Consider the following 70894-nt stretch of genomic DNA (forward strand, 5'->3'; position numbering starts at 1 on the left):
GATGTGCATTGTGTCAAGAAGCAGTGCGGCTAGGTTGGGTTGTGTTTCGGAGGATGCATGGCTCTCGACCTTCGCCTCTCCCGAGTCTGTACGGGAGTTGCAGCGATGAGACAAGATTATAACTACTACCAATTGGATACCACGAAATTGGGGAGAAAAAAGGGGGTAAAATTACATTTACATTTACATTTAAGTCATTTAGCAGACGCTCTTATCCAGAGCGACTTACAAAATGGTGCATTCACCTTATGATATCCAGTGGAACAACCACTTTACAATAGTGCATCTAAATCTTTTAAGGGGGGGGGGGGGGGGGGGTTAGAAGGATTACTTTATCCTATCCTAGGTATTCCTTAAAGAGGTGGGGTTTCAGGTGTCTCCGGAAGGTGGTGATTGACTCCGCTGTCCTGGCGTCGTGAGGGAGCTTGTTCCACCATTGGGGTGCCAGAGCATTAAAATAATTAAATAAATGTAAAAAATAATTAAATAATAAAAAAATATATATGAAAACATTTAAAAATAATAATAAATTGTCCTCCAGTCAACTTTGATTAAATTTCCAATATCTCTGTCCATGTGGAAAATCTATAAGAGTTATGTGAATGCCAATTAGATGATGATCCAATCGCATTCTGTCTCCTATTAAAACTTTTTTAACCTTTGATGCAAGAGAGAAAGAGACAAAGTAGTCAAGACGACTAGCTTGATTAAGTCTCCTCCATGTATATCTCACTAGGTCGAGGTTTTTAGTCTCCAAATATCCACTATTTCTAATGTGTCCATAATATTTGTGATTTCCTTAAGTGCACGGTGATGATAGTTTGTAGAGTGATTACCTTTACGGTCCATTGATGTACTTAACACTGTGTTTATAGTCTCCTACCATAATGATATGATCATTTGTTGCCTGTAAGTTCAATAAATTGGTATAAATGTTTTCGAAGAAGTATGGATTATCCTGATTTGGACCATATAGATTATTAAACCAAATCTCTTTTTTGTCCACTTTCATATTAAAAAGGATCCACCTTCCTTGCGAATCACTTCTGACTATTTGCACATTCAAATCAACATTTTTGTTCATTAATATCATCACACCTTTTGAGTTCCTTTGTCCATGACAGAAAATTATTTCACCACCCCATTCCTTTTTTCACGCAACTTCATCTAAGGATGTAGAGTGAGTTTCCTGTAAACAGTATATGTTATATTCCTTTTCTTTTAGCCACGTAAAGACTGATCTTCTTTTTTTATAATCTGCTAAACTGTTACAATTATAACTGGCTACACTTATTTCACCCCTTACCATAACTAGATACTATTCGCAGTCTAAACTGACCATAATTAGTGCTTGTAAAGTTATTGCCATCAGAGGTATTATGACGGACAAAATTAGAGCATTCACATGTCTGATATTTAGGATTCAAGAAATAGGTTCTAGCAATATGTGTTTTATTCCCTTGCCTGTTTGCCTGTGGGCCAATGCCACAGTCGTTAGACAATTGAGACAAGATATTATGTGTGTAGTAAATCTGAGTAGGTTGATGTGTATGATATTAGGTGTGATTTAGTAAGAGTGTGTACGATGTCTGTATAAGATTAAGACTATAATGTGTGCTGTCCAAATAAATAATAACTTAACCAATTTGCATGGTTAAGTGTCTGTGTGTAACATGAAGTGAGTATAGCCTTAATATTCATGATGATAATTGTAATCCATATCGTATCACCATCATAGTTACATCATAATTACCTTTAACATCATTGAAAAACACATCCCAACATTTCCATAGCAATTGACATTTCACATGATCATGAAAGAGACCTTGCATTACTCTAGAGACGTCTTAACAATATCTTCCCCTTGCTTGTTGTAAACATATAGAAACTTGTAGACAAATACATAAAAAAGATAGACAAACAAGAATCATTAAATTAAAAAAACGTTCTCGACAATAGAGAGAGTGAGAGAAGAGAAACGAGAGAAAGAGAGAGTGAGGAGAGCGAGATTGTGTGTGTGTGTGTGTTGTGTGTGTGTGTGTAAGCGAGCATGTAATTGAGTATGTGTGTGTTCATATCCACTTCATCATGTTTAGATATTTTTACAGTTCCCATACTTTCTTTTTTCGTAACCTGAAGTCCCTGTAGAATTTAGTACAGCCATGGTGTTATGGAGCTGTCTCAGAATAGCTTTCCATCTATGAAGAGTTTGTCCACAATGAGAAAGGCACGCTTACCCTTCTCCCTCTGTTGCTTTTGTACCAGATACAGTCTCTTACGACGTTTATTTATCTCCCTTGGAAATTGGTAATTGAGACCGAATTTGATCCCTTTTAAACTCCCTTCCCCTGCTTTTGATCAGCTCATTTCGTTGGTAGTGTTCAAATTTTGCGATGATCGGTCGGGGACCCTTGGATTTGTCGCTCCGAGCTCCAAGTTTGTGTACGGTGGAAAGCCACCTTGTTTACAGTCTCTATAGGAAGTTTCAAGGTGGATGGCATGAATTCTCTGATCGCGCCCTCTGGATTATTGGATGCATCCTCAGGAATCTCAGAAAAAAATCGATTTTCACGCATGCTACGACTTTGTATGTCTAGTAGCGACTCCTTCATCACCCTGTTTTCCCTGAGTAGACAATCCATGTTGGAATCGTGGATTTTTACCTTGGCTGTGAGTGCCTTGTTCTCTGCTTGGAGCGTGAGAATTTCACTCTGACTAAACTCCAAACTCCCCCTCAGCCCTGCTACCTCCTCACACAACTTTTCCAGTGTTGCATGGATTCCAGCCAGAGCACTAGCCTCTACTTCAACAGTAAGTAAATTGTCCGTGTTTTCTTTTTTTTGTCGGGTTAAGTTATTTTGTGAGGGAGTCGGATCTTTCCATGATGGAGTATGTTGTTCCTCCATAGCGTAAAGCTGTTGGTACTCGTTGATTTCCCTCAGGATCTCCTTAGTATCCAGGTTGGTTCTTTACTGCAACCAGTTGTTTTACAAAAAGATAACAATGAGTCTTTCCCACAATGACGACAGGTGTCGGTAGTACAGCCAGCTAGCACTCGCAGAATCCACAAAAAATAAAAAATAAACTTGCAGTCCCAGCCGTAAAGGGTAACCGCGTCGTGGAATCCTTAGCAACAAAAATGTAGTTCTGAATAAAATCGATTTATTGAAAAATATTTAATATAAACAACAAACTGAGTGTAGACAGTACAATGTTCTGTTGCACGCTCTGATGACGTGTGTTGCGTGATGACATGATGACCTGACGTGAGAGCCGTAGTCTTTACACTGTACCAGTCAGAGGGGGGTATGTGGGGTAGATTGCAGTCTTTCCAGGTTCAGTTTGAAGTGATTGTGTTAGCTGTGTTATTGGCTAGTGTCCTGACGTGAGAGTCCATTTTCTATGCCAGGCGAAATCGCGCTTCATTAGCTCATTGTTATGGATGTATCCAAATAAATGTCACTAGAAAACAGATTAATTAACAAATACAAAAACAGCTACTGTTATTATTTCTGTACTCTTTGACATGAATGTAAGTTAGCCATAGTTTGCTAGCTAGCAAGCAAGGGATAAGAACGTTGCCAGCCAGTATGGCAATGGAACATTTCGAACGAAAGACTGGGTAGCGTCCATAGATACAGAACAAAAGTGTTGAACGACTGGGTCGCGTTTCTGGCAACCAAACTGATAAAACAACCCTAGCTTTGTGTCGGGACTATATCTTGTGGAAGGATGAAATTGTATGAATAAATTCATCAAAATAAAGTTTTTAATTTAATATATGTTAACCATTATTTGAATATGTTGGTAACCCGTTGTATAAAAGTGATAATGCTTTTGAAGCTGGTGTTTGGAGGACTTTCGTCTCGGGCCTAACAACACCTCCAAACACCGGCTTCTCGGGTATTATCACTTAATTAGAATCAGCTTTGGCAGCGATTACAGCTGTGAGTCTTTCTGGGTAAGTCTAAGAACTTTGCAAACCTAGATTGTGCAATATTTGCCAATTTATTCTTTTAAAAATCCTTCAAACTCTGTCAAGTTGGTTGCTGATCATTGCTATACAGTGTATTTCAAGTCTTGCTATAGATTTTCAAGCCAATTTAAGTCAAAACTGTAACTAGTAACTCCAGTGAATATTTGTTCTTGCATTTTAGGTTATTGTCCTGCTGAAAGCTGATTTGTCTCCCAGTGTCTGTTGGAAAGCAGATTGAACCAGGTTTTCCTCTAGAACTTTGCCTGTGCTTAGCTCTATTCCTTTTATTATCCTAAAAAACTACCTAGTCCATGGGAATTACAAGCATACCAGTAACATGATGCAGCCACCACCATGCCTGAAAATATGAAGAGTGGTACTCAGTGATGTGTTTTCTTGGATTTGCCTCAAACATAATTCAACTGAAATGTGTCTTTCCACATTTAACCCAACCCTCTGAATCAGAGAGGTGCGGGGGGCTGCCTTAATCAACATCCACGTCATCGGCGCCCAGTGAACAGTGGGTTAACTGCCTTGTTCAGGGGCAGAACGACAGATTTTGACCTTTTTAGGCTCGGGGATTAGATCCAACAGTTTTTCCTATCATAGCCACTTAACTCTTTAACTGGTCTAAAATCACCATTGGCCTCATGGTGAAATCCCAGAGCGGTTTCCTTCCTCTTCATCAATTGAGTTAGGAAGGACGCCTGTATCTTTGTAGTTACTGGGTGTATTGATACACCATCCAAAGTGTACTTAATAACTTTGTTACGCTCAAAGGGATATTCAATGTCTGTTTTTTCCCCCCGTCTACCAATAGTTGGCCCTGAAGCAAGGAATGTAGGATAATATAACACAATAGATCTGGTAAAAGATAATACAAAGAAAAAACCAACCGTTCTTTTGTATTTTTTGTACCATCATCTATCCTCCTGATTCCTGCTTACAAGCAAAAACTAAAGCAGGAAGTACCAGTGACTTGCTCAATACGGAAGTTGTCAGATGACGCAGATGCTACACAACAGGACTGTTTTGCAAGCACAGAATGGAATATGTTCCGGGATTCATCCAATGGCATTGAGGAATACACCACCTCAGTCATCGGCTTCATTAATAAGTGCATCGATGTCGTCATCCCCACAGTGACTGTACGTACATATCCCAACTAGAAGCCATGGATTACAGGCAACATCCGCATCGAGCTAAAGGCTAGAGCTGCCGCTTATAAGGAGCGGGAGACTAATCCGGATGCTTATAAGAAATCCCGCTATGCCCTTAGATGAACCATCAAACAAGCAAAGCGTCAATACAGGATTAGGATTGAATACTACTACACCTGCTCTGACACTCATCAGATGTGGCAGGGCTTGAAAACTATTACGGACTACAAAGGGAAACCCAGAAGTGAGCTGCCCAGTGACGCGAGCCTACCAGACAAGCTAAATGCCTTCTATGCTCGCTTCGAGGCAAGCAACACTGAAGCATGCACGAGAGCACCAGCTGTTCTGGATGACTGTGTGATAACGCTCTCGGTAGCTGATGTGAACAAAACCTTTCAACATTCACAAAGCCACTGGGCCAGACGGATTACCAGGACATGTACTCAAAGCATGCGCTGACCAACTGGCAAGTGTCTTCACTGATATTTTCAACCTCTCCCTGACCGAGTCTGTAATACCTACTCGTTTCAAGCAGACCACCACAGTCCCTATGCCCAAAGAAGTGAAGGTAACCTGCCTAAATGATTACCGTCCTGTGGCATTCATGTCGGTAGCCATGAAGTGCGTTGAAAGGCTGGTCATGGCTCACATTAACTGCATCCTCCCGGACACCCTAGACCCACTCCAATTTGCATACCGCCCCAACAGATCCACAGATGACGCAATCTCAATTGCACTCCACGCTGCCCTTTCTTGCCTGGACAAAAGGAACACCTATGTGAGAATGGTGTTCATTGACTACAGCTCAGCATTCAACACCATAGTGCCCACAAAGCTCATCACTAAGCTAAGGACTCTGGAACTTAACACCTCCCTCTGCAACTGGATCCTGGACTTCCTGATGGGCCGCCCCCAGGTGGTAAAAGTAGACAACAACACGTCTGCCACGATGATCCTTAACACTGGGACCCCTCAGGGGTGTGTACTTAGTCCCCTCCTGTATTCCCTGTCCACCCACGACTGCGTGGCCAAACATAACTCCAACTCCATCATCAACAGTGGTAGGCCTGATCACCAACAATGTTGAGACGGCCTATTGGGAGGAGGTCAGAGAACTGGCAGTGTGGTGCCAGGACAACAACCTCTCCCTCATTGTGAGCAAGACTAAGGATCTGATTGTGGAATACAGGAAAAGGCGGGCCGAACAGGCCCTCATTCACAATCGACGGGGCTGTAGTGGAGTGGGTCGAGAGTTTCAAGTTCCTTGGTGTCCACATCACCAACAAACTATCATGGTCCAAACATACCAAGACAGTCATGAAGAGGGCACGACAAAACCTTTTCACCCCTCAGGAGACTGAAAAGATTTGGCATGGGTCCCCAGATCCTCAAAAGGTTCTACAGTTGCACCTTCGAGAGCATCCTGACCAGTTTCATCATCGCCTGGTATTGCAATTTCTCGGCATGTGACCGTAAGGCGCTACAGAGGGTATTGCGAATGGCCCAGTACATCACTGGGGCTAAGCTTCTTGCCATACTTACTAGAGCGGGTCCAGACCTATATAATAGGCGGTGTCAGAGGAAAGCCCATAAAATTGTCAGAGACTCCAGTCACCCAAGTTATAGACTGTTTTCTCCGCTATCGCACGGCAAGCGGTACCGGAGCGCCAAGTCTAGGACCAAAAGGCTCCTCAACAGCTTCTACTCCCCAGCCATAAGACTGCTGAACAATTCATAAAATCACCCCGAATAATTTACATTGACCCCCCCCCCCCCCTTTTGTACACTGCTGCTACTCGCTGTTTGTTTGTTACCTATGCATAGTCACTTCGCCCCCACCTACATGTACAGATTACCTCAACTAGCCTGCACACTGACTCGGTACCGGTGCCCCTGTATATAGCCTCGTTATTGTTATTCTTATTGTGTTACTTTTTATTATTACTTTTTATTTTAGTCTAAATATTTTCAACTACACTGTTGGTTAAGGGCTTGTAAGTAAGCATTTCAAGGTAAAGTCTACACTTGTATTCTGCACATGTGACAAATAAAGTTTGATTTGATTTAGGCCTCTCTCCCCCTATCTGAGATATTTACTGCAGCCCTCATCCTCCACACACAACAACCGTTCTACCAGTCACATTCTGTTAAAGGTCCCCAGAGTACACATATACCTGGTTCGCTCGACTTTGCAGTTCGCTGCAGCTAGCGACTAGAACGAGCTGCAACACTCAAACTGGACAGTTTTATCTCAATCTCTTCTTTCAAAGACTCAATCATGGACACTTTTACTGACAGTTGTGGCTGCTTTGCGTGATGTATTGTTGTCTCTACCTTCTTGCTGTTGTCTGAGCCCAATAATGTTTGTACTATGTTTTGTTCTGCTACCATGTTGTGCTGCTGCCATGTTGTGTTGCTACCATGCTGTGTTGTCATGTGTTGTTGCCGTGCTATATTGTTGTCTTTAGGTTTCTCTTTATGTAGTGTTGTATTGCTTGTCGTGATGTGTGTTTTGTCCTCCTCGCAGGAGGCCTTTTGCCTTTTGGTAGGCCGTCATTGTAAATAAGAATTTGTTCTAAACTGACTTGCCTAATTAAATAAATACATTTAAATTAAATTAAAATGTAAAATGCACATTAATAATTTAATGTTTGGATTCAGGCTTGTGTCAGGTGAACTGTTGTGTCCTCACCTTTGGTCTGATCATTTCCCCATAATCTCAGTGTTCTCTTTCAACTGCTGCCATGAATATGCATGGTAGCATATGCTTTTTATAGTTCTTCTGTAAGAAACATTTCAGTTTGGCCCCATTCATTTCAGTTAATTAAAGACAAAATTATGCTTATTAAGCACATGACCATTGTATGTTTGGTTGTGTATCTTTTACAATGCTCTGTCTAACTAAATGTCTAACTGGAGGAGCCAGAGTGAGTTAATATATTCTCAATGTTTGAGGGCATTTGAGGGCCCATAAGATTTAAGGGCCCATACCCCCTTCCTATCTCCCCCTCCCCCCATGCTGCAACCACCAACCCCCAAACACACAAACACACAAACACACACACAAACACACACACAAACACACACACACACACACACCCCTCAGCCCTGTCTCATATGATGAAGACATCATTGCTGCTGTCACACAATCACATGGTGACTGGGAACCTTCTGGAAGAAGCTACACACACACATATACACACACACTCATGGCAGAGAGCTGATTGATGGGTGGTACGTACGATGGCTCTGTCACCAGGGTACTGAATGCCCAGAGAGAGAGAGAGAGAGAAAGAGATAGAGGCACACGAAGAGGGAGTACAGATTTATCTGTGAGTGTCATTATTTATATCTGGTTCTTTCTGTGGTGCTATACAGGATTAAATAATATTATATTGTTCTCTATTCTTTTAGAGTGAGGGGGAGGTCCCAGAAGGGAGGTACAAGGCTCCGTGGCCCTTTCCTCTCTTTGTCTGCTACCTCTTTTTCCATCCACCCCCAAATAACCTTGACCCCCCTTGCACCTAGGCGTCCCCCTCCCGCCTCCTCCCTCAATGCTAAACCACAGTCTCAATTACCTCTTTTTTATTTTGCCTCCCAAATCATTACCACGACTCACTCTCCTCTCAAATATCAACCCACCAACCTCAACTCTCAATTTACCTTGGGGTTAGTAGAGTTTTGCAACAGCCCTACACACACACACACACACACACACACACACACACACACACACACACCACACACACACACACACACACACACACACACACACACACACACACACACACACACACACACACACACACAATACTCCCCTCTGCATGCTTCTCTCTGATCTGTGTTGTAGATAACAGGGAAGTCATTCAGTGACCTAATGACAACTTTCCACATTAGGACTCTGGAAACAAACCCAAAGTCCCATCCTTTTTTTACACTTGTTGGCAGTCGACAATGCAATCCTGATAAATCTTACTTTGCTACCCCGTACTGTTAACAAAGATGCATTTACAATCAGCATCACTACATCAAGGAAAATGTAGTATTCTTTCTAAAAAAGAGATCTACATATATTTCAGGATGTTGTGTATCATTGGAAATAATCAGAATTAGTGTAAACATAACAGTTTTGAAAACATAGCTTGTCCAAAAAAAGTGGTATCATGGCACAACTTACCCTGGGTATGGGGTATGTTTAGCATAGGGACAGGGAGAGTTAAGCCTCCTTGGAGTAAGTGGGTGATTGGGGTTGGTAGGTCAGAGTTTAATTCATGGAATGGGGGTGTGGCATATTGTATAAATGAAATGTATGCCTACATTCAGATATACTGTACAGTGAGGTCCATAATTATTGACACCCTTGATAAAGAGGAACAAAAATTACTGTATAAAATAAATAATTAAAATACTGAGCTATATTGTATTCTCAAAAATAGGGACATTTTATGATTTTATACTAATACAATTGCTCAGAAAAAGAGATGTTGTTTAATAAGTAATAAGGGGTCACCCCTGTGTTCAATACCTTTCAAAACCTTACCTTGCAAAGATTATGGCAACTTTTCTAAAATGTTTTTTGAGTTGGAGAACACATTGGGAGGGATCTTAGACCATTCCTCCATACAGAAAGAATTCTTCCGATCCTTGAAATTCTTAGTCTGCTCTTATGGACTGCCCTCTGTAATTCAAATCAAAGGTTTTCAATAGGTTTCAAGTCCAGAGACTGAGATTGCCATTGCAAAAGAATGTGCCATTTTGTAGGCAAGTACTCTGCATTTGAGGCTCCTAAGCCCATGAAATTGGACTATGAGATTCTTGATATGTTTAGCAAGCTCAGACTCCATGTTATCAGACAATACCTTGTGTGCCTCTGCTACTCTATCATAGCCTCTCTTCCACACATGTACATGTTCCTTTAATTTTTTGGGGACCTCTTTTCAGTATCATTCAGTCTGTTTTTCATCCCTTGCTCTCTTCTCTCACTTTCTTGGCTGCTCTCTCAAGAACCTCAAACGGGGCTAGACCCCTGCTTGTTTTACATTTGAATACATGATAATGTCTTCAGTTCACATGCATGACACAAAACTACTATGCATGTTATACATAAAATGATGCATAAAACTGACAATGTAATCATAATTTGTATGGGGTATGGTGGCTAACTGATGTAAAAAAAAAAAAAAATTAAAATGATCTACTTTGGATTAGTACATTAATCATGAAACCTATAACACCACAAATTAATTTGAAAATCAGTTTTTCTTTTACCTAACTTGCTTACCACTTTTCCCATGTGGTTTCTTCCTTCACACAATCTTTTAAAATATTTGGTCACATGATTCATTTTGTGTATGGTTTCCTAGAAACAAGGGGTGGCTGAACTAACCCTTTGGCTCAACTTACCCCACTCTCCCCTAATGTAGTATTGTGTGTGTTGTAGGGCGATCTATCTACAAGTCAGTATGAAGGAAGGACTCTCATACATCACCAGTTTTGTTCACATCACCACCACTGAATGTGTGAGTACAGGGACATTCAACAATCTCTAAGCAACATTTAACAACATTCAGCAACATTTTACAACATTCAGCATCACGTCCTGTAGCAATGCAAAATATAATATTTTTGTTGGTATATTTCAATCCATTTTCTTCCGTGTTATGCCTAATAAACAATACCCCTTAAATCATCACTCATCTCAATTTATATCAATCTATAGCTTAAAACAAGACACCACATTACTTTGCTGTGACATATTATGATATCTCTCTCTCTGTGTAGTTTGATGGGACCATCCTGCTTATAACGTTTCTGGTTCTGACACTGTTGTTGGGTCTAAGACTGTTACGGTGATCGTATTACCGCCACACCGGCGGTCAAGAGCCATGATGGCAGTCAAATTCCACTTGACCGTTTAAAGGTTTAAAGGCTCTGATGGTGCTGATGATCATTAAAAGCCTACCAAACTTGCTAATTGCCTGGTACTCTGCACTCTATTGTTCTTCTAATCACTCTCATATCAAAGCAAATGTATTTGAAAATCTAATCAAACACTTCATGGGAGCCCATGAGCTCATGTTGTGCAACATTTCTATAGGCTAAGCAATTGCATGAGAAAACAGAGTGATGGCTTCTATTAAAAAGAGGAGGATCCTATCAGTTTTCTATAGGCTAGGCATACTATATTTATTTCTCAACTTTCCTAATATTAAGCACATTGCTTCTCTTTACAACAGGAGTATAGGCTAACTGGCTGGCATGAAAATGAATCACGTTGTCACGCCCTGACCTGAGAGACGGTTTATTTCTCTATGTTGTTAGGTCAGGGTGTGGGGTGGGAATTCTATGGTTTATATTTCTATGTTTTGGCCAGGTATGGTTTCCAATCAGAGGCAGCTGCCTATCGTTGTCTCTGATTGGGAACCATACTTAAGCAGCCCTTTTTCCCTCCTTGAGTTGTGGGATCTTATTTTTGTACTGCTTGTAAAGCCTGCAAGACGTGATGGTCGTTTTTCCATTGTTTATTATTTTGTTTAAGTGTTCAGATTTAAAATAAATATCAAGATGAACACATTCCACGCTGCACCTTGGTCTACTCCTTTGGACAATTGTTACAGAAGATCCCACCACCAAAGGACCAAGCAGCGTGGGCAGGATGACTGGACCTGGGAGGAAATCCTGGATGGGGCAGGACCCTGGACAAGGCCTGGGGAGTATCGTCGTCCGCAAGAGGAGATAGAGGCAGTGAAAGCGGAACGGCGATACTGGGAGGAACAGGCAAGGCAACAACGGAAGGCCGAGAGGCACCGGCAAATTTTGTTTTGGGGGGGGCACACGGGGAGATTGGCAAAGTCGGGGTTGAGACCTGAGCCAACTCCCCGGGGAGCAAGTGACCGAGCAAGCACCGTGTTATGCGGTGATGCGCACTGTGTCACCAGTGTGCACTCACAGCCCGGTGCGCTCGGTGCAAGCTCCTCACCGTTGCCGTGCTAGAGTTGGCCATCAGCCAGGAAGAAGTGTGCCGGCTCAGCGTTCCTGGTCGCCAGTGTGTCTCTTCGGCCCAGGTTATCCTGCGCCAGCTCTACGCACGGTACCCCCCATTCACCAGCACAGCCCAGTTCGTCCTGTGCCAGCGCTCCGCCCTTGCTGGGCTATAATAACCATCCAGCCAGAACGGGGTGGGCCAGCCCTAAGCTCCAGACCTCCAGTGCACCTCCACGGCCCAGTATACCCTGTGCCTGCTCTGCGCACCCAGTCTCCTGTGCGTCTCCCCAGTCCGGTGAGACCGGTTCCAGCTCCACGTAGGAAGCCTCCAGTGATGATCTGTACTCCGAAGCCTCCAGTGATGATCCATGGCACGAAGCCTCCAGTGATGATCCATGGCCCGGAGCCTGTAGTGATAATCCATGGCACGAAGCCTCCAGTGATGATCCATGGCCCGGAGCCTGTAGGGATGATCCATGGCACGAAGCCTCCAGTGATGATCCATGGCCCGGAGCCTGTAGGGATGATCCATGGCACGAAGCCTCCAGTGATAATCCATGGCCCGGAGCCTGTAGAGATAATCCATGGCAAGGAGCCTGTAGGGATAATCCATGGCAAGAAGCCTGTAGGGATGATCCATGGCCCGGAGCCTGTAGAGATGATCCATGGCACAAAGCCTCCAGTGATGATCCATGGCGCGGAACCTGTAGTGATGATCCATGGCACGGAGCCTGCAGCGACAGTCCCCAGTCCGGAACCTACAGCGACGCTCTCCAGTCCGGAGCCTCCAGCGACGCTCCCCAGTCCGGAGCCTCCAGCGACGCTCCCCAGTCCGGAGCCTCCAGCGACGGTCCGGGCTTCAGCGACGGATAGCAGCCCGGAGTCTTCAGCGGCGGTCCGCAGCCTGGAGTCTTCAGCGGTGGTCGGCAGTTCAGAGCCTCCGGCGATGATCCATGGTCTGGTTCCTCCGGCGACACAGAAGCGGGGGGGGATCAGCGGGCCCCGAACCAGAGCCGCCGCCAAGTATAGATGCCCACCCGGACCCTCCCCTATAGGTTCAGGTTTGCGGCCGGGAGTCCGCACCTTTCGGGGGGGGGGGGGGTACTGTCACGCCCTGACCTGAGAGAGACGGTTTATTTCTCTATGTTGTTAGGTCAGGGTGTGGGGTGGGCATTCTATGGTTTATATTTCTATGTTTTGGCCAGGTATGGTTTCCAATCAGAGGCAGCTGCCTATCGTTGTCTCTGATTGGGAACCATACTTAGGCAGCCCTTTTTCCCTCCTTGAGTTGTGGGATCTTATTTTTGTACTGCTTGTAAAGCCTGCAAGACGTGATGGTCGTTTTTCCATTGTTTATTATTTTGTTTAAGTGTTCAGATTTAAAATAAATATCAAGATGAACACATTCCACGCTGCACCTTGGTCTACTCCTTTGGACAGTTGTTACACACGTGAAAAGCGTCCTCCATGTGCTATTTAAGTGCATAGATGACATGTCATTTTTTCCACTGCCCCTGTTTTTAGGTAGGTGCATGATAATGGTCCATTCTAAATCAAAACAAATTCCACACATAAACTCAGAAAAAAAGGAACGTCCTCTCAATGTCAACTGCATATATTTTCTGCAAACTTAACATGCGTAAATATTTGTATGAACATAAGATTCAACAACTGAGACATAAACTGAACAAGTTCCATATTCATGTGACTAACAGAAATTGAATAATGTGTCCCTGAACAAAGGGAGGATCAAAATCAAAAGTAACAGTCAGTATCTGGTGTGGCCACCAGCTGCATTAAGTACTGCAGTGCATCTCCTCCTCATGGACTGCACCAGATTTGCCTGTTCTTGCTGTGAGATGTTACCCCACTTCCACCAAAGCACCTGCAAGTTCCCGGGCATTTTTGGGGAGAATCGCGAATCCGACCATCACCCCTGGTGAGACAAAACCCCGACTCATCAGTGAAGAGCACATTTTGCCAGTTCTGTCTGGTCCTGCGACGGGTTTGTGCCCATAGGCGACGTTGTTGCCAGTGATGTCTGGTGAGGACCTGCCTTACAAGCCCTCAATCCAGCCTCTCTCAGCCTATTGCATACAGTCTGAGCACTGATGGAGGGATTGTGCATTCCTGGTGTAACTCAGGCAGTTCTTGTTGCCATCCTGTACATGTCCCGCAGGTGTGATGTTCGGATGTACCGATCCTGTGCAGGTGTGGTTACACGTGGTCTGCCACTGTGAGGACGATCAGCAGTCCATCCTGTCTCCCTGTAGCGCTGTCTTAGGCATCTCACAGTACGGACATTGCAATTTATTGGCCACATCTGCAGTCCTCATGCCTCCTTGCAGCATACCTAAGGCATGTTCCCGCAGATGAGCAGGGACCCTGGGCATCTTTCTTTTTGTGTTTTTCAGAGTCAGTAGAAAGGCCTCTTTAGTGTCCTAAGTTTTCATAACTGTAACCTTAATTGCCTACCGTCTGTAAGCTGTTAGTGTCTTAATGACCGTTTCACAGGTGCATGTTCATTAATTGTTTATGGTTCATTGAACAAGTATGGGAAACAGTGTTTAAACCCTTTACAATGAAGATTTGTGAAGTTATTTGGATTTTTACGAATTATCTTTGAAAGACAGTCCTGAAAAAGGAACGTTTCTTTTTTTGCTGAGTTTATATTTTTTTGTATATGCAAAGACAAGATTAAATCAACAATAGTGTGATGGGTGACAATATGTGACCGACCGGCTTGATTCGGTCTTATGTAGCAAAATTTGAAATTGTGTTTCTAACTTTGGATAAAAGTAGAGACAGATACATTACAGTTGAGGAACAATGGGAAAGTAATTCTGCTTTTAAAGTTGATGAATTTGTAACCTTACTTTTGAGGAAACGGCCCTTGAATGTTTTGGTACCTACTGGAAAGCTCTTCTTCGTCCACACCCATTCAGCATTGTTCACACCCTCTTAAGCTTTAGTCCCCCCCCCCCCCCCCCCGTTTAAGGATTCACATGTGAGGCTATGTACTAAACAGCCAAAGATTTCAAGACTAAAGGCTGGCTTATACAACGGGTGTGTTCGTAAATTTTATCTTGAGTGCCAGTGTGCTCTGGGCGTTTGTAAACTCAGAGCATTGTCAGATTGGCCGTTCGTAAATTTGGAGTGTTTTGCTATCGGACCGCTCAGAGCGCACACTGGACGGTCAGGCCAAAAAGTATGGATGATCCAAGAGTTCTGACCTAACAACATCAGTCGAGCACCCAAGCTAACTGGCTAACATAGGCTAGCTTGCTAGCTACTTTCAGACACAAAAAAGAGAACAACTCACTCTGACCATTATATTTACCATTGCAGAGCTGGTTAGGCTTATGTTATCTAGAGCATTGGTCACTGCAACTGTGCTGCTGGAAACTATTTCATTTCTTTTTTTGCCAATGTTTACTGACACCGACCAAATTGAACGGGTGTTGAGCATTCATACATTTGTCAGTTATTCTGCGCTCTAGCACACTCAGATGAGAGTGCTCTGAAATCGGAGTAGATAGCCAGAGCAAATTTACCAGCTATGTCTATCGACTAGTTGTCGCAGTGACATCATAAACATTCTATTTAAATAGTTACTTGCATAGTGGAGTCTTTTGTTTAGATATGTAGCTAGCTAGCTAAACAATGAACCATAATCCCAACTCATAACGTTACTACCCTGCATGAATCTGCAGGTAGCTAACCAACCTGGTTCAATGTTAGCTAGCTAGTATTAGGCTGTAACTAGCAATGCAAATGGCTCTGAGATACGAATAATATTACTACACAGATCATACACATAACTTTAGCTAGCTAGCCAGCCAGCCAGCCACCTAATGTTAGCTAGCTAGCTAACAGTACACTTTAACTTGAAATGAAGAGGACTTTCTGACAAAAATTTGAAACGTGTAATGTCTGAAAATGTAGCTAGCTAGACTCTCTTAGATGGATGGACGCTTCTCCCTCTCTGTCACGGATGCCATGAATGCCCTTAATTTGAAGATGTAATCTGGAGACAGGTGTTTTATAAATTAAATTAAATTGTATTTGTCACATGCGCCGAATACAACAGGTGTAGACTTTACAGTGAAATGCTTACTTACAAGCCCTTAAACAAAAATGAAGTTTTAAGAAAGATAAGTGTTAAGAAAGTATAAGCTGTTAAGAAGCCTTTTGGACCTAGACTTGCCGCTCCGGTACCACTTTTACATTTACGTCATTTACGTCATTTAGCAGACGCTCTTATCCAGAGTGACTTACAAATTTGTGCATTCACCTTATGATATCCAGTGCAACAACCACTTTACAATAGTACATCTATATCTTTTTTTTTGGGGGGGGGGGGGGGGGGGGGGTTAGAAGGATTACTTTATCCTATCCCAGGTATTCCTTAAAGAGGTGGGGTTTCAGCTGTCTCTGGAAGGTGGTGATTGACTCCGCTGTCCTGGCGTCGTGAGGGAGCTTGTTCCACCATTGGGGTGCCAGAGCAGCGAACAGTTTCGACTGGGCTTAGCGGGAACTGTGCTTCCGCAGAGGTAGGGAGGCGAGCAGGTCAGAGGTGGATGAACGCAGTGCCCTTCTTTGGGTGTAGGGACTGCCGTGTGGTAGCAGAGAGAACAGTCTATGACTAGGGTAGCAGGAGTCTTTGGCAATTTTTAGGGCCTTCCTCTGACACCGCCTGGTATAGAGGTCCTAGATGGCAGGATGCTTAGCCCCAGTGATAGGGTAGGGCCTTACGGTCAGAGGCCCAAGCAGTTGCCATACCTGGCTGTGATGCAACCAGTCAGGATGCTCTCTGGTGCAGCTGTAGAACGTTTTGAGGATCTGAGGATTCATGCCAAATCTATCTCCTGAGGGGGAATAGGTGATGCCGCGCCCTCTTCATGACTATCTTGTTGTGTTTGGACCATGATAGTTTGTTGGTGATGTGGACACCAAGCTCTATACCTGCTCCATTACAGCCCCATTGATGAGAAGAGGGGCGTGCTCATTCCTCCTTTTCCTGTAGTCCACAATCATCTCCTTTGTCTTGATCACATTGAGGGAGAGGTTGTTATCCTGGCACCACACTGCCAGATCTCTGACCTCCTCTCTATAGGCTGTCTCATCGTTGTCTGTGATCAAGCATATCACTGTTGTATCATCGGCAAACTTAATGATGGTGTTGGATTCGTGCATGGCCATGCAATCATGGGTGAACAAAGAGTACAGGAGGGGACTGAGCACGCACCCCTGAGGGGCCCCCATGTTGAGGATAGTGTGGCAGATGCCACTTTTACCACTTTTACTTTTACCTATCCTTACCACCTGGGGGTGGCCCATCAGGAAGTCCAGGATCCAGTTGCAGAGGGAGGTGTTTAGTCCCAGGGTTCTTAGCTTAGTGGGCTGACACAACAGCCTTCTGTGTGTTCTCCGTTTGACTGTTTGCAATCAAACACCAGAATTTTCTCCATCTCCTTTGCTATCATACTTCAAACTGATTTCAAAACTCAGTCTCCAGAAAGTAGAGAGCAACACTTATGCACTTCTGCTATGTAACATCTTTAAAAAAAGATGCGTTAAAGGATTATCTACACGTACTGACCAGCTCATACTATAGACAGAAGCGTGCTACATGGCAGACCAATCCGAACTCATCTCTCGGCATGTCTAACCCACTCGTTATCTCAGCCAATCATGGCTAGTGGGAAAGTTGCTGTCTTTTTCTGTAGCTAAACCAACTAGGCTCGTAATTGAAAAATGTTATGCATATTTGGCGTATGGCATACACGTTTGTTATTAAGGCACATGAAAGTTCACATGTTCTAGAAGGCATTTCTGCATTTTTTTTTATTTTTTTAAAGTTGACGTTCAAATGGCTCTCCTGTGTAGTAGTGACGTGCGACATACGCCTAGTTTCCTGAAATGAGTCACATGTTATCACTTGTGAATGATATATTATCACTTAGCTTAAGGCAAAGAGCGCATATTTTTTTTTTTTTTACTTTTTCAAATCAGAGTCACACCTCATGTAGCCTAGCCCATAGGCCTATATGTTTTGATAATTTTGTATCACAACTAAAGTCGCCAAATAACTTCTTAAAAGGAAGCACATTAATCCACTTTACAACGGATGTAGAGCCTAACTGGCATACATACGCAGTCGTGAGTTTCGAGTTTGGGGAAGATAATTTTTACCATAAAAATGCACCTTTATAATAGAACCAATACATGCATAATCGCATTTGTGGTCACTTTTGAGAATGGTGTTTTCCTGCTAATGGAACATTCACACTTATAGCCTACTACCGTGTGCGCATTGCTGCGCATATAATGTGAAGAAATAGACTAATAGTTTATCAACATTTTCAGCTAAACATAGTTATTTTTAGCATGGAGAGGAAGGATGTTTTGTTGTGTTTAATGTATCTTCTTACTGATTTACCTATTGAGTCTTTATTCTACCTTATGAATGTATTTAAAAAGGCCGGAGAGGACAACTGCTTCCGAGAGTCTTTCTCTCAAGCTGTGATTACAGTAATTCACAAGAAAGGGAAAAACCCGCTAAAGTGCGCCTCCTATAGACCAATCTCTCTCCTTAATACAGATTGTAAACTGGTCACCAAGATGCTATCTAAGAGACTGGAGTCATGTCTCCCCCTGTTGGTCAACCCAGACCAGACTGGCTTCATAATTAATAGATTTTCCCTTAATAATCTCAAAGGTTTTTTGATATAATACACCTTGCTAACAAAAACAAAATACGTAGTGTTGCGGTCTCCCTCGATGCCAAAAAGGCCTTTGTTAGGGTCAAATGACCATATCTCTTTCACGTTTTGGAAAAGTTCGTTTTAGGCACCGTGTTTGTAAATGTAATAAAATCACTCTACACATCTCCTAAAGCTTGGATTGCTACCAATGGGATTACTTCCTCCTCTTTCCCTCTCTATAGGGGGAACAGACAAGGTTGCCCAATTATCCCCCACCTCATCGCCCTCGCCATCGAACCGTTGGCTGGGGCCATTAGAACGTGCCCTGACATACATGGCTTTGAGGTGGGCCCCCATACCCATAAATTATCACTTTTTGCAGACAACCTTATCTTATTTCTAATGAACCCAAAACATTCCCTCTCTCACTTACAGAACCTATTACAGTATTATAGGTATTTATCTGGGTATAAGGTCAATTTTGATAAAAGTGAAATCTTACCGTCTGCCTTTGACCGTCATCAAATCAAATCAAATGTTATTGGTCACATACACATGGTTAGCAGATGTTATTGCGAGTGAAGCGAAATGCTTACGGTTCTAGATCCGACAGCGCAGTAATATCTAACAATTCCACAACAAAACCTAATACACACAATCTAGTAAAGGAATGGGATGAGAACATAAGTATAAAATACTTGGATGAGCAGTAACAGAGCAGCTGAGATGCAATACATAGTAAAGAATAAATAGTGAGGGATACAGTATACAGTATACAGCAGGGGAAAAAAGTATTTGATCCCCTGCTGATTTTGTACATTTGCCCACTTACAAAGAAATTATCAGTCAATAATTTTAATGGTAGGTTTATTTGAATTTTTATTTTTTTTAAATACTGAAAAACGCATGTCAAAAATGTTATAAAATGATTTGCATTTTAATGAGGGAAATAAGTATTTGACCCCTCTGCAAAACATGACTTAGTACTTGGTGGCAAAACCATTGTTGGCAATCACAGAGGTCAGACGTTTCTTGTAGTTGGCCACCAGGTTTGCACACATCTCAGGAGGGATTTTGTCCCACTCCTCTTTGCAGATCTTCTCCAAGTCATTAAGGTTTCGATGCTGACGTTTGGCAACTCGAACCTTCAGCTCCCTCCACAGATTTTCTATGGGATTAAGGCCTGGAGACTGGCTAGGCCACTCCAGGACCTTAATGTGCTTCTTCTTGAGCCACTCCTTTGTTGTCTTGGCCGTGTGTTTTGGGTCATTGTCATGCTGGAATTCCCATCCACGACCCATTTTCAATGCTCTGGCTGAGGGAAGGAGGTTCTCACCCAAGATTTGACGGTACATGGCCCCGTCCATCGTCCCTTTGATGCGGTGAACTTGTCCTGTCCCCTTAGCAGAAAAACACCCCCAAAGCATAATGTTTCCACCTCCATGTTTGATCCTTGGAGATGGTGTTCTTGGGGTCATAGGCAGCATTCCTCCTCCTCCAAACACGGTGAGTTGAGTTGATGCCAAAGAGCTCCATTTTGGTCTCATCTGACCACAACACTTTCACCAGTTGTCCTCTGAGTCATTCAGATGTTCATTGGCAAACTTCAGACGGGCATGTATATGTGCTTTCTTGAACAGGGGGACCTTGCGGGTGCTGCAGGATTTCAGTCCTTCACGGCGTAGTGTGTTACCAATTGTTTTCTTGGTGACAATGGTCCCAGCTGCCTTGAGATCATTGACAAGATCCTCCCGTGTAGTTCTGGGCTGATTCCTCACCATTCTCATGATCATTGCAACTCGAGGTGAGATCTTGCATGGAGCCCCAGACCGAGGGAGATTGACAGTTCTTTTGTGTTTCTTCCATTTGCGAATAATCACACCAAATGTTGTCACCTTCTCACCAAGCTGCTTGGCGATGGTCTTGTAGACCATTCCAGCCTTGTGTAGGTCTACAATCTTGTCCCTGACATCCTTGGAGAGCTCTTTGGTCTTGGCCATGGTGGAGAGTTTGGAATCTGATTGATTGATTGCTTCTGTGGACAGGTGTCTTTTTTACAGGTAACAAGCTGCGGTTAGGAGCACTCCCTTTAAGAGTGTGCTCCTAATCTCAGCTCGTTACCTGTATAAAAGACACCTGGGAGCCAGAAATCTTTCTGATTGAGAGGGGGTCAAATACTTATTTCCCTCATTAAAATGCAAATCAATTTATAACATTTTTGACATGCGTTTTTCTGGATACTTTTGTTGTTATTCTGTCTATCACTGTTCAAATAAACCAACCATTAAAATTATAGACTGATCCTTTCTTTGTCAGTGGGCAGTGGTGAGTCTGACTGGGAATCCTCTAAGTCCCATTACCCAAACTCCTTTTTATGTGAGCTTGCTGTGGGCAGACCACGATGGCATTCATTTTCCGTATTTCTTCTCTCATCATTCCCAACATTCGGATTTTGAAATATATTGTCCAGTGTTCATTGTTTAATGTTGAAGTTTTGGGTGGCAAACTCTTCTGTAACAAAGAGACATTCCATTCACCCAAACTAGACTCCAAAAGGAATCGTCTGCTGCCTACAATTTAAGATCGATGTGAGGTGTCATAAAACCCCACATCTTCTATTAAACGCTAATCCACTATAACCTGATCCATGGATCCTCACAGGAGAGTCGTGACACTTGACTAACTCACAATCGCAATACTGGAAATCAATGTAATTACATCTTAATCTGAAATGAATCTTTATTTTTAAGGTAATGACTGCACTATACCACAATGAAGGTAAATCCACATGTCAAAAGAAAAATTATGACACCACGGGGTATTTTAACATACAGTACCAGTCAAAAGTTTGGACACGCCTACTCATTCCAGGGTTTTTCTTTATGTTTATTATTTTCTACATTGTAGAATAATAGTAAAGACATCAAAACTGTGAAATAACACATATGGAATAGTGCAGTAAGCAAAACAGTGTTAAACAAATCAAAATATATTTTATATTTGAGATTCTTCAAAGTAGCCACCCTTTGACTTTATGGAAGCTTTGCACACTCTTGGCATTCTCTCAACCACCTTTTTTTATTTTATTTTGTTTCACCTTTATTTAACCAGGTAGGCCAGTTGAGAACAAGTTCTCATTTACAACTGCGACCTGGACAAGATAAAGCAAAGCAGTGCAACACAAACAACACAGAGTTACACCTGGGATAAACAAATGTACAGTCAATAACACAGTACAAAAATCTATATACAGTGTGTCCAAATGTAGTAAGATTAGGGAGGTAAGGAAATAAATAGGCCCTAGTGGCGAAATAATTACAATTTAGCATTAACACTGGAGTGATAGATGTGTAGAAGATGATGTGCAAGTAGACATACTAGGGTGCAAAGTCGCAAAAAAATGAATAACAATATGGGGATGAGGCAGTTGGGTGGGCTATTTACAGATGGGCTGTGTACAGGTACAATGATCAGTAAGCTGCTCTGACAACTGATGCTTAAAGTTAGTGAGGGAGGTATGTCTCCAGCTTCAGTGATTTTTGCAATTCGTTCCAGTCATTGGCAGCAGAGAACTGGAAGGAAAGGCAGCCAAAGGAGGAGTTGGTTTTGGGGATGACCATACCTGCTGGAGCGCGTGCTACGGGTGGGTGCTGCTATGGTGACCAGTGAGCTGAGATAAGGCGGCGCTTTACCTAGCAAAGACTTATAGATGACCTGGAGCCAGTGGGTTTGGCGATGAATATGAAGCGAGGGTCAGCCAACAAGAACATACAGGTCGCAGTGGTGGGTAGTACACACGGTCCCGTGTGGCTCAGTTGGTAGAGCATGATGTTTGCAACACCAGGGTTGTGGGTTCGATTCCCACGGGGGACCAGTACGGGGGAAAAAATGTATGAAATGTATGCATTCACTACTGTAAGTCGCTCTGGATAAGAGCGTCTGCTAAATGACTAAAATGTAAAATGATATGGGGCTTTGGTGACAAAACGGATGGCACGGTGATAGACTACATCCAATTTGCTGAGTAGAGTGTTGGAGGCAATTTTGTAAATGACAACACCGAAGTCAAGGATCGGTAGGATAGTCAGTTTTACGAGGGTATGTTTAGCAGCATAAGTGAAGGAGGCTTTGTTGCGAAATAGGAAGCCGATTCAAGATTTAATTTTGGATTGGAGATGCTTAATGTGAGTCTGGAAGGAGAGTTTACAGTCTAACCAGACACCTAGGTATTTGTAGTTGTGCACGTGTTCAAAACAGTCCAGAGTAGTGATGCTTGACAGGCAGGCAGGTGTGGGCAGCGATTGGTTAAAGAGCATGCATTTAGTTTTCCTTGCATTTAAGAGCAGTTGGAGGCCACTGAAGGAGTGGTGTATGGCATTGAAGCTCGTCTGGAGGTTTGTAAACACAGTGTCCAAAGAAGGGCCAGAAATATACAGAATGGTGTTGTCTGCGTAAAGGTGGATCAGAGAATCACCAGCAGCAAGAGCGATATCATTGATATATACAGAGAAAAGAGTCGGCCCGGGAATCAAACCCTGTGGCACCCCCATAGAGACTGCCAGAGGTCCGGACAACAGGCCCTCCGATTTGACACATTGAACTCTAGTTGGTGAACCAGGCGAGGCAGTCATTTGAGAAACCAAGGCTGTTGAGTCTCCTGATAAGAATGCGGTGATTGACAGAGTCGAAAGCCTTGGCCAGGTCGATGAAGACGGCTGCACAGTACTGTCTTTTATTGATGGCGGTTATGATATTGTTTAGGACCTTGAGCATTGCTGTGGTGCACCCATGACCAGCTCGGAAACCAGATTGCATAGCAGAGAAGGTACGGTGGGATTCGAAATGGTTGGGTGATCTGTTTGTTAAAACCTGGCTTTCGAAGAATTTAGAAAGGCAGGGTTGGATAGATATAGGTCTGTAACAGTTTGGGTCTAGAGTGTCTCCCCTTTGAAGAGGGGGATGACTGCAGCAGCTTTCCAATCTGTAGGGATCTCAGACGATATGAAAAAGAGGTTGAACAGCCTAGTAATAGGGCTTGCAACAATTGCAGTGTATAATTTTAGAAAGAGAGGGTCCAGATTGTCTAGCCCAACTGATTTGTAGGGCTCCAGATTTTGCAGCTCTTTCAGAACATCAGCTATCTTGATTTGGGTGAAGGAGAAATGGGGGAGGCTTGGGCAAGTTGCTGTGGGGGCTGCAGAGCTGTTGGCCGGAGAAGGGGTAGGCAGGTGGAAAGCATGGCCAACTGTAGAAAAATTTACGAGGAAGGTTAAACTACCAACAGGACATTAAAAACTGTAACATCTTATGATTCATGGAGTCGTGGCTGAACGACGACAATATCAACATACAGCTGGCTGGTTATACGATGTACCAGCAGGATAGAACTGAGGCATCTGGTAAGACAAGGGGCGGCGGACTATGTATTTTTGTAAATAACAGCTGGTGCACTATATCTACAGTGAGGGAAAAACGTATTTGATCCCCTGCTGATTTTGTACGTTTGCCCACTGAGAAAGTAATGATCAGTCTATAATTTTAATGGTAGGTTTATTTGAACAGTGAGAGACAGAATAGCAACAAAAAAATCCAGAAAAACGCATGTCAACAATATTATAACTTGATTTGCATTTTAATGAGGGAAATAAGTATTGCCGTGTGGTGCCAGGACAACAACCTCTCCCTCAACGTTATCAAGACAAAGGAGATGATTGTGGACTACAGGAAAAAGAGGACCAAGCATGCCCCCATTCTCATCGACGGGGCTGCAGTGGAGCAGGTTGAGAGCTTCAAGTTCCTTGGTGTCCACATCACCAACAAACTAACATGGTCCAAGCACACCAAGACAGTCGAAGCAGGCACAACAAAACCTATTCCCCTCAGGAGACTGAAAAGATTTGTCATGGGTCCTCAGATCCTCAAAAGGTTCTACAGCTGCACAATCGGGAGCATCCTGACTGGTTGGATCACTGCCCGGTATGGCAACTGCTCAGCCTCCGACCGCAAGTCACTACAAAGGGTAGTGCGACCGGCCCAGTACATCACTGGGGCCAAGCTTCCTGCCATCCTGGACCTCTATACCAGGCTGTGTCAGAAGAAGGCCCTAAAAATTGGCAAAGACTCCAGCCACCCTAGTCATAGACTGTTCTCTCTGCCACCGCACGGCAAGCGGTACCGGAGCGTCAAGTCTAGGTCCAAGAGGCTTCTAAACAGCTTCTACCCTCAAGCCATAAGACTCCTGAACATCTAGTCAAATGGCTACCCAGACTATATGCATATCCCCCGCTCCCCACACCACTGCCTCTCTCTGTTGTCATCTATGCATAGTCACTTTAATAACACTACCTACATGTACATACTACCTCAACTAACCGGTGCCCCCGCACATTGACTCTGTACCGGCACCCCCCTATATACATTGTTATTTGTTACTGCTGCTCTTTAATTACTTGTTACTTTTTTCTCTCATTCTTATCTGTATTTTTTGGAAACTGCACTGTTGGTTAGGGGCTCGTAAGTAAGCATTTCACTGTAAGGGCTACAGCTGTTGTATTCAGCGCATGTAACTAATACGATTTGATTTCATTTGAAGATGAATTGGCAACAGACAAACAGAAAACACAGGTATAAGTACACAGGGGATAATGGGGTAGATGGGTGACACCTGGAGGGGGTGGAGACAAGCACAATGACAGGTGAAACAGATCAGGGCGTGACAATTATACAATGTAGAAAATAGTTTAAAAAAAAATTATAACCTTGAATGAGCAGGTGTGTCCAAACTTTTGACCGGTACTGTACGTCGCAAGTGCAGTTAGTTTGAGAATCATAATGTGCATGTGGACTTCTGGTAAAGATGCTATAGTGAAAAGATGTTGGAATATGTCCAACTACTTGGACGATTTTAATTGGCTGAGACAAAATGTGTAACGTAATTATCTGCTCAGCTGTTTGGTCAGGTAGGCCAATGAGAAAAGCTACCCGTTAGCCATTTTATACCAATGGTTTAAGCCATGGTCTTAGCAAAAGTTCAAAGTATGGCCCCATTTAGCTGAGGAACCCTCAACTTCGTTCTCTTATACTGAACAAAAATATAAACTAAACATGCAACAATTTCTACGATTTTACTGAGTTACAGTTAATTTAAGGAAATCAGTCAATTGAAATAAATTAATTTGGCCCTAATCTATGGATTTCACATGACTGGGAATACTGATATGCAGCTACTTTTCAAAGATACAGTACCTTAAAAAAAAGATGATTTCCCAAATCAGGGGCGTGGATCAGAAAACCAGTCAGTATCTGGTGTGACCACCATTTGCCTCATGCAGCGATACATATCTCCTTCGCATAGAGTTGATCACGCTGTTGATTGTGGGCTGTGGAATGTTGTCCCACTCCTCTTCAATGGCTGTGCGAAGTTGCTGGATATTGGCGGGAACTGGAACGTGCTGCATTATACGTCAACCCAGAGCATCCCAAACATGCTCAATGGGTGACATGTCTGGTGAGTATGCAGGCCATGGAAGAACTGGGACATTTTCAGCTTCCAGGAAATGTGTACAGATCCTTGCGACACGGGGCTGTGCATTATCATGCTGAAACATGAGGTGATGGCGGTGGATGAATGGCACGACAATGGGCCTCAGGATCTCATCACGGTATCTCTTTGCATTCAAATTGCCATTGATAAAATGCAATTCTGTTCATTATCTGTAGCTTATGACTGCCCATACCATAACCCCACCACCACCATGGGGCACTCTGTTCACAACATTGACATCAGCAAAACGCTCGCCCCTCCGGCACCACACACATGGTCTGCGATTGTGAGGCCTGTTGGATTTCATGCCTAATTCTCTAAAACTAAGTTGGAGGCGGCTTATGGTAGAGGAATTAACATTAAATTCTCTCGCAACAGCTCTGATGAACATTCCTGCAGTCAGCAAGCCAATTGCACGCTCCCTCAAAAGTTGAGACATCTGTGGCATTGTGTGACAAAACTGCACATTTTAGAGTGGCCTTTTATTGTCCCCAGCACAAGGTGCACCTTTGTAATGATTGCTAGCAATAACATCATTCGATTCTGAAAACGCTTACCTGTACCTATGTTTGTCCTGTACAATTGCAGTCCTTCTGCGGGGTGCTGAAATTCTTACTTTTAATAAAAACCTTTAGCGAATACAACCACCAACTTTCCCTCGTTGCTCGTACTACGTAAGCTGAGATTCAATTGGGGCCATGCTATCCGGAATCCTTAGTCATGGCCAGTCTCTTCATTGCCCCTGTGGCTGTCACCCTTCACCACCCACCCCTAACCTGCCTCAGTTGGGAAACCTGCATATGGTGGGATACGGAGCTCCATACAACCCCCAGCATACTCAGCCTCTCACTCACACACACACTCTCCTACATGGCTGTGGTTTTACGTGAAATAGCTTCCATCACAGCTGAGCAGAGAGAGACAGAGGACAGAGAGAAAGAGAGGGGAAGAAGAAAGCGAGAAACAGACAGACACACATCTGACCTGACAGCTCTGCCTGTCACTTCCCATGACATTAAAACGATCCACTTACGCACTTCACTCAAACACACTTCGCAGGCAACTGTAAAATATCCCTCCTCCACACAACCAATGATCCACTTACACACACTATCCATAGAGCAGAACAAGTTCTGCAGATTTATCTGTTTTGCTAGACCTTCCTCTGAGTTTGGTGGTGGTGAGAGGGAGGGAGGGAGAGAGAGAGAGAGAGATGGGAGGTCCTCATTTGACTCTTTAATAAACGAGGGCCTCTCCTCCCTCTCTCTTCTCCACTGTGTGACAGGGCCATCAGGGGGAAATGAAAGTGAATCTCTTTTGTCACAATATGGCTCTTGGCTTTTCAACTTCCAATGAACTTGAAGGCCGTTCATGGGCCCATTGGAGTGAGAGTTATGTGGAAAGATGGGAGTGTGAGATGTGTTTGTCAGAGATGGAAGATCTTTCGAAATTGATCTAGATGTCTTAGTGCTTTGTGTTATATTGTTTTGCTGGTAGTTATTGCTGTGTCTTTTTGTAGTTGTGCTTTTAGTAGTTGTTGCTGTGCTTTTCTACGGTGTGCTTTTGTCATTTTTGTTGCGATTTTTGTCATTGTGCCTTTTGTTATTTTGTTTTGTCATTGTTGTGCTTTTTGTCATTGTTGCTGTGCTTTGTTAAGTTGTATGACCATTTTAAAAAAACATACAAAACCCCTGCATGAATAAAACCCTGGAGGATGACTCTTTAAGGTCAAAGACACAGGAAGATTGAGATGATGCTTTGTCTTTTCACAGAACTGTGTCTTTACATCTGGAACTGGCTCCCTCATAACAATATAGCAATACAAAAGTTACAGAGGTCATTGTGGTCTTTCATGCCCTGACACAACCATCTAGACCACGCAGACAGCAATTATCTCCTCGGAACAAAAGTCGATTTCTCCCCTCATGAGAGAGTTAGAGTTGTATTCTGCCCAGTTAATGGCGCGTAAACAGAGTTGTGAGGAGCTTTGTTGCGTGGGGCTGTTGGTTTTGGGTCGAATTCAGGCATAACAGCGAGCTCTCACAGAAGTCCTCCACCTGCGAATCCGAGACCAGGATTGTGTTTCCATTGTGGGTGTGGTAGCGAAACCTTCATTTGCATGCAGTTAACATATATCATTTCTCCTGAGAGTGGAGTAACTTATCTGGAGTGCTGCATAAAACAGAGGCGTGTTTCACCAGCACCGTGCCAAAAGAGTGGCAGAGGCTGCCGAACTATTGTCAAAAGTCCAATAAGGTGCGCTTAATGGTTTCAAATGGGACTCTATCCCCGCTCTTCCAAAGAGAGAGTGATGTATTTTTTTAGTTCGGTGCGGCAATAGAGCAGTGTTTGATAGATCGGTGCTTAACTAACAGTGGAACAAGCACCTGAGTTGTGCACCCCTGACCTATAACAGTTGTTTCTGTCTGTTTGTGTTGCAGGGTCGTTGTATCAACTTCACACAAGTAAAAAAAAAGCTAGGATTCCATTCGATCACATCCTGACCAGAGGCCTCTAGTCCGACCGTCCTCTCCTTCCCCTCTCTCCATCTCTATTCCATCCTGTCTCCATACCTCCCTCCTGCTCCCTCCTGCTCCCTCCCCCCCTCCAGAGAGGAAGGAAACTGCTCCGGGATTTCACCATCAGGCCAATGGTGACTTTAAAACAGTTACAGAGTGTAATGTCCGTGATTGGAGAAAGCTGAGGATGGATCAACAACATTGTAGTTACTCCACAATACTAACCTAAAAGACAGAGTAAAAAGAAGGAAGCCTTTACCAAATTAAATTATTCCAAAACATGCATCCTGTTGGCAATAAGGCACTAAGGGACAGATATACATTTACTGGGGGGTGGGGGGGGGGCTGGTCCCACTCAAGGTGTCATAAAGAAAAATGCACTCCTCTCCCCAAGGGTTAAAAATATTTTCACATTACCTTTCCCCTTGTACTGTAAAATAAATTGCACACCCTCCCCTCTCATAGAATTAACTCAAAAGAAATAACTGTAGTGACCCTGTATTTATAAACATGGATATCGACTTTGCCACTTCAACATGATTTGTGGCACAGTCGATGCCACGGAGGGCTATGGGCCATAAGGTTGAGAATTCACCGACCACCAAAGACAAGCTCACTCTCCCTGTGTCACGCCCTGACCTGAGACAGATGTTTTATTTCTCTATTTTGTTAGGTCAGGCATTCTATGTGTTATATTTCTATGTTGTTGTTTTTCCTTTGATTGGCCTAGTATGGTTTCCAATCAGAGGCAGCTGTCTATCGTTGTCTCTGATTGGGAATCATACTTAGGCAGCCCTTTTTCCCTCCTTCAGTGTGGGATCTTGTTTTTGTACAGCTCAGTTTAGCCTGCAGAACGTGACGGTCGTTTTCTGTTGTTTATTGTTTTGATTTAGTGTTCTGAGTTAAAATAAATTCATCATGAGCACTCACCACGCTGCACCTTGGTCTCCTCATTACGACGATCGTCACACCCTGCCTGTTTCATTACACTAGTTTCAGAGCCTGCTACAGACAATGATCAGCTAGGGGAAATCTGATTTTCAACATTTTGAAGTCATATTTATAATTATATAAAATATATGCAACGAATTTTGCATCAGCAGTTTTCTGTGCCAATGCATCACAACAAATAAACAAGGCATGCTGACTTCTGGCACTTCAATATCATGGTTTGAGTTTTCAACACCATAATAAATAGACTGTCAATCTCGACAAAAACAGAAAAATCATCACTCCCTACCTTGTAGGTATACTCAGTATCGAATGCTTGGCAATCTCCGAATGTCATAAAAGTGTTTTATATCAGAAGTCTCTTTCCATTCTTCGCTGCACAATTTGGATTGATTGATTGTATTTGTCAAAAACAAAATACATATATACACACAGTACTCTGTACTTTAGCAAGCCTATCTATGCTAAGAAGCTAGCAAGTCAGCAAGCTACCATCATTACCATAGCAACACCATCATCAGCACAATCAATTGTTTGTTTTAGCTATAGCTAACAGCTCAAACAGAAAAGGCTATCAAATAGCTGAGAAAAACGTTAATTTTGCTACTTGTACTACTTTTCTTTTTAATTGAATTAGAACATGAGCTGCTGATTTTAGCAGAAGTTTTTTGAGATGCTGTTGCAGTAAAAAAAAAATAATAATCTGTGAACTGAATAAAGCAGACAAAGTTTGGGAATGAGATAAATTAAGATTATGTACAGATAGATGTCTGCTCTTCACCAATGACCTTGGTGGTAGACTTACCAATACTAGAGGGAAAGAACAACAAATCTCTTATTTCATACTGTGAGCCCCTTCTGGCACACTGCCCTGTGCACAAAATAGCCAAAACATTGAAAGAATGGTATTGGAAAAGGAACACCGATATCAATCAGTGAGGACAATGATGAAAACTGCCCCAGCCTGACCGTTAACGTCTACCATAACGGCACCATCATGGTTCAGGGGTCGGAAAGCAGCCAGGAAGACTTCCCTAAGAGAAGAAGCAAAGGAGCATGAAGCTTCTCCACAGACCAAAATCGAGACATGTGTGCAATATGGCCCCATCAGTAAGTAAAGTTATGTTAATGGAGATCTAAATGCTAGAACTGGTAAGCAGACTACATAGATGTATGGAGAAATACCCATGAACACAGTGCTACATCTGTGTATGAATCACAACTAACTAGCATTTTGAAAACCTCTTTAAATTCCAAGGAAAATAACTTTTTAAGTAAAAGTCTAATTGGATTGCTCCCTAAACAACAAACATAGCACAGTATTTACCCTCCACACCTTGGTCAAAAAACATGTCAAACATGCCAAAGTCAAAAAGGAAAAATACTTGCCTGTTTTATAGACTTTCAAAAAGTATTTGATTCCATATGGCGTGAAGGTACACTATAAAGTGCCTTCGGAAAGTATTCAGACCCCTTGTTACGTTACAGCCTTATTGTAAAATTGATTAAATAAATAAAAATCCTCAGCAATCTACACACAATACCCCATAATGACAAAGTGAAAACAGGTTTATAGAAATGTTTGCAAATGTATTAAAAATTAAAAACAGAAATACCTTATTTACATAAGTATTCAGACCCTTTGCTATGAGACTCGAAATTGAGCTCAGGTGCATCATGTTTCCATTGATCATTCTTGGGATGTTTCTACAACTTTTCCACCTGTGGTAAATTCAATTGATTGGATATGATTTGGAAAGGCACACATATGTCTATATAAGGTCCCACAGTTGACAGTGCATGTCAGAGCAAAAACCAAGCCATGAAAACCCACCCGGAAAACACCAGTCTCAACGTCAACAGTGAAGAGGCAACACCGGGATGCTAGCCTTCTAGGCAGAGTTCCTCTGTCCAGTGTCTGTGTTCTTTTGCCCATCTTAATATTTTATTTTTATTGGCCAGTCTGAGATATGGATTTTTATTTGCAACTCTGCCTAGAAGGCCAGCTTCCCAGAGTCGCCTTTTCACTGTTGACGTTGAGACTGGTGTTTTGCGGGTACTATTTAATGAAGCTGCCCGTTGAGGACTTGTGAGGCGTCTGTTTCTCAAACTAGACACTCTAATGTACTTGTCCTCTTGCTCAGTTGTGCACCGGGGCCTCCCACTCCTCTTTCTATTCTGGTTAGAACCAGTTTGCGCTGTTCTGTGAAGGAAGTAGTACACAGATCTTCAGTTTCTTGGCAATTTCTCACATGGAATAGCCTTAATTTCTCAAAACAAGAATAGACTGACGAGTTTCAGAATAAAGTTATTTGTTTCTGACCATTTTGAGCCTGTAATCGAACCCACAAATGCTGATGCTCCAGATACTCAACTAGTCTAAAGAAGGCCAGTTTTATTGCTTCTTTAATCAGCACAACAGTTTTTAGCTGTGCTAACATAATTGCAAAAGAGTTTTCTAAAGATCAATTAGCCTTTCAAAATGATAAACTTGGATTAGCTAACACAACGTGCCATTGGAACACAGGAGTGATGGTTGCTGATAATGGGCCTCTGTACACCTATGTAGATATTCCATAAAAAATGTGACGTTTCCAGCTACAATAGTTATTTACAACATTAATAATGTCTACACTGTATTTCCGATCAATTTGATGTTATTTTAATTGACCAAAATGTTTTGCTTTTCTTTCAAAAACAAGGACATTTCTAAGTGACCCCAAACTTTTGAACAGAAGTTTGTGTGTGTGTGTGTGTGTGTGTGTGTGTGTGTGTGTGTGGTGTGTGTGTGTGTGTGTGTGTGTGTGTGTGTGTGTGTGTGTGTGTGTGTGTGTGTGTGTGTCACCTTGGCCTTGTAGTCTCCCCACAGGTCTCTGCTCCCTACCAGGGGTCTGTGGATCCTCGAGCCTCCAGCTGAAAAAGAGAGAAACTCACGCATGAATACATACTCACAGGAGAGGAGTGAGACCAGCACACAGACAAAGAGAGACAGAAGGACAGTCAGCCGTACCTTTGTATTTCAGCTGGGGTTCGAGCTCCATGTCATCGTAGTCACCATCCTGGAATGTCCTCTTCTTAGTCTTTATCTATGTCATGTTTCCTCCTGTCACCTAGGGACATTAACGACACTCAGGTGTGTCCAATTTACTCATTATGATTTCCCTGTTAAAAGAAGTGGGTTTTCTGTTATGCTTTGCAGAAGATTGAATTGTTTATCATGTGTGGTCGTTTCCTAAGTGAGTTTTTGAGACTTAGTGTTTGTTGTTTTTTCGAGTGTACTGTGATCCTGCGGCTACCGTTTCTCAGTACATATTATGTTTATCCTTAACCACTGATTCCTCGTCTGGTCTCTTCTCTGTACCTGCGTCCAACCTTACCACGTCACAATCTAGAGATAGAAAAAGAGGGAGAGAGAGTTCAGAGAAGGTTTCAGAAGTTTTGTGCGTCACTAACCTCAGCAGGCAACTTTTTACTCAATTATATTTATTTTGTGGAAAATCCTAACTTATTGATGGGAAACTAAGTGAAAATGTGACCTAAATGGAAGTTAGGATTTGCGCCTTCAACTGTTCGGGGTGAAATCAAATGGGTTGTTATCCCTCCAATGAATCAAGTTTCACAAGTGTTTGTTTCCCTGGTGCCGCACACAAGCTTAAGATCACCATGCATACAATGCCAAACGTCGGCTGGAGTGGTGTAAAGCTCACCGCCATTTCAATCTGGAGCAGTGGAAACGCTTTCTCTGGAGTGATAAATTACTCTTCACCATCTGGCAGTTCGACGGGCGAATCTGGGTTTGGCGGATGTCAGAAGAACGCTACTTGCTGAATGCATGGTGCTAATTGTAAAGTTTGGAGGAGGAATAGTGGTCTGGGGCTGTCTTTCATGTTTCGGGCTAGGCCCCTTAGTTCCAATAAAGATACATCTTAACGCTACAGCATACAATGACATTTTAGATGATTCTGTGCTTACAACTTAGTTGTAACAGTTTGGGGAAGGCCCTTTCCTGTTTCAGCATGACAATGCCCCCGTGCACAAAGCGAGCTAAATGAACTGGCTACCATATAAGAAAAATCTACGTCTCGGGGACTCACCCTAGAAGACAAATAAAACATGTATTTTAGTGGCCGATGTCACCAACAGAACAGCGGCTACGGTAAAAAGCCCGGCCTTGCTAGAACAGTATTGTAAGGTCCGGGCACTATCCCTTAATATGGAAAAAAAACTAACCAATGATATTTCAGAAAAAATCCAGATGTCAGGAATTTAGATACCATTTCACCTCAGGAGAAACCACCCTGAAACACACCACCAATTGTACTTACCTTGGTCTGAATATAAGTTAATCTGGGAAGTTTGACAGTTTTCTTTTTGGTGTATTATTTTCCATGTAAAATTGTTTACTTGATATATTATTATTGTTGCTCAAACATATACATTGCTTTGGCAACAGTGGAAACCACCCATTCATGTCAAAGCATTTATTGAATTTGATTGATAGAAAAGAGAGAAGAGTGAGTGAGCAGCCAGACTTCTTTCAGTCTGCTGTGTCAGTAGAGGGGTTGGTCAAAACAGAACTATAAACAGTAGGAGTGTTGTAGTACTATAGTCATCTCCTGAATGGAGCCTTTCTGTTGCTCTCCCCCTCACACACTGTGTTGCTTTAGTATGGGGTGAACAGGGAACAGGGCTCCCCAAAGCAATAACTGACTGATTCATTCAAACACTACAGTCAAAAGCCTCCCTTCCTCCTCCAACCCTACATCCAACTCATGATGTCCCCTTGCAGATCTGAAATAATGGGATGAGTGCAAGTAATATGGAAGAGGCCATATTGCAGAGGTCTATCACCTCTACAAAGGCCAATGAAACATTGTCTGGTGCTAGGGGTTGATTTTCCTATTTTCTTTATGACTCTGACAATAGTGAAATAAAACACTGTGAGTCTGATGTTCATCTTATTGCTCATTTTCAACCGCAATCTAGATCGCCATCTAACGGTCAAACAGAGCAATAACAAGACATTTTCAATTTTCACACATTATCGTCAATGTTTCTACAAGATACATAAATACATGTTTTAACAGATGTATGTCCACCTGTACACATTTGGGGTGAGCATGTCACTCGTTACATCTGATGGATTGAACAAGCCTATAAAGTCAAAGTTTAATGTGTGTGTGCCCGATTGTATCCATTGATAACTATGGGAATTAGGCAAGAAAAACTTCCAGGGGGAAAAATAAACCGATCTATTTCAAGTCCTCTTTTTGTTTCTTCTCCCACTTTATCTGTTTGTCGCAAACATACATTAGCTGTTTTTTTGTATGGGGTATGCCTGAGCAATACTCTGTATAGACTCACAGACTCATAGAAATAGAATTAGCTTTAACTCTGTTTCTATGCACAGACCCTCGTGAACAACAGGCAGATGGACACAAACACACATTCAACAGTTCTGTGTGTAAACTTTTAAGGACCTCCTCTTCTTCCTGTGCTCCCTTCTGGGTCCCTCTCACCATGCCCTTTAACTGGCCCTGCATCTTTGCTTTCTTCCTACACACACACACACAAACACATGGTCAGCAGTGGGTTAAGCTTTCACTATTACAACTACAATTTACTACAATTATTACTATGTTTATTACTAAGTTCTTACCTGAGGTTGAGCTGTGCTTTCCTCAGAGGGATGTAGGCATATGGATCAACCTTTCCTTTCCTCTTCACGTCTCCTTTACCCTTCTGGAGAAAACACAAACACACTCTTTACCAATGTGAAGAGTCAATGACAAAGGTCTGACTGTTACTCCCATTCTGAAATCACCCTGAGTAAGTAAGTAAGTAAGTGTGTGTGTGTGTGTGTGTGTGTGTGTGTGTGTGTGTGTGTGTGTGTGTGTGTGTGTGTGTGTGTGTGTGTGTGTGTGTGTGTGTGTGTGCGTGCGTGCGTGCGTGCGTGCGTGCGTGCGTGCGTGCGTGCGTGCGTGTGTGTGTGAGAGACTGAGACACCTTGGCCTTGTAGTCTCCCCACAAGTGTCTGCTCCCTACCATGGGTCTGTGGTTCCTTGAGCCTCCAGCTGACAGAGAGAGAAACCTACACATTAGTACATACACACAGGAGAGGACTGAGACCAGCAACCAGCACACATGGACAGACAAAGAGAGACAGAATGACAGTCAGCCGTACCTTTGTATTTCAGCTGGGGTTTGAGCTCCATGTCGTCATTGTAGTGACCATCCTGGAATGTTCTCTTTTTAGGTAGGCATGATCACCGACGACGATGAGACAGCCCATAGGGAGGAGTTCAGAGAACGATGCAAGTCTGGAACCAACAGGACCCTGAACAGCTTCTACCCCTGTAAGAATATGTTGAAGATAAATACACAACGCAGAGACAGAGGACGAGAGGTCAATAGAGTACTAAAGATCAATGGAAATAGTGTTTTTTCTGTAATTGGGGATTAATGGGAGGAATTTGTCTATATACTCAACATATTGAAATACGATACTTGTTATTTGGCCAAAGGGCAATAGTTTTATTGCAAGGAATTCTAATTGGTCAACCACAGGCTAGGGGTGGGTTATAAACTACATCCTGTTTCTTTGTTCTGTGGAGAGAATCACTGGAGAGCATCACTGAGGACGGGGAGAATAAACATCTACCTCCCCCCATGATTTGTCCTATTTGAATAAACCTATTTTCCTCCCCGATTTGCTTTGGGGTCTGTGTTATTGAAAAATAACATAAACTGCTAACACCCCCAAACCATAAGACTGCTAAATTGTTTGCTAAATAGTTAACCAACTAGCCACCCGGGCTATCTGTTTTGACCCTTTTTGCACAAACTTTTTTGTCTCATCACATGCGCTGCTGATACAGTTGATTATCCATCACTTTATTCTTAGTTATATGTACATATCTACCTCAATTACCTCGTACCCTTGCACATCGCCTCGGATCTGGTACCCCGTGTACATAGCCAAGATATTGTTACTCTTTGGGTATTTATTATTACTTTTATTGTTATGTGTTTTACTTTTCTATTATTTCTCTATTTTCTTTTTGTCTGCATTGTTGGGAAGGGCCCATAAGTAAGCATTTCACTGTTAGTCTACACCTGATGTTTACGAAGCATGTGAAAATTTGATTTGATTGATTTGGGACATGGTTAGGTAGTGTACCACGCCTAGGAAGGGAAGCTGCCACAGTGAGCACAGTAACTGTAACGGTCGTCATAGGAAGTGGACCAAAATGCAGCGGGTATGTGAATGCTCATATTTATTTTATTACGAACACCACACAAAAACAACGCCAGCTAACAGTTCTGCAGGCTAAACATAGCAGTGCACGAATACAACTTCCCACAAAGGGACAGGTGAAAACAGGGCTACTTAAGTATGACTCTCAATCAGCAACAACGATGTACAGCTGTTCCTGATTGAGAGCCATACCAGGCCAACAAAGAAATACACAACATAGACAGAACATAGAAATACAAAATATAGAACATAACCCAAAAACCCCAGAATACTCTCACCAAACACCCCTCTACATAAACACATATACTAACACACCCCGAACCACATAAAACAAATACCCCCCTGCCACGTCCTGACCAAACTACAATAACAAATAACCCCTTTACTGGTCAGAACGTGACAGTAACGTGGAAAATCGGTAGGCAACGTTGGTAGATACTCACAATCTTGACTCCAGCCTCGCCCAGAATGTATTTAATCTTTCCCTCATCATCTGTAGGGTGAAGAAAGATACATCATTCTGCTTTAGCATCAATCAAACATAATCAATTGTTTGATTGATTAATGTATTTATAAAGCCCTTGATGTATTTATAAAGCCCTTCTCACATCAGCATGAATGCTTTACAGTAACCTGACCTGGACCCCAAAGAGCAAGCAGAAGGCTCCCTTCCAATCAGTGGTTATGATAGACAGACTTTTACTAGATGTAGAGATAGAGTAATGTGGGTGAAAAAAAAATACTAATTTCCATTTCCACAAAATGGGTGATAAAGTATTCCTTGTCTTCTAATTACAGTTGAAGTCAGAAGTTTACATACACTTAGGTTGGAGTCATTAAAACTCGTTTATCAACCACTCCACAAATGTATTGTTAACAAACTATAGTTTGGCAAGTCGGATAGGACATCTGCTTTGTGCATGACAAAAGTAATTTTTACAACAATTGTTTACAGACAGATTATTTCACTTATAATTCACTGTATCACAATTCCAGTGGGTCAGAAGTTTACATACACTAAGTTGACTGTACCTTTAAAATAGCTTGGAAAATTCCAGAAAATTATGTCATGGCTTTAGAAGCTTCTGATAGACTAATTGACATAATGTGAGTCAATTGGAGGTGTACCTGTGGATGTATTTCAAGGCCTGCCTTCAAAATCAGTGCCTCTTTGCTTGACATCATGAGGAAATCAAAAGAAATCAGCCAAGACCTCAGAAAAAAAATTGTAGACCTCCACAAGTCTGCTTCATCCTTGGGAGAAATTTACAAACGCCTGAAGGTACCACGTTCATCTGTACAAACAATAGTACGCAAGTACAAACACCATGGGACCACGCAGCCGTCATACCTCTCACGAAGGAGACGCGTTCTGTCTCCTGGAGATGAACGTACTTTAGTGCAAAAAGTGCAAATCAATCCCAGAACAACAGCAAATGACCTTGTGAAGATGCTGGAAGAAACAGGTACAAAAGTATGTATATCCACAGTAAAATTAGTCCTATATCGACATAACCTGAGAGGCCCCTCAGCAAGGAAGAAGCCACTGCTCCAAAATCGGCATAAAAAAGCCAGACTACTGCACATGGGGACAAAGATCATACTTTTTGGAGAAATGTCCTCTGGTCTGATGAAAGAAAAATTGATCTGTTTGGCCAATCGTTATGTTTGGAGGAAAAAGGGGGGAGGCTTGCAAGCCGAAGAACACCATCCCAACCGTGAAGCACGGGGGTGGCAGCATCATGTTGTGGGGGTGATTTGCTGCAGGAGGGACTGGTGCACTTCACAAAATAGATGGCATCATGAGGCAGGAAAATGATGTGAATATATTGAAGCAACATCTCAAGACATCAGTCAGGAAGTTAAAGCTTGGTCGCAAATGGGTCTTCCAGATGGACATTGACCCCAAGTATACTTCCAAAGTTGTGGCAAAATGGTTTAAGGACAACAAAGTCAAGGTATGGGGTGGCCATCACAAAGCCCTGACCTCAATCCTATAGAACATTTGCCTCATGCAACGATACACATCTCCTTCGCATAGAGTTGATCAGGCTGTTGATTGTGGCCTGTGGAATGTGTCCCACTCCTCTTCAATGGCTGTGCGAAGTTGCTGGATATTGGCGGGAACTGGAACACGCTGTTGTCAATGTCGATCCAGAGCATCCCAAACATGCTCAATGGGTGTCATGTCTGGTGAGTATGATGGCCATGGAAGAACTGGGACATTTTCAGCTTCCAGGAATGATGTACAGATCCTTGCGACATGGGGCTGTGTATTATCATGCTGAAACATGAGGTGATAGCGGCGTATGAATGGCACGACAATGGGCCTCAGGATCTTGTCATGGTATATCTGTGCATTCAAATTGCCATCGATAAAATGCAATTGTGTTTGTTGTCTGTAGTTTATGCCTGCCCATACCATAACCCCACAGCCACTATGGGGCATGCTGTTCACAACATTGACATCAGCAAACCGCTTAAGCACACGAGGTCATACACGCTGTCTGCCATCTGTCCGGTACAGTTCAAACCAGGATTCATCTGTGAAGAGCACACTTCTCCAGCATGCCAGTGGTCATGGAAGGTTAGCATTTGCCCACTGAAGTCGGTTATGACACTGAACTGCAGTCAGGTCAAGATCCTGGTGAGGATGATGAGCACGTAGATGAGTTTCCTTGAGACGGTTTCTGACAGTTTGGGCAGAAATTCTTTGGTTGTGCAATCCCAGTTTCATCAGCTGTCCAGTTGGCTGGTCTCAGACGATCCCGCAAGTGAAAAAGCCGGATGTGGAGGTCCTGGGCTGGCGTGGTTGCACGTGGCCTGCGGTTGAGTCCTGTTGGACATACTGCCGAATTCTCTGAAACTACGCTTATGGTAGAGAAATTAACATAAAATTCTCTGGCAACAGCTCTGGTGGACGTTCCTGCAGTCAGCAAGCCCTCAAAACTTGAGACATATGTGGCATTGTGTTGTGTGACAAAACTGCACATTTTAGAGTGGCCTTTTATTGTCCCCAGCACAAGGTGCACCTGTGTAATGATCACGCTGATTAATCAGCTTCTTGGTATGCCACACCTGTCCTGTGAATGGATTATTTCGGCAAAGTAGAAATGCTCACTAAAAGGGTTGTAAACATATTTGTGCACTCAATTTGAGAGAAATAAGCTTTTTGTGCTTATTGAACATTTCTGGGATCTTTTATTTCAGATCATGAAACATGGGACCAGTGCTTATATTTTTGTTCAGTATATTTGTAATACAGTCACTACTTCTACTACTAGCCCCAATTTTTCTACACTAGTAATTTAAATGTATACACTTGACTACCATAAAAACAGTTTTTGACACTGTTACCATTTGTAGTGACATTTTGTCATTACTCAGGGGACGATTCAGACTTAGGAAATGTATGATTTTTTTAAGCGTTTTGATTTAAGCACTCAGTATTTGGTATTCAGACTTACTTTATGAAGAAATTTAGTAGATTTAAAAACATCTAATCTTGTAGATTATTTAGGGTTAGGAAGGTATTTATGAATCTACCTACTTCATGAAAAAACAAAACTGGTTTAGAGCCTTTATGCACAAAATTCTGAATCAAATAAAGAGGTTTGATTCATTTAGAATGTTTATTCATAAATTCATTCACAAATATTCATCCACTTTTAGTGCACTTTGGAGCATACAAAACTACAGCATGTTATCCATACCTAGTTGGAAAAAGAGAAAATCAAATCAGCTATTTCCACCTTATAAACCAGTATATTCATTTGTTCATCACATTGTTGACTTTTCTTGAACATTTTCACTTAAAAATACATTTCTGCTTATTAAATATATATTCACAATTAAACAAGCATTGAAACAGTATGTAAACATTCTTTCATAAATCTGTCAATATTCTTCTTTACCATTATGTAACGATCAGACAATAGAAATAGTACAAATAGAATGGCTTTTAAATAGAGATCCAATAGAATATTTGTATCATCAGGCAGGATACCTTCCACTGTCCAACCCTATTCATAGTTCAAAGTTCCAGATGAACACAAGGACACACTCACAAGGAAAATAATTCATATACTGTCGGGGACAGAGGTGTAATGGTAGTGGATAATCTGTAGACAGACAGACGCACTGTAGTAAATTCTCCTCATGCCATGATTCTCTTCCAGTTCAGTCTACAGTTTGTCAGTTCTTTGCCAGGCTACACATACGGAGTGAAAATACACAAATTAACAATGTGGGATTATTAGGAAAATATTGGGAAATACAAAAAGAGGATAAGAAATACAAAAGCAAACGTAAACTAATTATCAAATATTATACGCCAAATTCCTTTGCAGTAACCAACAGTCCAGGGTCGTGTCCACTAGACATGAAATGTAAGAAAGTGGTCCGAAACTTGGAGGAACTATCTGAACATGTACAATAAAAACATGTTTGTTTTCTGTTGCAAAACGTTTCCCTACAGTATGCGCTAATGAACACAACCCTGGTGTGTTTAAATTCCAGAGGAGTGAAACAAGGCCTTGCGCCACCTCTCTCTCTCTCTCTCTCAGTTTGGTATGAGTTTGGTTACGGGTGAGTAGTTGTTCACGATGACCTGGACCACAAAGTCTTTTTGTATCTTAGTGTCCTGGAGCCGGGTCTTATCTGTTAGCAGTTTCCCTGCAAAGAACCAGCGTTGGTGGGCCGCTTCAATGTCCTCCTGCCCCTCCAGGGCTGTCTTCAGCTGGGAAATGGAGTCTGACATGGAGGCGCTTATACGTAGGTCCTTACCTGTGGAGGAGAAAGACATTGGTCAAGTTACTTCTACAATCAGGGGTCTGTTCAGGAATGTAGAATGGTGTCTTTCAATTAAGAACTCTAGCTTCAAGGTTTAAAACTGCAACATTTCTCTCTGCCTCATGGCAAAATGTGTAAAATCGCTGGAAATTAGCTTTAAAACTGCAACATTTCCTCTAAGATGCCAAGAGGAGAGCCTTTAAAAAGTTCCTTCCCAGGGCCGAGACTTGGTTCACCCAGCCATGCACTGCCGAAATCATAGTAAAACTCCTTGTATGCTATTTTTTATCTCACTCAAGTTACGAGGGGGTCCCTGATGAATTTGCCATCACAAAAGTCTGAGAACCGCTGGCATAGGCGATTTCAAGACCCAAGACCTGGTTAGATGGTTTCAAGTTAGCTAAAAGGGTGAGTGACTAACTGTGTACTGTTTTGGCAGAGTGAATGTACAAAGACCCCCCCCCCCCCCCCCCCCCCAAGACAACTCTCGTTTGGCTTCAGTCATGGCAGCTGCATTTCTTCATAAACAAGCTGAAAAATAAGGCCAAATCTAGAGCTTCAACACACTGTCAAACAAGATGATGATTATTAGTATTGGAATGACCCTGGGGATTGGGCATGGACTTATCCTGAGTGGTGTACTACTCTAATCTAGATAGAGGAGTAAGCGAGCTAACTTTGGTCAACTCGGGATAACCGGTGACAAAAGTCTGAGCCGTGAGTTGAAGACCAATCAAATTAGATTCCCTCCTTCTTGCAAAGAGTGCATCATCATCCCTTTGTTCTCCGGACCATATTTGAGGAATATTTTTTTTTTTTAATAGTCATATTCAAATACATATCACACAACACAGTTAGTAATGATAGGATGTATTTGAAACGTCACACGCAGTAAAACTTCTAATAGCACATTTCACACCATAGTCTGCTGAATTTGCAGGTTAACTTTTCTTTCATTTTGATTTGGGCAAAAATGAAAATGTGGCACTGACTCCCCCATGGGTTGACTTGCAACTAGTCATGTGCGACATGAACACGCCGTTACAAGCCCAGCTCGAGCAGGCTGGTAATGATAGGATGTAGGCAGGTGTTCGATCAATATTTACCTTTGTAACATGAATGAAGCCTGAGCTTGAATGTGAAGTTAACTGAAGGTAGTTAATTTCAGAAAAGCCTGAGTACATCTATCTAGATTCATAGTGTACCCCTCTTATCTCAATGAAGAACCCCAGAGAGAAATTGAACAACTAAATGACAAAAGGAATAGGGTGTCTCTCTTACCGCACGAGAGACGTACTCGTAGCTGGAACTCCTCTTTAGGAGGAGAGGGAGGCTTTTTCTGCTCCTTTAGATTGGGAGCTTGGCTCTCATTGGTGCATTCAGTGATGAGGTTGGTGGGAGGGGTTAGAGTGTAGGCAGGAAGCTGGTAGCGGTTCCCCAGCTCATCATAACTCTCTGTCAGTGTACCTGGATGGGACAGATAGACACAAAACAAACCTCAGTAACACTCAGTGAGAAGTAACACTCAGTGACAAATCAACCCCCAGCCTCTAGGGACCCCTAGACTAGAGGTGGCCAAACCTGTGCCCGGATCTACAGCGCAGGCTTTTGCTCTCGCCCTGCTGAAACACACCCGATTTTGCAATGTTCTGTTTAGAAAATAATACTAGAATGATGCAATACCACATGTCAAACACGCACATACATTGGAGAGGAGCTTTCCCCCTCTGCTGTGTCCATAATGTCTATGTAGCTAAATCCCTGAGGTCTTGTCATGCTGCCCAGGACTATTATATAACTACACAGCAGTAATCTGACAACCACAGAGACACACAGATCTCAAATCAGCTAACTGGTCATGAATTATGTCACCCGTAGCCTGGTGGAACCAGACTGATCGCAGTGTTAAGTGAAACATAAATGGTAAGCCCTCTGTCATGTGATCAGGCTGGTTCCATCAGGATACATCACCCAGGCTATAAAAATACATGGTGGAGCTATTACTATATTGACGCCAGTGCAATCCATTCAGATCTCCACAAGTGCATTACACTCCCTATCTAAAACCTAATAGGGTTCTTTGGATGTTGCAATAGGAGAACCCTTTGAAGAACCCTTGTTGGTTCTAAGCAGAACCGTTTTGGGTTCCATGTAGAACCCTTTCCACAGGGAGATTCTACATGAAACCAAAAATGATTCTAACTGGAACCAAAAAGGATTTTACCTGGAACCAAAAAGGGTTCTCCTATGGTGACAGCCGGAGAACACTTTTGGGGTCGATTTGGGCTAAGGCATAGGTTTGATATAGCATTATAATGTCCGTCAGGTTGGTGCCAAATGTTATAAATACTAATGTTATATTAGTTAGATGTTACAAGTTAGTTATTGAGATGGAACGTGCGTGTGAGTTTGTGTGTCTGCGTGCGTGTACGCGCATGCGTGTCTCACCGTGTGGTAGTGTGATGCAGGCTCCGTCCACTATGGCCTGAGCCAGTTCCAGGTCGTTAACCTCTGCAGCCACTGCTGCCGCTCGGAGCGCGTCCCAAATCTCCTTCCTGCCGTCAAAGGCTGGCGCCGTGTCCCAAAACTCATCCCTCTTACTCCTCAGCTGGCCCTCAGTCATAGGGTACTCACTCTTCCATTTAGGGCACTCCTTCTTCAGGGGCTCATTGCGTCCTGAATGGAAATAAAGAAAAAGTAAATACATCAGGTTGCGTATATTTAATGAGGATATTTAATTCAGCGTTTCGATCTGAATGTACACGGCCATTCCTCTGAATATCATGCAATAGAACACTTATTACAGAGTTTAGCTTACCAGCTCTCATTCATTGTCATTTTCAAATGCCAATCATGCGTGGCCGGAGCTAGCCATTGTATAAAGGATTATTAGGGGGCTTGTCTATATTCAGAAGTAGTAGACATCCACAGACTATTCTCTTGTCTGTCTTTGACTCATGGCATCAATTGAGGAACAGTGAGTGAGAAAACATGTAGGGAGAACAGAAACAACCAAAGCAGAATCGTATAATTTGACAAAATAGTACAGAAGTGAATAGTCCTGGACCTCAACATGCAAGCACACCACATTCTAGAAAAACTAAACTTTGCATGTAACATGAAGATCAGATGCATTCATCTTCAAGGTGGATAACAATCAGCTTACAGGATGGACAGAACTACAGAATAACAATAAACACCAATCATTATATAAAAAGGTGACAAGTAAATGTAACGAGGCAGAAAGTAACCCTCAACAGGAATAGTTATTTAGGCACCCTGTCAATGTCTGCCTCTGAGAAAACCAGAAACCTTTGAGTAAATCTCCCCCGTGGTTGCCAGGTTGGCCTAGGTCCCTAGGTCTCACAAGGTTTAAAGATTGGCCAGAGATCCATATGTAAGGTTCAGGGATATCTGGGGCTTAACTTTATACTGCTGAAGCACATCTCAAGAAGAGGTGTGTGTACCCCTCTGTAAGCATCTTCAGCGTAGAGACTCTAGGTATAATAGTGGTAGTCATTGTGGTCGTAGTGGAGTATACAGTACAGGAAACTAAGGTCACTTTGATTCAGAGAGAGAGGGGGGGGGGAATCAAAGTGATTATTTATAGTGCAGTGGACTATCCAGAGTTACATACACACACACACTCATTTTAGTGGACAACAGTCCAGTGGATTACTGCAGTAATCAGGCACCACATAACAGGATTTAGCTCCTGCTATCCCACGATGCATTGCTCTGAAAGGTGAGTGTTGAGTGGAGACTGACAGGTGACTGCTACAGACTCAACGGACCTCAAAATTATGATAAACAACTGCATTCTGAAACAAATCCATATTTCTTAGATCACGAACAAACATAAACCTGAAATGGGAATGGAAAGTGTACAACCAGAGGTGCAACTATCACTGGGAACAGGGGGGACATGACCCAGATACTCCCTTGGTCACAGGCAGTAGCTGCGACAGCAGATGTTCTGACTTTATACACGGCACTCTTTGAGAGAGGTAGTTAGCAAACCAGGCCAAAGACCCCTCAGAGACACCAATACTCCTTAGCTGGCCCACAAGAATGGAATGGTCTACCATATCAAAAGCTTTGGCCAAGTCAATCAAAATAGCAGCACAACTTTGCTTAGAATCAAGGGCAATGGTGACATCATTGAGGACCTTTAAGGTTGCAGTGACACATCCAAAACCTGAGCGGAAACGAGATTGCGTACCCGAGAGAATACAATAGACGTCAAGAAAGCCAGTCAGTTTTTCCAACACTTTTGATAAACAGGGCAAAATAGAAATTGGCCTATAACAGTTAGGATCAGCTTGATCTGCCCCTTTAAATAAAGGACGCACCGTAGCTGCCTTCCAAGAAATGAGAACCTCCCCAGAGAGGAGAGACAGGTTAAAAAAGGTCAGAGACAGGCTTGGCGATGATAGGGGCAGCAACATTTATTTCCAGTGCTGAGCTAGTAGTGTAACAGAAACGTAACGTTACTACAGTAATGGTTCATCCCCTCTCGACTGAAGATGTGTCTCAAGAGAATGAGCTACTGTGATTGCTCAACTAAAAGTTTTGAGATTATGCTGCGGGACTTAGAGGTAAATTGTGGTTTAGTACAGTACCCTGCGTCACTACTTCATTGCTCCAGGCCAGAGCAAGGGGGAGTTAGAGCACTAATTATGCTTTTGGGTCCCAAGGCGCTACTTTGTCTCTAACTGACAATGAATGGGCGACATAAACCAAATAGAAACTGATAATTGTGCACGACTTCAAAATTGAATTTCAATTAACTGAATGATGAGGATGAAGAAGGTGATTCAATTTAGAACAATAGCGTAAGAATTGCTATTCCTCTGTCCTGAACATGCACACCCAGAAAAATACTTTTTTTGGTTACACTTGTCAGTATTACTTAGTAAAACTGTATTTACACTAAGGTTTTTATTCTAAGAGAAACCTAGACTACAATTAGGGTGTGGAAATGTTAGGATTATTTTGCTCTTACTGTAGTACTGTAGCCTACTCCCGACCAGTCACGTTGTGCAGCGCCCGAGTGGCACAGTGGTATAAGACACTGCATCGCAGTGCAAACTGCGTTGCTACAGATGCTGGTTCAATACCAGTGCTGGCCGTGACCGGGAGACCCATGAGGTGACGGTAGACTTTTGGTTTCTCTCCCTCTAAAAACAGAAATAAATAATTCTAAATAACAAACTGCCTTTATTTTCAAATTAATAGCAATGTCTCACCCCATGTTAAAGGATGGCCATTTTCCTCATTCACTTTACATTATTTTATCTCCAAAATATCGTTATTTTTTTAAACAAGCCATAGAAAGTTGGTTGCAATTTCAGTTTAATCCACCAGAAAAGACCGAACAAATAATACAATAAAAATTGTGGTTAAACTCAAATATACTAATTGATTAAAAAAAACTTTAGCAATTGGAACCTTTAACAAGTGTAAGGGGAAAAAAGTATTATAATTATTATTAACCTTGTTTTTCACAAGTGTATCTTGTTTTTCACAAGTGTAATGGGCTATTAGCAGGACAATATATAGTGGTAATCTTGATCACGGCTCCCGAGTGGCGCAGTCGCGTAGGCACTGCATCTTAGTGCAAGAGGATTCACTACAATCTCTGGTTTGAATCCAGGCTGTATCACATCCGACCGTGATTGGAAAGTCCCATAGGGCGGCGCTAAATTATTATTATTAATTAAGAATTATATAAAAGCTGCTAAGATATTCTCACAGATCAGATTTGCCCTAACGAAAAATGGCCCTTAGAATCCTCCAATCCTCTAAATGTTATTGAAACAAATATTTGTAGATATTCTGTAGGTCTACCGTAGGCGACATGAGTCTCACTAGTGTTGAGTAATGTGCTGTTAAAAGTGGTGTCGGTATTATTTATTTAAAAAGCATATTGAAGTTAGAAGCAATTGGATTTGAAGCAATAGCCTACCTGCGAATGATCAACTATTTCAGCACCGTGTCGCACTGCTCTGAGACAAGCATGGGGATTGGTCTTGATAAATCACAAAAAAATATATTTTCACTGAATCTCCATTTGGGTATTGGTTAGACTACAATTAGGGTGTGGAAATGTTATGCTCTTAGTTCTGTAACCTACTCCCGGCCGTCACGTTGTACAGCTCCATATTTTCCGTTCCCCTGAGGATTTCGTTTTTCTTGGAATAGAAATACCATAATATTAATCAAATTAATTAAGCTACATTTCTTAAAAATCAATCCCATATACTATGTTCTTACAAAAAAAGGGTTTTAATTCTCTAGTACAGTCAATATTGAAGGCTATCAAATGCTTCACAAAGATGCCCTCTGGTGGTCAAACTAGCACTAACTAGCATTAATGGTAACAATGGCTGACAATTAAATAACGTGCCATAGAATTCTGCGGCAACCCGCAAGGTGTGCTGCAGTATGACAAAACTTTTAAGTTAGAACCACTGTAGCTAGCTAGTAGATACCACAGCCAGTTCAGCTCTAGTCTCTAGCCATCTGTCAACTGTTGTGTGTATGGAAATGTTTTGTAGCCTTTTGTCCCATTTCAACAGAAGTAATTTCACTTGGCTTGTTTTCATCAGTTGATGTACCATTAGAGCTAGCCAAAAGTTGGCTAACGTTAGCTAGCTACAGTACTAGTCAAAAGTTTGAACACACCTACTCATTCAAGGGTTTTTCTTTAGTTTCACTATTTTCTACATTGTAGAATAATAGTGAAGACATCAAAACTATGAAATAACACATGGAATCATGTAGTAACCAAAAAAGTGTATTTTATATCTTAGATTCTTCAAAGTAGCCACCCTTTGCATTGATGACAGCTGCACACTCGTCATTCTCTCAACCAGCTTCACCTGGAATACTTTACTCTCTCTGCTTTTCCTCTCTTGAGTTCCCACAGATGCTGAGCTGATGCTGGGCTGCTTTTCCTTCACTCTGTGGTCCAACTCATCCCAAAACATCTCAAATGGGTTGAGGTCAGGTGATTGTGGAGGCTGGGTCATCTGATGCAGCATTCCATCACCTTCTTGTTCAAATAGCCCTTACACAGCCTGGAGGTGTGTTGGGTCATTGTCCTGTTGAAAAACAAATGATAGTCCCACTAAGCTCAAACCAGATGGGATGGCGTATCGCTGCAGAATGCTGTGGTAGCCATGCTGATTAAGTGTACCTTGAATTCTAAATAAATCACAGACACTGTCACCAGAAAAGCACCATCACACCTCCTCCTCCATGCTTCACGGTGGGAACCACACATGCGGAGATCATCCATTCACCTAGTCTGCGCCTCACAAAGACACAGCGTTTGGAACCAAAAATCTCACATTTGGACTCATCAGATCAAAGGACAGATTTCCACCGGTCTAATGTCCATTGCTCGTGTTTCTTGGCCCAAGCAAGTCTCTTCTTCTTATTGGTGTCCTTGTGAGGAAGACCTGGGAGAAGCTATTGATGATGATGAATGGATACAGATATGTTTGAATGCCCAGTCATGTTCATATTATCTCAGACATAAATTACTGCAGTTTAAGACCATCCATAGAACATACTAAACTGAGCAAAAAAAATAAACGCCGAGCAAAAAAAATAAACGTCCCATTTTCAGGACCCTGTCTTTCAAAGATAATTAGTAAAAATCCAAATAACTTCACAGATCTTCATTGTAAAGGGTTTTACCTTTTTTGGGCTAGGGGGCAGTACTCGGAATTTCGGGTGACTGACGTGCCCAAAGTAAACTGCCTGTTACCCAGGCCCAGAAGCTAGGATATGCATATAATTGGAAGCACTGGATAGAAAACACTCTGTGAAGTTTCCAAAATGGTTAAAATAACATCTGTGAGTATAACAGAACTGATATGGCAGGAGAAAACCTGAGGAAAATCCATCCAGGAAATGGGATTTTTTTTGATGCGAGTTGTTTTCCATTGAAAGCCTATTGACTATATAAGAGTTTAGGGGCCAGATTGCAGTTCCTATGGCTTCCACTAGATGTCAACAGTCTTTAGACATGGTTTCAGGCTTGTTTTCTGAAAAATGACGAAGAATAAGACCTTTTGGTATGTGGTCTATGGAATCATGCAGTACTGGTTTGCGCGCGACTGTGTGCACGCTCTTCGTTCTTTTTCCCTTTCTATTGAATACGCTATTGTCCGGTTGAAATATTATCGATTATTTAGATAATTGACAACCTAAGGATTAATTATAAACATTGTTTGACATGTTTCGACGAACTTTACCGGTACTATTAGGATGTATTCGTCTGCGTGTTTTGACCGCCTTTGAGCCAGTGGATTACTGAACAAAATGCTCCAACAAAACTGAGTTTTTGGGATATAAAGAGGGACTTTATCGAACAAAACAACCATTTATTGTGTAGCTGGGACCCTTTGGATAGCCAACAGAGGAAGATCTTCAAAGGTAAGTGATTTATTTTATCGCTATTTCTGACTTTCGTGACGCCTCTGCTTGGTTGAGAAATGTTTGTATGCTTTTGTATGCGGGTGCTGTCCTCAGATAATCGCATGGTATGCTTTCGCCGTAAAGCCTTTTTGAAATCTGACAAAGCGGCTGGATTAACAAACTAATCTTTTAACCGATGTTTAACACTTGTATTTTCATGAATGTTTATTATTACTATTTTTGTAATTTGAATTTGGCGCTCTGCAATTTCACAGGATGTTGTCGAGGTGGGACGCTAGCGTCCCAATGAGCCCAAAGACGTTAAACACTGTTTCCCATGCTTGTTCAATGAACCAAAAACAATGAATTAACATGCACCTGTGGAACGGTTGTTAAGACACTAACAGCTTACAGACGGTAGGCAATTAAGGTCACAGTTTTGAAAACTTAGGACACTAAAGAGGCCTTTCTACTGACTCTGAATAACACCAAAAGAAAGATGCCCAGGGTCCCTGCTCATCTGCGTGAACGTGCCTTAGGCATGCTGCAAGGAGGCATGAGGACTGCAGATGTGGCCAAGGCAATAAATTGCAATGTCCGTACTGTGAGACGCCTAAGACAGAGCTACAGGGAGACAGGACGGACAGCTGATCGTCCTCGCAGTAGCAGACCATGTGTAACAACACCTGCACAGAATCGGTACATCCGAACATCACACCTGCGGGACAGGTACAGGATGGCAGCAACAACTTCCCGACTTACACCAGAAACGCAAAATCCCTCCATCAGTGCTCAGACTGTCCGCAATAGGCTGAGAGAGGCTGGACTGAGGGCTTGTAGGCCTGTTATAAGGCAGGTCCTCACCAGACATCACCGGCAACAATGTCACCTATGGGCACAAACCCACAGTCGCTGGACCAGACAGGACTGGAAAAAACTGCTCTTCACTGACGAGTCGCGATTTTGTCTCACCAGGGGAGATGGTCGGATTCACGTTTATTGTTGAAGTAATGAGCGTTACACCGAGGCCTGTACTCTGGAGCGGGATCAATTTGGAGGTGGAGTGTCTGTCATGGTCTGGGGCGGTGTGTCACAGCATCATCGGACTGAGCTTGTTGTCATTGCAGGCAATCTCAACGCAGACATCCTCATCCCTCATGTGGTACCCTTACTGCAGGCTCATCCTGACATGACCCTCCAGCATGACAATGCCACCAGCCATAGTGCTCGTTCTGTGCATGATTTCCTGCAAGACAGAAATGTCAGTGTTCTGCCATGGCCAGCGAAAAGTCCAGATCACAATCCCATTGAGCACATCTGGGAACTGTTGGATCGGACGGTGAGGGCTAGGGCCATTCTACCCAGAAATGTCCGAGAACTTGCAGGTGCCTTGGTGGAAGAGTGGGGTAACATCTCACAGCAAGAATTGGCAAATCTGGTGCAGTCCATGAGGAGATGCACTGCAGTATTTAATGCAGCTGGTGGCCACACCAGATACTGACTGTTACTTTTGACCCCCCCTTTGTTCAGGACACATTATTCCATTTCTGTTAGTCACATGTTTGTGGAACTTGTTCAGTTTATGTCTTAGTTGTTGAATCTTATGTTCCTACAAATATTTACATATGTTAAGTTTGCTGAAAATAAACGCAGTTGACAGTGAGAGGACGTTTCTTTTTGTGGAGTAATCCATTGAGGAGGCCACAGAGATGACATGGTCCAATATTATGGAAATTGTGGCTCAGATGCACAAGGCACGTCTCTCTCCAGAATGCGTTCTCTCCCGCCATTCATTGTTTCATAACTTTATTGTGTGCATTGTTTGCTGTGTCTATTAATTCCCCATTACACACAGTGCATTCGGAAAGTATTCAGACCCCTTGACTTTTTCCACATTGTTACGTTACAGCCTTATTCTAAAATTGCTTAAATTTTTGGTTTCTCAGCAATCTACACGCAAAATACCCCATAATGACCAAGCGAAAACAGGTTTTTGCAAATGTATTAAAAATAAGAAACAGAAATACCTTATTTACATAAGTACTCAGATCCTTTTCTATGAGACTCTAAATTGAGCTCAGGTGCATCCTGTTACCATTGATCATACTTGAGATGTTTTTACATCTTGATTGGAGTCCACCTGTCGTAAATTCAATTGATTGGACATGATTTGGAAAGGCACACACCTGTCTATAAGGTCCCACAGTTGAGAGTGCGTGTCAGAGCAAAAACCAAGCGATGAGGTCAAAGGAATTGTCCGTAGAGCTCCGAGACAGGATTGTGTCAAAGCACAGATCTGGGAAGGGTACAAAAAAATGTTTGCAGCATTGAAGATCCCAAGAATACAGTGGCCTCCATCACTCTTAAGTGGAAGAAGTTTGGAACCACCAAGACTCTTCCTAGAGCTGGCCGCCAGGCCAAACTAAGCAATCAGGGGAGAAGGTCCTTGGTCAGGGAGGTGACCAAGCACTCGATGGTGACTCTGATAGAGCTACAAAGTTCCTCTGTGGAGATGGGAGAACCTTCCAGAAGGACAACCATCTCTGCAGCACTCCACCAATCAGGCATTTATGGTAGAGCGGCCAGACGGAAGCCACTCCTCAGTAAAAGGAACATGACAGCCCGCTTGGAGTTTGCCAAAAGGCACCTAAAGGACTCTCAGACCATGAGAAACAAGATTCTCTGGTCTGATGAAACCAAGATTGAACACTTTGACCTGAATGCCAAGTGTCACGTCTGGATGAAACCTGCACCATCCTAGTGAAGCATGGTGGTGGCAGCATCATGCTGTGGGGATGTTTTTCAGCGGCAGGGACAGGGAGACTAATCAGGATCGAGGGATAGATGAACAGAGCAAATTACAGAGGGATCGTTGATGAAAACCTGCTCCAGAGCGCTCAGGACCTCAGACTGGGGCGAAGGTTCACCTTCCAAGAGGACAACAACCCTAAGCACACAGCCAAGACAATGAACGACTGGCTTCGAGACATGTCTCTGAATAACCTTGAGTGGCCCAGCCAGAGCCTGGACTTGAACTGGATCGAACATCTCTGGAGAGATCTGAAAATATCTGTGTAGGGACGTTCCCCATCCAACCTGACAGAGCTTGAGAGGATCTGCAGAGAAGAATGGGAGAAACTCCCCAAATACAGGTGTGCCAAGCTTGTAACGTCATACCCAAGAAGACTTGAGGTTGTAATCACTGCCAAAGATGTTTCAACAAAGTACTGACTAAAGGGTCTGAATACTTGTGAAAATTTGATATTTCAGTAGTTTATTTTTAATACATTTGCAAAAAAATCTAAAAAACAGTTTTTGCTTTGTCACTACGGGTATTGTATGTAGATTGAGGGGGAAAATCAATTTTAGAATATGGCTCTAACGTAACAAAATGTGTAAAAAGTCAAGGGGTCTGAATACTTTCCGAATGCACTGTTTATAGCTAAATGATCTTAACCAGTGGAATTATTTTTTTTATTATTACACCATTTCTGAAATATTATATTTAAGTATGTAAATGAGGCAATATACTGTAAATGTGCCTATACCACCAATCCACTTTCTGGACACTGAATGAAGTGTGAGAGCAAAATTACAAGATTATGTTATAATACTGCTATTGCATCAAATGGTTGTTTTATGGAATAGAATAGGGTTCTTAGAACACTCTGTGTGTGAGTTGGGCCTTTGGGGCTTAATGCTGACAGTGGATTTACGACGCCTTGGTGATAAAACATAAAGACAGCATTCCATAGCATGAGTTGGTGTTTGTGTGCCGGGAGGTACCAGGGTGGAGATGGCTCGGGTATGGATAATGATGAGGGGAACCTTGTTTTGGGGGCCAGACCCTGTTTTCCACACAATCAGAACAGTCTTTACGGCAGATACCGTCTGCTGTGAATTATAAAATGATTTCATCCGAAGTCTCACCTTGTGACCCATTCCACACATCTGTTGTTTGTCATGTAGACTAAGGGGGTGTATCTTTGCTATAAAAGGTGTTTGTGTTCTTTGTCTCAGGGCTCTCAACGAATCATCTAAAGGTGGTTCGTCGACCAGCCATCGTTATGGCAGAGCACTCACATCATTCACTTGTGTGTGTGTGAGATGCTCTCCGTAATAATAAGTGAATAAAGACTTAGTTTAAGTCTGACTTGTGTGAAAAGTTTGTCTCTCCTCATTTGATAATAAAGAAATAACCACCACCACAAAAATCAGCATATTTTGGGGGGTTTCATTTGAATAAGACAGTCCAGGACGGTTCACAGATTGCGGATAAACACTATTTTCATCTTAGCATCTAAAAAAACCCTACTGCCATGTATGAGCAATATTTCTGCATATATTGTATTCTCTAAGATATCACATCATTTTCAAGATATCAACAATTGCTTAAAAGTCTAAAGAATACATTTCAGAAGAAGCAGACAAAATGTGGTGAATGCACATGCTTCTGAAGCCAAGATATGATACAGCCATATCCATCACATCCACAAACGTTATGGATGTTACGGGTATCATAACGCTGAAAAAGGATACCGAAAAAAGAGAGAACAATTATAAACCATATAAAACCTTGACGAAAGAGAGCTTTCCAGAGACATTTTCAAGACGATCTGATGTAAGAGGCATATTTTACAAAAACATGGATGTAACATTGCCTGTCCCAATCACACCCCTATCTTCACAAGACGTAAGAACTAGCAAATAAAACTCAAGACACTTCTATTCGGGCATCATCAAAATCTCAACTTCATAAACACTACTGTGAGTGTGAAAACAAGCTCTGTGAGAACTTTCTAAACACTGTGAAATACGATTGTCTGAAAAGCCATATTTGAGACATGGTCTCCTATTCTGTAATGGACAAATTTAAATGTAACTATTTCATAAAGGGACATAGTGAATGCTATGGAGTGTCCATCAGGGACTGCAAAACACTGAACAAAGTGCTGATTTGCCCCTAGAATCACATAATAGGCATTACAATGCCTTGGGTGATGGCACTGGTATAGTAATACAGGAGGGAGGTCAGAGCTAACAGAATGATCCCAGGGCAGCCACCTGGACTCCAGCCCGTCTACTAAACCATTTCCAGGAAGTAGATTAGAGGAGTAGATCAGAAACTGGAGGTTCTGATGAATGGGATAGTACTTGCTGCGCAGCCCAAAGCACAATGACCCCTAAAGTTTAAATCTGTGACTCCCTTGAATACCAGTCAACAAAAATCCTTGCATCAATGCACTCATATTTCATGCAAATCTAAAGAATTTATGTTTCCCTCATACAGGCAGTGGCTATAATGGAGGTTTGATGCTGGTCTCCAGCCCTGACAGATGGTGCACAATACATCAACAGTCAAACATCACTGGGAAACATACAAATCCTTTGTGTGCTGCAGGTTAGGCTATGTTAGAGTTTAACAGCGATCCCGCCACTTTTCAACCTCATTCATTATCTCCAGCACCAAACCAGTGCCTACATATGTGAAAACAGAGCCTTTCTATGATCTGTGTTTAAAATAAAATAAGAAGAAAAGTCCTAAAAAATGCTTCTCTGACACCACAGGGTAGGATTAGCAAGAGGGATGGTATTTTGTTGCTCCCCACATCACTGTGGATTTCATAGTGTTTTAAAATCCTGTTTTAACTTTTGATGATGTCATGGGGTAGAATTTCTTTCTACAAAAAGGTAGAAATGTGCCGTTTTCACATATTTAGACACTGGTATTGTGTTTGAGATAATTAAAATTAGGTTGAAAAGTGGTGGAATTGCCCTTTAATAGTCACTATTATATAGTTATTACACAAGTTTGACTACTGATACTACTACAGTATATTTCCATAATAATTAGTCTAAGTTCCATTATTTACATTACACACTTCCTTCTCCTCATTGCCCTTCAGAGGGGTTGGGTTAAATGCGGAAGACACATTTCAGTTGAATACCTTCAGTTGGACAACTGACTAGGTACCCCCCTTTCCCTTTCCCTTCATAAACATCCCCCGTTCCCTGTTAACTGAATTCATGAAGTGAGGTAGGTTATATTAACACGTCATACTATAGCTTAAGACAGATGTATTACAACCTAATAACAAGTTGTTACTAATATCTAAATGGCCACATCTTACACTTCAACATGTTGGAAAACAAACTACACACCGACTTAATACTTTTATGTTATTGGCAATTGCAGCTCTAGAAAGATGAGGCTCACTAACACAGTCATCCAGCACTCCAACAATCCATAGTCCATCTGCATCCGTACTCACTTTTCAGCACCACCTTAATGGGAGACTGTGAGGGGTGGTACGGATGGTAGTCCCTAGAGTTAGCGACTCCCATGTTCTTCTCTTTCTCTCTCCCAGCGATTTGATGTGTGTGTCAGACACACAATCTCTTAGTTCCAGATACTGTTGTTTAAATCAAACACTGACTCAGCGTCAGAAAAAACAGCCTTTCAGAGTCTCCAACCACAAATTGGAGCTTACGTCTCTCTGTCTAAGAAGGTTGCAGTGGTCAAGGGTATGATCCCACCACCTGGACTAGATTCTCACGCTTTGGCTATCCGTGACGACTACAGTTATCCTTGTGGAGTCTGAGCTAGGTTAGCTAGCTGTTGTGGCACTTCCCCAGTTCTTTACTAACGAATGCCTGAATAACACACACACACACACACACACACACACACACACACACACACACACACACACACACACACACACACCCAGCCTCCCAAAATACCACAGGATCAATATATGACAGATGGAATATCTGGCTGCATATGCCATAAACAGCATCTATCAATAGTATCCTATCCAGATTGGCTAGGTAGGCAGCTAATGCTTACACAACAGCACTAATCCAATTAGTATTTAGGGGAAGATGTGGAAGAGGTCAAGAATAACCCAAGTCAACACCACAACCCCATTATAGACTTTAAACTCTGGTCAGACCATACTAATCTGCTGTGAATGGGATTGCACCTGTTGATGGGCAGTTCAAGGTATACACCATTGTACAGCTGTTTGGGGGTAGATAATTCTAGGTAGAATCCATTGTTCATCTCTTTGGTGGGAGGGGGGGACGACTTCTTGGTATAATCCAATGTATATGTTACCTGTTTGTTAAGAAACAAACTTGGCCTTGGAAAGTTCCAGGTATGATCCATTGCAGACCAGCCTAGACCAGAGACTACAGCTTCTGTAGAACAATGCTTAGAACAAGGGTCTTACATTAGCTTAACCATCATTTAGATTTGATATATTATGCCAATTACGCTTTTATCCAAAGTGACTAACAGTCATGCGTGCATCCATTTTATGTATGGGTGGTCCACGGAATCAAACCCACTATCCTGGCATTGCAACCTCCATGCTCTACCAATTGAGCAACAGAGGACCACGTACAATCATATGACAATCCTAACAAAAAGGACCAAATGTTTTTGATGTCATAGGCGACATTGTAAACAAATAATGTAGTATATGGGTAAATCCATTTGAATTAAATCACTTTTTGACCACACCCCTTTTCATTTAAGCAAAACTTTCAATACGTGTTTGCCCATAGAAGGTCAGAAAGTGACCTTTTGGACCTGAATGCCAAAATATTTAGGAATTAGAGGTGCTCAAAGTTTAAACCCTGTTTGAAAGCTGATGGGTTCCTCTTTTTAATAGAGGCCATCAAAACTCTGTTTTCTCACACAATTTCATAGCACAGCCTATAGAAATGTTGCGCAACAAGAACACATTTCATCCTATGCATCAACCAGCTATGAGGAGCTGGCTCTCACTACGCAACAGGTGATCATATTATGCTAAAACTCTGAATAACAGGGCTCTAATGAAGTGTTTGATTTGATTTTCGATTTGCATTTGCATTGATGTCAGAGTGATTAGAGGGACACTAGCAACTGGCAGTTAGCAAGTTAGGTAGGCTACTACTAATGACCATCGGAAGCATCAGAGCACAGTTTTGGAGAAGTGTAGTTACTGTGACTCAATGGTCACGTGGAATTTCACTGCGGTAATGACTCCTGACTGCCAGCAGTAATATGGTCACCATAACAGCCCTAGTTACCGGTGTTTCTGTAGCGCACATGAGATGGAGTTTGCAAAACAAATGGCCACTGGATAGATACAAATAATCATGATATCATTCTGTCAGGTAGGCATAGGCTACTTTGAGTGAAGTATACACAATGCCCACTGAAAAAAAGTGGGTATATGACATATACCCTCCACTACACCACTGTCTGCAGAGCATTATACAGTCAGAATTTCTTACCTCCTCGTTTTTTGCTCCATGTAGAGTTCCTGGCAGGTCCTGGTCCATCCAGCTGATCCCTCCCTACACACCCGCCCATGACTGTCTCTGCAGAGCCATACAATTACATAACATCAGTAGCTACATAACATCAGGAAAACACACACACACACACACAGAGATAAAAGATTAACAGTTATCAATCAGTTATAATGTTGCCAAACAAATGCAAGGGAAGGGGAGCTATTGAAATATAGAAACAAAACAAATCATAGACATTGTGTTTTTTTAATTCATCCAAAGACTACTTGTCAGTATGATATATACCTGCAAAACACATTCCATATTTGGATGGTCAATGACATTGGCTCATTGTTTAATTGGTAATACTGTAATGGCAACATGTACATGCCACATCTACCATGAGCTGTCAACGTGTCTGACAGCTCGAGCTCACAAACTGCAATTAAGATAGCAAGATGGCTTTTTCCATTAGCCTGAAGGCCTGACATTGAATTGCATTGGATTGGATTCAACATTCCACATAAATGTGCATTTGGATCAGGAAAGTTTCCTCTCTCAACCTCTACAAACCCAGTATGTTTAATAAAATTATATTTTACTGGTTGTCCGTGCGATTGGTCCTTTTGCAGGTAAGAATGTGAGACAATATATCCACAGGAAAGTATGATTACATTAACTTTTCAAAAGCACTGGTAGTCACCTGAAGCACGTGCAGAACCAGGTAAACACATGCACGAGCTCCTGCTGATGCTTCAGGTGATAGAAATCTGAACGCATACTACTTTGAAACGTTCAGGTAATTATATTGTCCTATGGATATATTGTCTCACATTCCTACTTGCAAAATGACCAATGACCAATATAATTGTATTCTAGCCTGGGCAGCCACTAATGCCTAGGAATGCTAGTCCCAGATGTTGCCTGTCGCATTCAACCAATCCTGTTGCATCAGTCAGGCTGAAGGGGCAGAAAGTAAGCATAGTTGCCCCTTTTTTCTGCCTTCTCATAATTCAATTTAGTTAAGGAGGAAATCGAAGCCTTTGCATGAATGGAGAATGGTGTATGTACGAACTGGTCGCTGGAGGTCACAAGTGTATTACCAGCTGTACACATCAAGCCAAAGTGATAGTAAAGATCCATAAAACCACTAGCGGCTTCGCAGGCAAATTTCATTCAACATTCTGGATTGTGGGATTGAGAGGAATTTTCCTGATCCACATACATGCTCATTTATGCCCGACGTAGAATTTAATGCAATTCGATGTCGGGTCTTCAGGCTGTTTCCACGTCTTGATTTTGTATCTATCAAATCAATGCAAATGTGGCTTAAAAACTACACACATTAAACAATTCTGTCAGCGCTGTTATTTGCAATTATTGCATTGGTAAACAATCAATTCAACAAAACAGGTTTTTATTTACCAGATATCCAGTTCGTTAAACTCAGCATTCGTCTGCAGTTGGCTTGCCACATCCAAATAACTTAAACTCCAAAGTTAGTTCTGGATTCAGCTGCAGCGATACGTGAAAGGAGACACGAGGAGTCAGCAGTTTTGCGCTGTGTCTGTCCTGTCACCTTTGCGCCAACAGGTGCTTATTCTCACAGCGGCTGTGGCAAACTTGACCTGTGTGAAGCTAGCCATAATAAGGAATAGCCACAATAGTGGAATTTGAGGTTCGCCTTAAAAATAAAAGTCCCAATTGAACGTGATTCAAACGGATATAAATAGTGGAATCATGGACTAGATTTTTATTTCAACCTTTATTTAGATCATGCTAAACAAGGTCGGAATGTTCTATAAAAATTCAACGAAAGACAATAATTAGTTAATTTGACACAAAAAAAGAAAACATCAGTTGAATTCGCACTCTGGATGTATTATACTTTAGAATTGCAATGGGGACTTACAGTGCATTCGGAAAGTATTCAGACCCTTTGACTTTTTCCACATTTTGTTACGTTACAGACTTATTCTAAAATTGATTGTCGTTTTTCCCCCTCATCAATCTACACACTATTGCATTTTGTTTAATTTATAACATTCCGACCTTGTTAAGCATTATCTAGTCAAAATATGGAATGATTCCACTATTTGTTGTATGCGTTTGAATCACTTTCAATGAGGCAACTTTTATTTTGAAGGTAAACCGCACGTTCCACTAGCGTGGCTAATCCTTATTGTGGCTAGCTTCACAAGACTGTGCCTGCTCTGACCCCAGCGTCCCAAAACTAGATTATCCTTTCGTTCGAATAAAAAAGGCCGCTGTATAAAAGCTAGAGTTGATGTACTTGCAATAGATTGAAAACGTCCTCCGCCGTGTCTGATAAGGTAAACATGTGGATTCATCCATGCAATCAATCTGCAGCTTGTTTATAGATTTAATCGCCTTTCACTCGGCGTTCACTGTCCCGACGACAAATTAATCGGAAACGCATGCGCAGTAGAAACAGCAGCAGCAAGAAATAGAATTTCTAGCTAAATCAACCATTTCTCTTAAAACAGCCAGCCATAAAATGGTATACATGCATGTATGTAAAAATAGTTAATTAAGAACCCTACATCTAATAGAAAATTCTTCAGACCACATATTTCCTGATTTTTATTTTGATGAAGAACATTTGAGATAAATAATTCCCCATAAAATGACAATGCCCCCATCCACAGGGCACGAGTGGTCACTGAACGATTTGATGAGCATGAAAACAATGTAAACCATATGCCATGGTCGTCTCAGTCACCAGATCTCAACCCAATTGAACATTTATGGGAGATTCTGGAGCAGCGCCTGAGACAGCGTTTTCCACCACCATCAACAAAACAGCAAATCATGGAATTTCTCGTGAAAGAATGGTGTCACATCCCTCCAAAGAGTTCCAGACACTTGTAAAATCTATGCCAAGGTGCATTGAAGCTGTTCTGGCTCGTGGTGGCCCAACGCCCTATTATGACACTTTATGTTAGTGTTTCCTTTATTTTGGCAGTTACCTGTATATTAGGAACCTTGTCATTCCCCCTACTCAGATCTCACCCCTCACTTAGTAAAGTCTCAACAACCCGGCACTAGATAAGCATCACCCCTCCTGTTCAACACTTAAAACTTTCCTTGTCACGGGGCCCCTCAGGGGGTGTGGTTAGTCCTCTCCTGTACTCCCTGTTCACCCATGACTGGGTGGCCACACACAATTCCAACACGATCATCAAGTTTGCTGACGACACTATGGTGGAAGGCCTGATCACCGACAGCGATGAGACAGCCTACAGGGAGGAGGTTGGAGGAGTGTGGTGCCAGGGCAACACCTCTCCCTCAATGTCAGTAAGACCAAGGAGCTGATCGTGGATATAGGAGAAAGAAGGCAGAGCACGCTCCCATCCACATCAACAGGGCTGTTGTGGAGCGGGTCGAGAGCTTGAAGTTCCTTGGCACCCACATCACTTAAGATTTAACATGGTCCACACACACACACCTGCACAGTCGTGAAGAAGGCACAGTAGTGCCTCTTCCCCCTCAGGAGGCTGAAAAGATTTGACATGGGTCCTCGGGTTCTCAAAAGTTCTACAGCTGCACCATCGAGAGCATCTTGACTGACTGCATCACTGCTTGGTATGGCAAATGCACCTTCCTTGACCGCAAAGCGCAACAGAGGGTGGTGCCAACAGCCCAGTACATCACTGGGGCCGAGCACCCTGCCATCCAGGACCTCTTTATCAGCTGGTGTCAACAGAAGGCCCGATAAATTGACAAAGACTCTAGCCACCCAAGCCACGGACTGTTCACTCTGCTACCGTCCGGCAAATGGCACTACAGCGTCGGCTCTCGGACCAACAGGCTCCGAGACAGCATCTATCCCCAAGCCATAAGACATTTAAAAATAGCCACACTGCTAAATAGTCAATTAAATGGTACCAGAACTATCTGCACTGACCTTACACACACATACATACATACATACATACATACATACATACATACATACATACATACATACATACATACATACATACATACATACATACATACATACATACACACACATATATACACTTGTATATGCTACCGTTCAAAAGTTTGGGGTCACTTAGAAATGTCCTTGTTTTTTAAAGAAAATCACATTTTTTGTCCATTAAAATCACAGAAATACAGTGTAGACATTGTTAATGTTGTAAATGACTTTTGTAGCTGGAAACTGCAGATTTTTTATGGAATATCTACATAGGCGTACAGAGGCCCATTATCAGCAACCATCACTCCTGTGTTCCAATGGCACGTTGTGTTAGCTAATCCAAGTTTATCATTTTAAAGGGCTAATTGATCATTAGCAAAACCTTTTGCAATTATGTTAGCACAGCTGAAAACTGTTGTTCCAATTAAAGAAGCAATACAACTGGCCTTCTTTAGACTAGTTGTGTATCTGAGGCATCAGCATTTGTGGGTTTGATTACAGGCTCAAAATGGCAAAAAAAAAAAAAACTCATCAGTCTATTCTTATTCTGTTTAATGAAGGCTATTCCATGCGAGAAATTGCCAAAAAACTGAAGATCTCGTACAAACTGGCTCTAACCAGAATAGAAAGAGGAGTGGGAAGCCCCGGTGCACAGCTGAGCAGGACAAGTACATTAGAGTGTCTAGTTTGAGAAACAGACACCTCACAAGTCCTCAACGGGCAGCTTCATTAAATAGTACCCGCAAAACACCAGTCTCAACATCAACAGTGAAAAGGCGACTCTGGGAAGCTGGCCTTCAAGGCAGAGTTCCTCTGACCAGTGTCTGTGTTCTTTTTCCCATCTTAATCGTTTATTTTTATTGGCCAGTCTGAGCTTCTGGCCTTTTCTTTGCAACTCTGTCTAGAAGGCCAGCATCCCGGGGTCTGGCTGGGCCACTTAAGGACATTCAGAGACTTGTCCCGAAGCCACTCCTGTGTTGTCTTGGCTGTGTGCTTAGGGTCGTTGTCCTCTTGGAAGGTAAACCTTCGCACCAGTCTGAGGTCCTGAGTGCTCTGGAGCAGGTTTTCATCAAGGATCTCTCTGTACTTTGCTCTGTTCATCTTTCTCTCTGTCCTGACTTGTCTGCCTGTCCCTGTCGCTGAAAAACGTCTCCACAGAATGATGCTGGCATCACCATGCTTCACCGTAGGGATGGTGCCAGGTTTCATCCAGACGAGACACTTGGCATTCAGGCCAAAGAGTTCAGTCTTGGTTTCATCAGACCAGAGAATCTTGTTTCTCATGGTCTGAGAGTCCTTTAGGTGCCTTTTGGCAAACTCCAAGAGGGCTGTCATGTGCTTTTTACTGAGGAGTGGCTTTTGTCTGGCCACTCTATCATAAAGGCCTGATTGGTGGGGTGCTGCAGAGATAGTTGTCCTTCTGGAAGATTCTCCCATCGCCACAGAGGAACTCTGGAGCCATGTCAGTGACCATCGGGTGCTTGGTCACCTGCCTGACCAAGGCCCTTCTCCCTCGATTGCTCGGTTTTGCCGGGCGGCCAGCTCTAGGAAGAGTCTTGGTGGTTCCAAACTTCTTCCATTTAAGAATGATGGAGGCCACTGTGTTCTTGGGGACCTTCAATACTGCAGACATTTTTTGTTACCCTTCCCCAGACATGTGCCTCAACACAATCCTGTCTTGGAGCTCTACTGACAATTCCTTTGACCTCATGCGGGACCTTATATAGACAGGTGTGTGACTCCAATGAAGTTGTAGAAACATCTCAAGGATGATCAATGGAAACATGATGGACCTGAGCTCAATTTCGAGTTTCATAGTAAAGGGGCTGAATACTTATGTAAATAAGGTTTATTTTTTTTATGTTTAATACATTTGCTAAAATTACAAAAAAAACTGTTTTCACTTTGTCATTATGGGGTATTGTGTGTAGATTGATGACAAAATTAATACATTTTAGAACAAGGCAGTATTGTAACAAAATGTGTAAAAAGTCAAGTGGTCTGAATACTTTCCGAATGCACTGTACACACTCACTCACTCACTCACACACACTGCATTGACACTCCCACACAAAACATACGCACACACACATACCGACACAACACAAACACACATACACATGACACACACGCACTCACACACTTTTACACTCATCATTTGCTGCTGCTACTTTGTTCTTTATTTTACTCTTATCATTATCTATCCTGATGGCTAGTCCCTTTACCCTGCCTTCATGTACATATCTACCTCTAATACCTTGTAACTCTGCACATTGATCTGCTACTGGTACTCTCTGTATATAGCTCCATTGTGTATTAAATGTTTTTCCTCGTGTTACCATTTTATTTATATTATTATTATTTTTAAGCTGCATCGTTGGGAAGGGCTCTTAAGCAAGCATTTCACAGTAAAGTCTACAACAGTTTTATTTGGTGCATATGACAAATAAAATACAGTATTATTTGATATAAACCCTGCAGTAGTCAAGCTTTACCCCTACTCCTTAACTCTCACCCCTCCCCCTGTCAAGTATCATCTCTGCACTAGTCAAGCTTCACCCATCCTCCTCAACCTTCACCCTTGCATTGGTCAGTTATCACCCAAGAGGAGGACAGAGGAGTCGAGGAGTGAATGGACTTTTGAGAAAAGGCCAGAGAAGAAAAAAAACAAACCTCTCAAATGATGTAAAGAAAACAGGGTAAAAAGCATTTAATTTAACGATCAATAAAAATACAGATAAACAGTCAGATATTGTGGAAGCACAGCTTCTCTACCATGTTGGCAGTCTGATATGGTTGATTAGAATCAGATTACATTTGGCCTCATGCCAAAAAGGTTTTGCTAAAAAAAGTTCCAGCCAAAGGTAATGCATTATACAGGAAATAAGGTGCAATTCCAGGCCCTTGGTGTTCGTAATAGTTTGTGGGACATAAGACTCCATCTTCTCCTAAAGTGTACCTGGGTAATACCACAAATAGAGTGCCTTTTAAGTCCCACAGACATTGTGTGTACATGTTGATAAAACACTCAATTAAAAAGTTAAATCACATCTATTTTCTCATTCTCTCACTTGTCCATCTCCTCAATTGAATTCAATGCTGTCACTGTGACTTGTCCACTCAAGCTTAACATTGTTGTCATCTATCGCCCATCAGGGGCCCTTGGAGAGTTCATCAATGAGCTTGACACTTTGATAAGTTCATTTCCTGACGATGGCTCACTTCTCTTCGTACTTGGCAACTTCAACCTCCCAACGTCTGCCTTCGATTTGTTCCTTTCCAACTCTCTTTCCCTTCCTTGCCTCCTTTGACCTCACCCTTTCCCAGTCCCATCCCACTCACAAGGCAGGCAATACGCTTGACCTCTTCTTTACCAGAGGCTGTTCAAATCAAATCAAATGTATTTATATAGCCCTTCGTACATCAGCTGATATCTCAAAGTGCTGTACAGAAACCCAGCCTAAAACCCCAAACAGCAAGCAATGCATGTGAAAGAAGCACGGTGGCTAGGAAAAACTCCCTAGGAAAAACTCCCTAGAAAGGCCAAAAACCTAGGAAGAAACCTAGAGAGGAACCAGGCTATGAGGGGTGGCCAGTCCTCTTCTGGCTGTGCAGGGTGGATATTATAACAGAACATGGTCAAGATGTTAAAATGTTCATAAATGACCAGCATGGTCAAATAATAATAATCATAGTAGTTGTCGAGGGTGCAACAAGCACGTCCGGTGAACAGGTCAGGGTTCCATAGCCGCAGGCGAAACAGTTGAAACTGGAGCAGCAGCACGGCCAGGTGGACTGGGGACAGCAATGAGTCATCATACCAGGTAGTCCTGAGGCATGGTCCTAGGGCTCAGGTCCTCCGAGAGAAAGACAGAAAGAGAGAAAGAGAGAATTAGAGAGAGCATATTTAAATTCACACAGAACACCGGATAAGACAAGAGAAATACTCCAGATGTAACAGACTGACCCTAGCCCCCCGACACATAAACTACTGCAGCATAAATACTGGAGGCTGAGACAGGAGGGATCAGAAGACACTGTGGCCCCATCCGATGATACCCCCGGACAGGGCCAAACAGGCAGGATATAACCCCACCCACTTTGCCAAAGCACAGCCCCCACACCACTAGAGGGATGTCTCCAACCACCAACTTACCGTCCTAAGACAAGGCCGAGTATAGCCCACAACGATCTCCGCCATGGCACAACCCAAGGGGGGGCGCCAGCCCAGACAGGAAGACCACGTCAGTGACTCAACCCACTCAAGTGACGCACCCCTCCCATGGACGGCATGGAAGAACACAAGTAAGCCAGTGACTCAGCCCCTGTAAAAGGGTTAGAGGCAGAGAATCCCAGTGGAAAGAGGGGAACCGGCAAGGCAGAGACAGCAAGGGCGGTTCGTTGCTCCAGCCTTTCCGTTCACCTTCACACTCCTGGGCCAGACTATACTTAATCATAGGACCTACTGAAGAGATAAGTCTTCAGTAAAGACTTAAAGGTTGAGACTGAGTCTGCGTCTCTCACATTGGTAGGCAGACCATTCCATAAAAATGGAGCTCTATAGGAGAAAGCCCTACCTCCAGCCGTTTGCTTAGAAATTCTAGGGACAATTAGGAGGCCTGCGTCTTGTGACCGTAGCGTACTTGTAGGTATGTACGGCAGGACCAAATCGGAAAAATAGGTAGGAGCAAGCCCATGTAATGCTTTGTAGGTTAGCAGTAAAACCTTGAAATCAGCCCTTGCCTTAACAGGAAGCCAGTGTAGGGAGGCTAGCACTGGAGTAATATGATCAAATTTTTTGGTTCTAGTCAGGATTCTAGCAGCCGTATTTAGCACTAACTGAAGTTTGTTTAGTGCTTTATCCGGGTAGCTGGAAAGTAGAGCATTGCAGTAGTCCAGCCTAGAAGTAACAAAAGCATGGATTAATTTTTCTGTTCGCCTACTAATCTCACTGCAACCCCCCTCCAGGTCTCTGATCACTACTTTGTTTTACCTTTTCTGTCTCCCTTTCCTCCAACCCTAGCCACTCAGCCACTACCCAGATGGTCATGAGCTGTCGCAATCTTCGCTCTCCCATTAATCTCTCCCTTTTGCTAAATCCTTCTGCCTTCTCAACCCTACTCTTCTCCCTTCCCTCATCTTATGACTCGCACTGTCCCCTTTCCTCCCGGACGGCTTGGCCTTCCCCTCCTGCTCTGTGGCTGAGTGACTCATTGCAAGGTTACAGAACAGGTCTGCAGGAAGCTTGAGTGAAAATGGAGGAAACCTACACTTCCGGAGGACCTACCATCCTTCCACTCCCTCTATATCCGCTGCTAAAGCCACTTTCTATCACTCTAAATTTCAAGCTATTGCCTCTAACCCAAGGAAACTCTTTTCCACCTGCCCCTCCCTCCTCCCTCTCTGCAGACAACTATGTCAACCCCTTTGAAAAAAAGGTTGAGAACATCCACTCCTCAGCCTATTGAGTCTACTGGTTCCACTCACACAGAACTACCCTACGCATTGACCTCTTTCTCCCCAGATGAAATCTTGACTAGTGAGGTCCGGCCGCCCGACAACCTGCCCACTCGACCCCATCCCCTCCTCCAGACCATCTCTGGAGACCTTCTCCCATTCCTCACTTCCTCATTCCTGACCACTGACCGCGGTCCCTCTGACTTAAAAATGTCCCGAGTCGCTCCACCTCAAGAAACCAAGACTAGAATGCTCTGACTTCAAAAACTACAGACTGGTATCCCTTTTCTTTCCAAAACACTTGAGCATGTGGTCTCTGACCAACTCTCTCGCTGTCTCTCTCAGAACTATCTTCATGACCCGAATGAGTCAGGTTTCAAGATGGTTCACTCAACCGAGACTGCTCTTCTCTGTGTCACAGAAGCTCTCCGCACTGCCAAAGCGAAATCTCTATCTATCCGTCGCCTTTGACACCGTGAACCATCAGATCCTCCCTTCTCAGGGCTGGGAGTGTCAGGCTCGGCACTCTTGGATTGCATCCTACCTGGCAGGCTGCTCCTACCAGGTGACGTGGAGAGGATCTGTGTCTGCACCACATATTCTCATAACTGGTGTCCCCCAGGGCTTGGTTGTAGGCCCTCTCCTCTTCTCTCTATACACCAAGTCACTCAACTCCATCATATCCTCACATGGTCTCTCCTATCATTGCTATGCGGATGACAACTACTTTTCTCCTTCCCCCCCTTCTGACACCCAGGTGGCAACACGCATCTCTGTGTGCCTTGCAGAAATCTCAGCTTGGCCCACCACCTCAAGCTCAACCTCAAGAAGACGGAGCGTCTTGGCGTGACCCTGGACAACACCCTGTCGTTCTCAGCAAACATCAAAGCAGTGACTCGCTCCTGCAGGTTAATGCTCTACAACATCTGTAGAGTATGACCCTGCCTCACACAGGAAGCGGTGCAGGTCCTAATCCAGGCCCTTGTCATCTCCCTTTTGGACTACTACAACTCGCTGTTGGCTGGGCACCCTGCTTGTGCCATCAAATCCCTGCAATTTATACAAAATACTGAAGCCCGCCTGGTGTTCAACCTTCCTAAGTTCTCCCATGTCACCATGCTCCTCCGCACACTCCACTGGCTTCCAGTCTAAGCACGCATCCACTACAAGACCATGGTACTTGTCTACGGAGCAGCAAGACGAACTGCCCCTCCCTACCTTCAGGCTATGCTCAAACTCTACACCCCAACCAGAGCACTCCATTCTGACACCTCTGGTCTTTTGGCCCTCACACCCCTACGGGAGGGCAGCTCCCGCTCAGCCCAGTCCAAGCACTTCTCCGTCCTGGCACCCCAATGTTGGAACCAGCTTCCCCCTGAAGCTAAGCCAGCAGAGTCCCTGCCCATCATCTAAAAAAAAAAGTTAAACCCTACCTTTTTAAAGAATCTCTTAAATAATTGCACCGCACCCCCCTCCCGCATCCCCTTCGCACCTGACCCTCCCCACATAAAAAAAAAAAATACTAAAACAAGTACTGGAGTGTGGTAGTCCTTTATTACGCAACCCCAGAACCAAGTGCCAGGACCAGGTTTGAGGTTAGGTGTGCGTTTCTTTCGCCTCGAGATTATTCTGTTACCCAGTAAACAGCACCCTACCGACAAAAAGCTCTACAAAGATGCCGAATTATAATTATTTTCCTGACACTGGTCAAAGACCCAAACAAGATTACTTTGAATGTAGCCAAAGGGAACGTGATAAGATAATTGTATCGGAGTCCATTTTTGACATGCCAGGAGGTCATTCTGACCTCTCGAAAGAATTGTTACATTTATCTAAGCGCCAGATGAGAATGCCTCTACATATAGTCACTCTTAGTGATTATGTGCGTCAAGGCATTATTCCACGGGGACGCAAAAAGAGCCATCATTGGGACAGCGCACAGATGATTTATGTGACTGCTGGTGTGCCCTCCTGAACAAATACTCTATTGATTTAATTACATTAATTGTTGACCAGTTGAAAAATGATTTTATTGAAATGGATAACACCATTGAAGAGACCGACGAGATGATGCACCCGATGGGGTGAGAAGAAACGACTACCAGAGGCAGAGGGGACCGTTCACACGGGCCCATAACCCACGGGACTGAGTGTTTATAATTTATCATGCAAGATATTGCGCCCTGCCCATATCTCCTTGCTTAATAAAGGGTTATCTTTTGTGCCTACAACTCAGTGCAACGATTTTGATGTTAAGGTAGACATGTTTTAAGTTTTTTAGAAACATCCGTTTAAGGGAATAGTTTAGCTCCCCTAATCGTGATGTTTCTACTGAACATGTAGGTTGCTCACCTGCACATACTCCGACTCCTTTCAGAAGTAAGAGTTATTTTGTACCTCCAGCCAATCGCAATCACTCTATTGAGACATATTGCAGACTCGATAAAGATATGTACAAACAGAAATACATATCTTTCCATAATTTACCTAAGGATGAAAAACAAGCTTTGCTTGATTTACAATCCGATACATCAGTCCTTACCCGCCCTGTTGATAAGGGTGGGTCGGTTGTACTCATGGATAGGACAGTTTATGTAAATTAGTGTCAAAGACAACTGTTTGACAACACCTTTTACAAGAAACTCAGAAGTGACCCCACTGCCCCATTTCAGAACACGATCTTTACTGTCCTAGATGGGTATTTAAGTTCTGGTCAGATAACCAAAAAAGAACACAACTTTTTGGCTATTCAACACCCTAAAATTGCCACTTTTTATACTTTGCCAAAATTACACAAGAATGTTACAAAACCTCCAGGGCGCTCTATGTAGTGGGCATTGATGCAGTAACGGCCCCTCTATCGACTTTTGTTGACTTTTTTAT

The 70894-nt window shown here is 42.7% G+C and overlaps 1 protein-coding gene across 1 annotated transcript; it reads right to left on the minus strand.

The window, feature by feature from the left end:
• Positions 1–40717: 40717 nt before the first annotated feature.
• Positions 40718–60274, minus strand: ubtd1a (ubiquitin domain containing 1a). The gene is made up of 5 exons (XM_014200703.3): positions 60034–60274; positions 58609–58695; positions 44338–44565; positions 43171–43356; positions 40718–41883 (listed from the first exon to the last, which is right to left on the minus strand). Exons 1-5 carry the CDS (start codon positions 60083–60085, stop codon positions 41660–41662), a joined length of 777 nt encoding a protein of 258 aa, XP_014056178.1. The 5' UTR covers positions 60086–60274; the 3' UTR covers positions 40718–41659.
• Between the last annotated feature and the right edge of the window lie 10620 nt (positions 60275–70894).

This window comes from Salmo salar, chromosome 01 (genome assembly GCF_965601325.2).
Source record: "Salmo salar chromosome 01, fSalSal1, whole genome shotgun sequence".
Taxonomy (NCBI): domain Eukaryota; kingdom Metazoa; phylum Chordata; class Actinopteri; order Salmoniformes; family Salmonidae; genus Salmo; species Salmo salar.

Coding starts and splice junctions, on each gene's coding strand:
- ubtd1a (XM_014200703.3), bottom strand. CDS start 60,085: ATGTGGCAAGCCAACTGCAGACGAATGCTGAGTTTAACGAACTGGATA. Junction 58,696..60,033: donor TTTAACGAACTGGATATCTG/GTAAATAAAAAC, acceptor ATGGCTCTGCAG/AGACAGTCATGGGCGGGTGT. Junction 44,566..58,608: donor ATGGAGCAAAAAACGAGGAG/GTAAGAAATTCT, acceptor ATTTCCATTCAG/GACGCAATGAGCCCCTGAAG.